The sequence below is a fragment of the Elaeis guineensis genome, chromosome 5, assembly GCF_000442705.2.
Source record: "Elaeis guineensis isolate ETL-2024a chromosome 5, EG11, whole genome shotgun sequence".
Lineage (NCBI taxonomy): Eukaryota > Viridiplantae > Streptophyta > Magnoliopsida > Arecales > Arecaceae > Elaeis > Elaeis guineensis.
Window position 1 is genome coordinate 121,857,003 of NC_025997.2, and position 72,089 is coordinate 121,929,091.

Here is a 72,089-nt window from a genome sequence, read left to right on the forward strand (position 1 = left end):
CGAGTGTGTAATATAGATCTTCCATCTAAGATCGCTAATACAGATGATGATGGCGATACCATAATAGAAAATAAAAAAAATAAAAAATAGAATACAATCAAATACATAGATCAGCCAAGGCTTACCTCCATGAAGCAAGCAAGCTTCACTATGAAAGAAAATAAATACAAAAGAAGATCACACACTTGCAACTTTCATAAATCTCTCTCTTTTAACAAGAAGCACTCACCCCTTACAATACTCTTAAAGAACCTCAAGGACTCTCTGGCTGCTCTTTGTGCTCCACAGCTGCTACACCTTTCTCTCAGCCCATGTACCCCTTTTATAGGGCCTCAAAATTACTCTAGATTGAAATCAGAGTTATATTAGGACTCAAAAAATCTGTAGCCATTTGATCGCGCCCGTAAACCACCATCACCATCTGATTGTGCAAAAAATAGTCCGTGGACCGCACGTAGACTGCTCGACATGAATCGGGGCCTATCCGCCCGCACTATATGTCACACGCTCGTCCGCACGCACATAAGCCACATGAAAATAAGCTTGAACCGCGATGGTCCATAGGGAGCGCATGGACCGCGAACTTTCCCGCACACTGCGCACCTCACGTGCGGGCACTCGTTGGTCTGCACAGTCCGTGATGGACCGCATGAGCAGGGGCCTCACGCACTGAGACCACACACGCCTGGGCCGCATGCACCTGGACCATGCGCGTTGCAGGCCTGCGCGCTACAGGCCTTTGCACTGTGGGCTTGGGTGCCCGCAGGCCGCACGCCTGCGGTCCGCATTTCTGTGCTTGGTCTGCTGGGCTTTTCTATTGTGGGCTTCTTCATCTTGGATTTTTGAGGGTCAAATTTGAAGTGCCAAAACCCAACAGGGAATGATTCTACAGCACAAGTATTAGGAAGAGGTCATGTGGATCTAAAGATGATATCTCAAAAAATCTTAATCTTTCACGAAGTGTTGTACATGTTGGATTTGTACCCTAGAAACTAATTGTTGGCTGACACATTATGTATTTTCAGGGCCTAAATTTATATTTGTAATACTTTCATTTTAAATAAAGAGCTTTTTCTTTCCAATCATGCTTATGTGTCTATGATTTGTCCTAAAAATTAACAAAGATGATTTTTGTATTTCTTAAAGAGTTAAGAATTTGAGACATACATTAATTAGTGGTTAATTTCTAAATGCTCTCGATCAAGGGATCATCACAGAGGATAGTGATCAATCCATTTGAGATTGGTGCATGATTCATCTTCCTTGTGGACAGATAAGTCTTGGGTCTGCAGTGTAGAGACACTGGGGTGAAGGTGCAGGTGGTTGTTAGAGAATAACTTGCACTGAGCATGACCAACATGAGAACCATATGGATGTCTACTCACTCATCAGTGATCTTCTCGATGCTGTAGTGGTATGAGTGGTCCTTTGACCTACGGTGATATTGGCTATTCGCAGTGAGGCTACTGAGTTTGACTGCATGTTTTCTTGGTCCCTAGCCATTCGGGTCCTTACTATGTATGTTGGCTTCAGTAGGTTCAGGTTCGCTGTTTGGAGTAGGATGCACCTAGATAGAATTTATCGATCTTGGTAGAAAAGGAGAAGTCCTATATGATTTGCGAGATTGAGTTCAGAAAGTCTTTGGCCAAAGCAAGTATGAATACTGAAAAAGAATTTTCATGAGATTCACAAATGAACTCGAGTCAAGCCAATCTTACATAAGACTGACGATGGAATTTGACGAGTTCTCCATGACCTCCGTCAAGTCGAGACTCACGATAGAAGGACTAAATCATACGATAACTGCACCTAGGAGTTCGTATTTTTATTCTATTGGATCGCCACTATATATTGCTAGGTGTCACTAGTAGATTGTGAGATTCATCGAGCGTCATCTTGATAATCGATAGTCCTTGAAGGGTAGAATTGAAAATATTTCAATCCATCGAAAAGAGTTTCGATGATATTGTAATAGAAATCATAATATATCTCACTACCAGATAGAATGAAACCTATGGAGTCACATATTAAGAGATTTAATCTCGAATTTGCTAATTGGGCTTATGAAGTTTCAATTAGGTTAAGGTTTATTTGAAACTCTATTAGGTTTATGAGAATCATGCTAGCACATGGTAAAACCTATTTTTTCTCGAAATTTTGATTTGATCAAGTCTATAGCCTTAAACCTAACCTAAATTTATTTGGATTTAATTGGGCTCTTAATTATAAGTCCAAGAAGATTTAATTAAGTCAATTAGTTGGTATAATTATCCTAACATTATCTCTTCCATATCCCCTAATTATCTCTAAGTATGCATGTGGAATAGATGGAAGAATGGATGGCATAATTTTTTTTTTTTAATTATTGAGCACCATATCCTAGAGGGGCCCACCTCCTCTTATGTGTCATAACATGAAGGAGAGAGGATGGGGTCCATGCCCCATCTCTTATGGCTGGAGATCCCTTTGTGGGGTGCCAAGAGTTGGCATCCCAACCATCTGACATGTATTCCATGGATGGCTATTATACATACTTAAAAAGACTGATTAATTATCTTTTATATCTGATTTTATTTGACATAAATCATATTTAAAAAGTAGAGAATTCTTCTGAGATAAAGATCTACCTTTTCAAGATGATAGGGTTCCTAATATGTGTCAAGGCTTATGTCTATTTAAAGGAAGGTCTCTAGGGTTTCTAAGTATTAATTTTTCATCAAGAAAATCTTTTCTCTCTCCATCTCCATGCCTTCTTTCTCTCATATTCTTTCTTTCCATGCTCAAAGGTTGGGTGTTCTCTCTTCCACATGCCTAGAAGAAGTTCTGGTGACTTAGAGATCAAGGATCGAGGAGAAGAAGAAGAAGACTGCAGATCAAAGAGTTGATCTCTCAGTTCAGATCAAAAGAGTTGATCAGAGTCCTCAAGGTCAAGGTTCTTCTTGAGAAGAAGAATCTTCTACGAGAAGAAAAGTTTGAGATTGATCCTAGTAGATACCTATAGAGGCCGGACACGTGTGCAGCTCCATCTTCTACGAATTCGAGATCATTTGAAGCGGTGAATTTCTACCTGCGCAAAGGTAATGAGATATGATCTCATATTTTTTTTTAAATTTTAGATTAATTATATGTACTTTCTTCTGGACTTGGATAGGTTTAGATCTGGTATCTTGCATGTGGAGTTAAAGGGTTTAACCCGATTTATTTTTTGCTGTATATTTTTAAAATTTTAAAATCTACACATGCTGTCTATCCTGTTTTCTATCAGTACATTTCTAACATTAGGAGGAATCTGATTAGTGGATCTCTTTTTGTATATAAAGGCTATAAAATTGTATTATAATCTAATAAGATTATAATCACTTGTAATAATGAGTTTGTTGGAAAAGATTGCGCTGAAGGCCTATTCAAACTAAGTGTAATTTGTAAAGATTCTATTAAAGATCATTTCTTTATTCTAAATCTTGAACCTTCTAATGTTTGGTATGTTAGGCTTGGTCTTATTAATTTTGATCAAATCCAATATATGACCAACTTAAATCTAATCCCTAAGATCCATTTGGATAAAAAGGTTAAATGTGAAATATATGTTCACGCCAAAAGTTCTAAAAAATCTTTCAAATATGTTCATAAAAGTTTTAATCTTCTTGATCTAGTTTATAGTGATATATGTGACTCTACTAAAATTTTAACTTAGAGAAAAAATCATTACTTTATAACATTCATTGATGATTTCTTGCGATATTATTATACATATCTAATCAGATCTAAAAATGAAGTCCTAGATAGGTTTGAAATCTTTAAAGTTGAAGCTAAAATCCAAATCGAGAAAACTCTTAAAAGACTTAAGTCAGATTGAGGTGGCAAGTATACCTTAAATAAAATGGTTTTATTTTGTTAAGAACATGGGATCATTCATGAGATGACTCCTCTTTACTCCCCATAATTTAATAGTGCAGCAAAATGGAAAAATTATACCCTAATGGACATGATTAACTCAATATTAATCAGTTCAAGTACATCCGAGAACTTGTAGGGAGAAGCTTTATTAGCAGCTTGTTATATTCTAAATAGAACACTTTGTAAGGATGGAAATAAGATTCCTTTTGAACTCTAAAAGTGTAGAACTGCTAGATTAGATTATCTAAAAGTGTGGGGGTACCATGCTAAGTAAGGTATATCTGAATCTAAGAAAAAAATTGATCCTAAAACCATAGATGCAATCTTTGTATAGGGTACTCGTTAGATAGTAGCACTAATAGATTCCTTATAAGAAATTCCAAAATAAGTGATATTTTTATCGAGGCTAAAGATGCTACTTATTTTTGAAATATCTTTTCTTTTAGAAACTAAGTCATAAATTTAATTGAATCTAATCTATCCTCTAACACTAGCTTTATTGAATCAGTGGTTTCTTATGATTTAAAAAAAGGGAGAGGTCTAATCCTAATTATGGACCTTCTGAACCTAGAAAAAGAACATGATAAAGAGTTCATTATCTTTCTAGTTGTAGGTGAACCTTCTATTTTTGCAGAGGCAATGTCTTCACCTGATACACCTTTCTAGAAGGAATCCATTAACTATGAATTCAACTCAATAATTCAAAATCAGACCTAGATCCTTACTGATTTTCCTCCAAGTAGTAAACCATTAAATTGTGGGTACTTCATAGAAAGCTTAGACCTGATGGATCAATAGAAAAGTATAAAGCTAGATTAGAAGCTAAGAGGTATGTATAACTAGAAAAAGAGATTAAATTATTTTGATACCTATTCTTCTATAGCTAGAATCTCTATCTTTAGAATCTTTTTTGCCATTACTTTTATCCATAAGTTAATCATTCATCAAATAGATGTGAAAATTATATTTTTTAATGAAGATCTAGATGAAGATATCTATGTAGAGCAACTTGAGGGATAAGACAATAAAGTTTGCAAACTTGTTAAGTCCCTATACAGTCTTAAATAGACATCTAAATAATGACATAAAAAATTTGATAGAACTATCCTTTCTTTTGGCTTTTTAGTCAATGATCATGACAAGTATATCTATTCTAAAATCATCAATGATGATTGTATGATCCTTTGTTTATATATCGATGATATTTTGATCTTTAAAACTTCTCTTAAAAACATATCTAAAATCAAATAATTTCTTTCAAATCATTTTGATATGAAAGATTTAGGTGAAGTTGATGTTATTCTAAGGATGAAGCTGATCAAATTTTCTAAAAAAATAGATCTCTCTTTTTCATTCCATTAAGAAAATGATTAAAAAATTTGGATATTTCAATTAGAAACCTATATCCAATCTTTATAATCCAAGTATCTATCTTAAAAAAAAATTAGATGAACCAATTCACCACTTAGATACTCCCAGATTATATGTTCACTTCTTTATATGGCAAATAGAATAAGACCTGGTATTGCCTATACAATAGAGAGATTAAGCAAATATACCTAAAATCTATATCAATCTCATTAGTCTAATGTTGAAAAGGGTACTCTAATATCTTAAGGGAACCTTTAATCTATCTCTTTTGTATATTGGATATCCTAAGATGGTTGAGGGTTATAATGATGCATATTGGATTACTAAGTTTCTTAATCTTAAATCAACAATCAGATATCTTTTTCTTCTTGACGACATTGCCATAACTTGGGGATCTTCCAGGCAAACCATTATATTTTGGAGCATTATGGAGGCCGAGTTGATTGTTTTGAATACCACTTGTGCTACGGCAGATTGGATTAAAATTCTTATCTTAGAGCTACCTTTATAATCTAAGCTAGTTTTAGCCATATCAATCCATTATGATAATAAAGCCATAATTGAACTTACTAATCAAAAGAGTACTAATAAAAAGATAAATCAGCAAATCCACATTCATCATAAATTTATAAGACAACTTAAAAAGAGTAATATCATTTCTTTAGAATTTATCAAGTCTGAGAAAAATTTGGCGGATCAATTAACTAAGGGTTTGTCTAAGCATGGAGTGCTTGAATCATCAAGGGGGATGGGGCTTAAGTCCACTATGTGGTCACCAATAGTGGATATCCAACTTGTGATTGGAGATTTCATGAATAAGATTCAATATGATAGAAACAAAGCTGATTGAGTGATCATGCCAGAGCATATTCTCAGAATGTATCTCCTTCCATCCCTATGATGAGTGCTCTTATCAGTGACAAAGAAAAATTGAAAAGGTTGAGTCATACTCTTAATGAGTCCAAGATAGAAAATCTATAGGATATTAGGTCATAAAAATACTTTGAGGACTTATTTATGTGAGAATTATTGTATAGGTTGCGACTAGGGGTTTGGTCCAATCCTAACAAAATTTTCATGAAAAATCAAGGTACTAAACATAAGACCTTAAAATGATGATGACTGTATAAAGACCCATTGGATCCGTACTGTGTATGATAAATTAAAATCTAAGTTAAAGGACTTAGTTTAAGATCTAATCTTGTATAGTTCCTTCAGATAAATACTATCAATACTAAGTGAGGTTCAAGTCTGCAGGACACCTCACCTATCATATAGTATAAGATGCCACTATATTTTTTTTAAAAAATAAATCTTTTATGGGGGATTGTTGGAGTGTTATTTGAAAATAGAAAAAAAATAAATTTTTTTATTCCCTAAATTTTAGTTATTTAAAAATTTTAAAAATCTTTTTTCAATTAATATCTCTTTTCGAAGAGACATGACTCTTCGGAAGAAAATATTGGTTTCTGAAGAAACATGACATTTTTGAAATATCTTATCTCTTTAAAACTATGGCATCTTCTCTTTCAGCATTTGGGGTGATCTTGTAGTTCCTACAGGATAGTGATGATGGGGTTGGTCCATGAATTTTTCTTTCTTTTACCATATTTTACTCAAAGGATTGAAGGGAGATAGTACATCAAGCTATTCGCAAGGGCCAACTTTATTCTCTTTCTCAGGGATCCCACTTGAGGGAACTATAGGAGAACCACCGAATCTCATCTATATATGATCCATACTAGATGTGACCAACTGTCTATCCTACCTCCTCTACATTTTTGACAATCCATCTTTTGTCTCAGTAGAGTCTTTTAGTGGTATGTTTCAGTCCTCTTCCCTATTATTTAGAAAAAATGAGCTAGTGATTCAGGTATAAGATGCTATGATTATCGTTTAGATAATTAGACATCCAACTCGTCGTTGCAATGACCCAATTGCAAGAGCAGAGCTCTACCAATTGAGATATATTTAAGGGTGGCAATTAGATCAGATCGGATTGGATATAGGTCGGATCAATGCGGGTCGAATTAAAAAATTATCAAATCTAAATCTGATCTATTTATTAAATAGGTCAAAAATTTAGATATGAATCCGATCTATTTATTAAATAAGTAACTGATCTGATCTACTTAACCCATTTATTAAGCAGATACAGTTAGGTTAAATAGGTTAAATGAGCTTTTAACATGTTAAACGGATTAAACAAGTTAAATAGATCGAGTTACATGAGTCAGAAATAAGTTAAGTAGGTTTTAGATATGTTAAATAGATCTTAAATGGATTGAATGAGTTAAATATATTAAATGGGTTATCTGACTCAATCTGATCTAAATATTAAATGGGTTAAACAGATTACATAGATCAGATATCTAAAATTCAAATCTGATTCAAATATTAAATGGATTAAACAAATCGATCTGCTTATGATCCGAACCTGTTTAACCTAAATCAAAACCTATTTATGACAGGTCAAACATGAGTCGGGTTGGTAGATCGGGTCATATTTTGCTTATCTTTGTTATATCCCTCCGAGCCAAATGAGGTATGCATGAAAGTGTTAGATGCTTCTTTTATTTTTTTCTCTGGCACAGCTAGGCCATCCTGGACTTGAACCAGAGACTTTGCTTGTGAAGTAAATCATCATACCTATGATTCAACCAATTAGAGGAGAATCAATAGATTCTTTTTCGAGAGCAATTTATCCTTTCCACAGCATACAACTCTCTGTTGTATGGACATAGTCCATAAATGGACTCTAAATCCAATTTTTTTGGAATCAATCAAAAACATCGATTTCTTTTCTTTTCTCTCTTCTCTCTTGTGCTCTATCTGAGACTTTTTTCTTTTGAGATACGGATCAGATATTTCCTCCTCCTTCCTTTTCTACTCTTTCTTTTTTTTAATTGAACACCTGAAAGAAGTATGTTAGGTCAGCCACCCCAACAATCGTGCTCATTAGAGAACGATCGGGTTGAGCGGGGTCATTGTACTTGGAGGATGGGATAGCCATAGACCCACATATAGGATGCAAATCGTGTTCTTAGGGAAATGTTTTACATACCTCGGTTCAAGTGAGCTTTTTTCGATCTTCTTTTTCTTTTAGTTTTTATTTTTTTAATAGTACTTAAAATCATATAAATAATATAGTAATTTTCTAAAAATTTTGATTGATTTTTTTTTCAACATTTATTAAGGCTATCATCCTGTCAAACACATTGCCTTTTCTTTTTTTCTTTTTTTTTTTTTTTGGTAGAAAGAGCAATGAGCTTGATTCCAAAATAAAGAGTTACAATGTCTGATAGGTGCAGATAAATATGATAGTCCCTACACATAAAAGTGACAGCCCAAATAGATTGGTATAGATACATATAATAACCCATACATGCGCGTACATAATCCAGCTAGCATACAGCAGTGATTGATGTATGGCAACACAAAATTGTGAAACACAATGTCCTTTTCTGGGGTACTAATTCAACGTGGGACACCTTAGGTTCACTATGATATAGAATAAATTTATTATTTTCTTGATTCCTTCCAAACACAGCACTCGGTTTTTGCCCCTTTCATCGATGATTTCTGGCATCAGACATGCTTTACAAAACTTCATAAACATTATAATTTTCTCAGATGGCATGTCTCATGTCACATATAAAATTAACAAGTGACGGACTTAATTTCTAAATAATACATAATATGTCTATATATATCCTTTAAAGTGATGACAACTCTTAGACTACAATAATAGTAGAGGCTACAAGACAAACGCCGCAATGACTAATACAATGTACTGGAATAAAGAATGAGAAAGTCATATTCGCATGTTGAAGATCCAAAGAATCAAAGATCATGGAATTGTTTACAGAGGAGTTAATGACAACTCGCCCTGTTTAGCGTTATGCTTGCCAAGCTAGTCCTGATGCATTGGTCGCTGGAATACAGAAACATATCAATCCAACCATCATATCTTTGCTAATCCCTCTTCCTCCAATATATAGTAGCCAACGCATTAAGATGAGCAAGATAATGTCAAGAACAAGACTGGCTTTGAACTGTCAGTCGTGTTAATATAATGGGATTTTGAATTAGCCATCTGACTTGGTCCTTAACAATCTCATCACAATCTCCTCTGCTTACTGCTTAGAGTTTTTAAATAGTTCTCAAATATTTAAAGGATGCAAGCACGAAGACTGATCACATGGCAATTTGGTTTGGCAGAGGAGAGCAGTAAAATGCTGGCGGAAGATGCAAAATGGACGACTTTGATTTTTGCTGTAAAAATTATCTGCACTGGCGACAGAGTAGAGTTCTTGTCAATCTCAATCGGATTTAGTGTTTTGGATTGCATGAGATGGTTGTCTTGGTCATTAACATAGGGTGCCATTTGCAAGAATTAGTTTTTGATGTTTCCAAACATATTAAAAAAATTGAAAATTTTGAATGCATTAAGCCGGCTGCTTGATCTCCACCTTCGTTGGGAAAAGATTGGGGATCCAAATGTAGATGGTAGCGGTTGTTGCTAGCAGCCAACCTAATGTTGGAGCAAAGATCTAAAGTGGCTAGAGTCTGGCACCGCATCGGATGGAGATGAACCTACAAATGAAGTTTTTTGTCGAAGTTATTTTCAACGAAGATCTTCAGACGCTCAAATTAGTTATCAAAATATAGTGAAAATAAGAGAGAGAGTAGAACGTAAGAGCTTACCTAGGATCCTCTGTTCTCTCCTATTTATATGTGGGGCAGTCTACCATTTTTTTTTAAAAAAGCAGGAGTGGTTGATAGAATTACACTGCTCCTATCTCATCCGACTGAGATGAATTGTCACCCATAAGATCCGGAGCATATTTAGCATATTGACCGGATATGATAACTATCTAGTGTGTAACAGCCACCTCAAATCTTGATCTGGTACCTCGGCTTAGAAATCATAGAGGCAAATAGGTTGGCTAACACCCGAGCTTAGATGAAAATTGGATCAAACTAACATAAGCTGTCTTCCCGTATCAGTAGCCCCCCTCACAGCATTGCTCAAAAAGCGAAAAAAAACAAAAGGGTTTCCCTCACTGCTTTTCATATAAAAAATATACTGGCATATACCCTCTCTAAAGGCCTACACAGAATTATTCATAACATGCAAAAGAAGGCATCACTCCAAGCCGGGATAAGGATTCATGAACAGTGTTATTGTACCTACTTAAGATAATGGCATCAGTTCCCGGCACAGGCTTTCAATCTTATCTTACCCAATCCATTGCCGTAACTTGATTCCCGACCCCTTTGTCTCCTTTGTCCATGTTCCTTGTTATCCTTCCAATATTGATAGGGTTCCACAGAACGAGCACCATGTGGGACGGTGGGAGAAGACAGAATCATCATCTCCCCTGGACCCCCCGAGATCGTAAAGCAGTACTTAAGACACATTTCCCACACCATCAAAATCCTTTCACTTAATTTCACCAGGCCCTCAACTCGGATGCACTCCACGTAATCCCTGCATCAAATCACCAGCATGGAGAGGCCTTCCAAGCTTGGTGGATCATTCAAGCTAACCGAAACTCGAAAGCAATCCAAGTTCTAGCCACGTTTCAAGGCTCAGCCATGCCTGAACAATATTTGGACCTCGAAAACATCAAATGAAATAATTCTTTTCCTTGTTCCGAGGAATATAATGGAAATGTCACTACCTAGGTTCTTTCATTAAAAAGAAAAAAAAAAAAATCACCATCCAATTTCGAATGCAAAAGAAGCAAGCTGAGAAGAAGCTCACAAGTAGCCCGGGTTCGACCTTGACCACCCTCGAATATGATCGAGCTAAGCTCAACTAGACTTGGCTTGGTCCATTTGCACCGCTAGCCATAAAAATAAACCCTTAAAGTCTGCATCTCCACCACACGGTTAGTCTAACAATTTCTCGATCAATCCAAACCATGCCACAATTAGTGGCTGATTAGCCGGCGGCATGACGGGATGACGTTGGCTTGTGGCAATGGTGACCCGCTGGTGGGAAAAGCCGGGCGACGTCACCCGGTCGACTCGCGTAGCGAGCCGAGTCCAAGGTCCAGCCTAAGTTGGACCAGGATGTGGGGGAAGTTTGTTGTGGATTAGAACGAGGACCGGATATGGCCTGCCCCATTTTAAAAGAAAGGGAAGGTCTCGTGTGGAAAGGGAGAGTTGATGGAAAAAGACCGAGTGTTCGCCAGTTTGTTGGTTCGTCCTCATCCAATCCTGATCAGATTGCGTCGGCGGACAATTCTTTTTTCCGAGCCGCCGATATTTTATTATGAGCTTTGACCGTTGTTCTTCCAACACCGAATGGTAGAGCCGGCACGTGCTGGTTTGACTCGGAACAGCAAAAAGGTTGGCTGAGTTTTCGGATTTCGGCCGAGTCATTTTACCATTTTAGCGAGTCTTACTCCATCACTATTACTAAAGCATCGTAATTTAATCATAGAGAATGCCATGGGTCATGTACATGGTTTAGAGACAATAGAACCTCATATATCAGTTAGAAATTTGTTCCTAATAGGGGAATGGATGTGATTACTCTTTTCAAGTCCTATCTCAAGTACTTATGATTAGCTTTATACGTTTTAGTTTGTCGGGATTTTGTATTTAATTTTCAATCTTTGCTGCTAGTCTTATTTCTACTGGATGATAGCCCTTTCTTTGTGTGAGAGACACCTAATTATATTTCTCAAAAAAAATGAAGTGTAAGGGCACCATAAGATAATTAATTCGAGTAAAGAATAAGAAAATGGCTTGAGAAATGACACCCTGCCAATCCCAAATGTGAAATGAATTGATTTCTTACAGACTAAAGTACAAGAGATAATATTTTACCTGCCAATCCTAATTTAGTGTTTACAAGGATGGGACGTTCAGATTCTTTAATAATAGTGCTCATATGTTTTATGCAGGGGTTTAGTTACGATTCTTGAGAAAATTGGCTAGAAAGCATGACTTGATTTTATTTATTTCCTTGAATACATGTAATCTCACAAAATATAAATTATATAATTTCTAGAAAAGCTAGAAATAAAAATATTTATGATTTTATGAACAATTATAAGATATGTATAATAATAAAAGTCAATAAAGAATCCTATGATTGTAGAGAGTACAAATATGAAAATAGACTCCAATGATTATGAAAAGATTAGAGAGCATGTAATTGACTAGATTATCTAATAGAGATATAGAAAAAAATTATATAAGTATAGAAAAGCACAAATGTGGAAATCTATCCCGATAATTGTGGAGAGATCAGAGAATCAAATGCTTGACTTAGTTGCTGATAATTTTTAAGTTAGGGTTATCAAAGATTGGTTAATATTGAAAGCCTACCAATTAGTTGGCATTTTAACAATGATTGTGTACCATTGAACAATGTATTTGGCATGTGTTTCGATACAAAAAGAAAAATATTAAATTTTACTAGCTCGGCAATTAAGAGTTCTCACGATCTCCAAGATGATTGAGAAGACAACCCATCTTTTATTGTTTTCCTTTTTATTTCTTTGAAAGTCTACCCTGACTTTTAGTATAAAATTTCTGGATCTAGATAATTATATTATGGACTAGTCTCCCTCTTTTCCTATCAAAAAAAATATTTTTATATATAATATAAAAATATTCTATTATACTTCATATGAAAACTCAAAACTCAATAAACAAATAAAACAACAATACATAGATACTTTCCTACTTAAATGTTAACTAACATTACATAATTTACTTGATTATTGGGAGAGATTAGGTTAATAGCCCAACCAACTCCATTAAATTAATGAAATTATAAAGCAATGCATCGATCTTTCTAAAAGATCATCAAAATACTCTCATTATTTTTCATATAGACCTTTCTCCTATTTATGAAGACCAACAAATAGAAATGTGCTAGATGAGACAGTTGGAAAATGTTATTCAAGCAGAATATCTTTGAACAAGTTAATGTTGGCCAGCTAAAAAAACATGTGCCTTCAAGTAGGATTTCCTGGATACAGCATGCCTCAACTAATTAGACATAATATTCTCCTCCCGATAAGTCAGGAATTCTCCTAGTCCAACAAGAATTCTCCTCAAGAAAACAATCTTTGCAAGTCCAAAAAGCCAATCAAGGAAGAGACTTCATCGGAATCGATCGAGCCAACCCAAAGATGAGTTAACCCAACATGATGACCCGTCGACAAACCCGAGTTAACACAGCCGACAACACCGGTGTCTTTCCAAACACGCAAGAGGCTGAGATGGGGACAAAAACATTTTCAACAAGGAAAGGTCTGGAACTTTAAATGCGGTGCATTGGACGTTGGCACTGACGTCATCCCCAGAGACCTCGTTAACTCCCCCAGAATCCACCACGGTCCACCCAACGCTCCCGGTTCAATGGATCCTATGTTCCATTTCTCCATCCTTTATCACGTGCCAAAAAGAGATAGATTAGGGGAGATGCACCGAACCACGTCGTCCCCATCGAAATATAACCCCCCAAATTATAATATTCATTACCCACAGGACACCCAAAAGACACCCTCTTTGGGACCTGGTCGCACGAACACTCTCTCAAGGACACTCCTGAACCTGCATCCCATCCGTCCGATCCCGACAAAATACCGTGGATATGGAGCTCGCATAGGAATCATTCTGCGCGTGTTCGTGAGATAGACCGAGCCCAAAGATCCAATTTTGTCGACCATTGGAAGTCGGCGGCGGTCACGCCCTCTGACTCCCACTGATGGGAAGCTTCCGCGAGCTCACGTGTGGACCGCAGGGCCCAGCGCAGCCGCACCGGCGTCCCCTTTCACATGGAAGTGTTTATAAATCCCCCTCCCAGTTCCCAAGCATTGCCATCCAAACAACGAAGAGAGCAGAAATCTCACCGCCGCCTCAGCCATTTCTAAAGCTTGGTACAAGGAACGGTAATCCTCCAGGCAATCGAGTTGCGAGGACGCTGACAATGGGGAGCAGGAGAAGAGATGCTGAGGCGGAGCTCAACCTGCCGCCGGGATTCCGGTTCCACCCGACCGACGAGGAGCTCGTCGTTCATTACCTCTGCAAGAAGGTGGCCTGCCAGCGCCTGCCCGTGCCCATCATCGCCGAGGTCGATCTCTACAAATATGACCCATGGGATCTGCCAGGTATGGCACCCGTTCCAACCATATTCTGTTCTTATGTTTCATGATTCATATAGAGCTGTGTTGATATATGATTCTTGTTTGTGATATGAACAGAGAAGGCGTTGTTCGGGCTAAAAGAGTGGTATTTCTTCACCCCTCGTGATCGAAAGTACCCGAATGGCTCGAGGCCTAACAGGGCCGCCGGGAGGGGGTACTGGAAGGCCACCGGTGCTGATAAACCCGTGACCCCGAAGGGGAGCAGTAGGCCTCTCGGGATCAAGAAAGCCTTGGTGTTTTACTCTGGGAAGGCACCAAGAGGAGTGAAGACTGATTGGATCATGCATGAGTACAGGCTTGCCGACACGAACCGAGCAGCCAACAAGAAGGGAAGCCTAAGGGTATGTCATCGACAATCAGAGATCCATAAATTTTTTGTTTCTTGGCTTCTTTATGAATATAGATCTGATGAAAAGATTCATGAATTCATGCAGCTTGATGACTGGGTTCTTTGCCGGTTGTACAACAAGAAGAACACCTGGGAGAAGATGCAGCAACAAAAGGAGGCAGCATCGTTTGGAGAGACGATGGATTCTGTGGATGACACAGGATCGGACAGCTTCAGAACACCCGAATCGGACATAGATAACGATGTCATGTTCCCGGACTTTGACGATATGGCTCAGGTTGGAGCTCACCCACCTCAAGCTTTCAATGGAATGCAAGGAGTACGAGTCAACAATATAACTGGGTATCAGCCAGCAATAGAGCAGCGTCCAAAAGAGGAGAATGACTGGTTCACGGACCTGAATCTGGATGACTTCCACAGTACATGCATGGCTTTTGGATCAACACCTGCTCTCGATATGTCGGACCATGATTACTACTACTCAAACCTTCCACAGCTGAGATCAAACCAGAGTGACCTGCTACCCTTCTAAAGCTACGAATCCCAGCTGTATATAAGTGAAAATAGGCAGGAGGTGACAATCTAGTGGTAGAACTCTGTAGGATTCTTTTGTTTCCACCAATTTTATATAGGTAAATCCATTCATAAACAAGGGACAGTCGCTGATGTACATATGATAATATTATTTTGTGGTAGACCTTCTGTTTGAATTAGTTTTACAAATTTTGAGCATTGTCTAGTGGTAGAATATCTTCGTTTCGATTACAGAAACTTGCCTCAGCAACAGGAAACATATTCCACACACACACACACACACAAAAAAAGAAAAGCAGCAGCAGGAATCAGAATAAGTTATAGATGGTGGGATAATCTTAAGTGACAGTGTATAGCACTGCGCACAAAAAGGTGGACAGTGAGAACTCAAAGGAGAATCAGCCGTGGCATGCGGTCATAGTTATTCGTTCAGAGAGACAGTTTATAGCATCTGCTTGGGATCTTTGTTTAGTGCGACACAACCAACAGTAGGAACAAAGAATATCTGTGGACATCCACAAGTCCAGGGTAGTATCGAGGAAACAAGCAACGTTGTGTCGATTTGACAAGAGTGACCCTCCAAATGTTAAGTTTTCTGGAAGAGGGGAAAGAAGTGGAAGCATAAGCGCATGCATAAGCAAGCACATCACCAGCGAAAGCAAAAAAAAAAAAGGAAAGCAGCAAAAAATACATGCAGACACAATGAACAGCATATGTTTTTTAATATTTTTAATGCATGAGCCATGCACGGTACATGTAAATTTAGGTGACAGCATGCAACAGATTTTTACAACTGTTGTTGTATTATAATGTAGTATAGAACATGGGTGGGATCCAAAGCAGAAAGCTACCATATGAAACTTTGGTTATTAGATACAGAAGTAAGTACAATTAAGTTCGAAAGAGACCTTGAGAACATATTATGGTTGTCAACTTAAGGTATAATGAGCGTTCAAAACTTAAAAGAATATAGAAGGAAATGAGGAAATTTCATTATTTCAAGTCACCTTTGCACCGGCAAGATTGTGATGCTTGGTAAAAATACAAGACAAATATAAATCAGAACAAAGTTGATATGTTAACTTTTCTTCCTGAAAGCAGAGAAAATTATGTATGTCCGACGAAAAGACAGTGATGTCAAGTTACTTGAACTTGAAAAAATCAACAAAGCTAACGGGCTAGGCTTGGCCCTCATTACTCCAAAAGACAGGGATGTCAAGTTTTTTGAAATTCAAAAAATCAACAAAGCTAACAGGCTGGGCTTGGCCCTCGTTACTCCAAACTTTGTCATCTAAAACTTCATTTAATACCAACACTGCATCATATTACATAGCCATAAATGTATAACAATCCTCGTATAATTTAGAAAAACCTATATCTACGGGTGGCAATCGGGTCGGGTGGGGTCAGATCATAAATGGATTGGGTCCGCTGCAGGTCGGATTAGAAAACATCAAAATTGAACTCGACCTGTTTATTAAACAGATCAAATTTTCAAATATGAACATGATCCATTTAATAAATAGGTCACCCGACCCAATCCGTTTAACCTGTTTATCAAACAGATAACCTGTTTAACCGTTCTGACCCAACCCATTTAACTTGTTTATCGATTAACCTGTTTATTAGATGAACAATCTGTTTAACCGACCTGACCCAACTCGTTTAACCTGTTTTTAAATAAGACAAACATCACAAACTGCCGGCATGTTTAATTCAAGACAAAATATACTATTTCAAGCTGGAAACACATTATCCCAAAAGGAGAACAAATGCTGCCCCTGTTTAACATATGATCACTTTAAATAATATAAAGTATGAGGAGAAAATCTGCCATTATTTGATGACAGGCTCTTTATCCATCTATATCATATAATGAAAGTTTATATTAACCACCAAAAAATTAAAATTAGTTAGAACATCAAGGAAAGAGGAAAAGGAGGCCCAGATTTAGTATTTCATCTATAACTAAATCAAAACGACAACAATTGATTGCCTATAGAAAAAGGCTGTCTCAGATTATTGTTGTTAGAAACAGTTGAATCAGCAAAAAGATATTCCAAAATCATCATAGCCTCCCTACACAAATCTTAAAACAAACCTCTACACATTTTGACAATCAGCATAAAAAACAGAAATCCAAAGAATACAAAACTAATGGGAGGGAAAAAATGAGAAAATATACCTTGGAAGGATTCAAGAAGCACGAAAAGAGGAAAACTTGAAAAATAGGAAAAATCTTAGATCTCGAGCGGCCAACCGCCTCAGCGACGGCCGTTGAGGAAGAAAGGGCACCGGCCACCGAAAGAGGAAAAAGAAAAAAAAAAATTCTAGATCTCGAGCAGCCAAGGCACCAAGCGACACAACCGCACAAGCCCTAGAGCGTCCGGAGGAGGAAACCAAGGATGGAAGCATTGAAGGGAGGGTGGAAGCACCGGAGGGGTGGAAGCACCCGCCGGCGACCACCGAAGGAGTGGAGCTATGGAGGACTGAAGGAGGAAATCCTAGAGCATCAAGAGTCCAGAACGAGATGGGATGGAAAAATGGAATGGAACCGAAGTGGCGAATACACCGGAGGAAACCGAGGGAGGGTGGAAGCACCGAAAAAGGTGGAAGCATCTGCCGGCGATCACCGAAGTGGAGCTGTGGACGATTGAAGGAGAAAATCCTAGAGCATCGAGTCGAGAACGAGATAGGATAGAAAAATGGAATGGGACCGAAGTGGCGAACAGCGGAACCCCTAAAGCCCCTAAAGGATTCAGCTGTCATGGGTTAAACGGGTTTATAGCTACAACCCGATCCGATCTGATCCAACCCATTGATTAAATGAGTTAAATGGGTCAACTGTCTGAAATCTAAACATGACCCGATTATTAAACAGGTTAAACAGGTCAAACCATTTACAACCCAAACCCGTTTAATCCAAACCCAAACCTGTTTAAGACAGGTTGAATGCGGATCGGATTGGTAGGTCGGGTCGATTTTGGCCACCCCTACCTATATCGAGTATAAAGTTGATTGATTTACCAATATGCAAGTCATACTTACTCCATTGGCCATTAGATACCTATCCGTGATCGATCAATGTGAATAGGACAGTGGTAGAATGAACACATAGTATTCGCGACGAGGATCAGGATGAGCTATATTGGGTACATATGATATAGTCTTTAAACAAGTTACTCCCTGAAATCTCCGAAAGAAATGCTGCAATCAAGATTGAACCACATATCAAGAGTCACAAAGTTCAAAAATCATTGCAGAAGAGCCCATAATTGAGGATTAAACACATGGAGAACCTACCATGGGGAATCCATCATCCAAAGATGCTGCAATTGAAGATTTATTGATTGAAAATGCTGCGGATAATAATCTATCAGGTATCCTGAGCATATAAGATCACATCAATGAAGATCTACACGAAGAGAATGCATGGCGAGATCGAGTCATAGTCCTAAGAGCAATAATGGAGATAGAGCAATATGAAGATCTATTCCTCAATGGTTTGCCAGATACATCAAGGACCATGATTGAAACAATGATTCACAACTTGCTAGTCATCAATCAAAGAGCCTCTTATCACATAATAGCATGAAAGTCATATATAGGCTTCCATCATCAAACATTGAAGATCTAATGGTGGATCAAGCTTCAGACTGACCTCAGGAATATCTTGAGGACAAGATCTGAGCAGCAGAAGCATATGATGTGAGAGCATCCTTTGGATCCAGGGTAGTCAACAAAAGTCCAACACTCCAAACTTTTCTAGTTTATTTAGTTTAGAGATCGTTTGGATCTGAATTAAGTGTTTTATTAGTTGATGGGTTTTCAATAGGAAAGTAACTAGGAGTTACTGTTCAGTTTACTATAGCATGAACAATGCATGCTGCAGTAACCATGATACTTTAGGAGTCCTAGTAAGAGTCAAATAAGTTGGTAGTTACGAGATTGCAAAGGGATTTTTCTTTCTATGTAAAAAGTCCTAGATGACTCAAATTAGGGGAATTTGTAGAGTCAGTCTATAAAGAGTCCAAAAAGGCTATTGAGAAATATGGTACGCCAAGTTTTATGAAGGAATCGAGAAACACTTTTTGGCCAAGGATCGGCCACCTCCTCTTCTCTCTCCCTCTCTCATGCTTCTCTCCTATCTTTCTTATTATTCTCTCTTCTTCCTCTTCTATACCTGCTTTATTATTCTTTGCTCTGTTTATTGTTGACTGTTCATGTTGTTTTATATCAGATTTCTGTCAACAAATTCTGCAACTCCATATTATGATTTATTTGATTAACATATCAATCTGTTTATTCTAAAATTTATATTGATTCCTCTCTTGGTGTTTTGCTGCATCTGTAATTTCTGTGTTAAATATTAACTATATTTTGTTTTAAAATCCATAGAAGACCTTTCAATTAAGCCGTAAAATTTTTGTGTTCTTTTTTTCCTACCAGCTCTTCACTCAAAAACATTAGACAGTTTTTTTTTTTTTTTCTGCACTACCATTTGCTGATAAATTCAGTTCTATCTCTATAATCCTCTCATGCAGCACAGGCCAACCCTGAGTGGTCCTGCATCAATAAGGTTCCAACCGTATTCCATATCCTGGTAAAGAAAATCCAAAATCAGGTCTGAACATTCATTCAGCAATGTACTATATATATATATATATATATATCTGTGTGTGTGCGCGTGCATGCGCGCGCAGAGAGAGAGAGAGAGACATGAGATGGACACTAGGCTTAAGTCAACTAGATTTGACTCCACATCCAATCAGGTTCTCTGCCATCCAAATCGCATGGATCTCTATGCAATAAACCAAAAGGTTAACCACTTTTCCATCTATTTCGGTTTGAAATAAAAATGCCATTAATGTAGATGGGATAGAAGCCCATGCGCCATTAATGTGGATGGCACGGAAGTCATGTGTGCCAAGGGTTGGGAGGTTGAGTTAGTATTTATTCTAGAATAGTTTTGTTTATCCTGCGAAGTATGCATTTATATTAGAACATTTCTATTTATTCTGGACTCATTTGTATTTATTCTAAAAATGTCCATGTTTATTTTGAAGAGATTTATGTTTATCCCATCCAAAATTTGTGTTTATCTTCCATTATTACTGTTTATTGAGGAAGAGACATAAAGTTACCTATACTATCCTCATTAATGGTCCTAGCCAATAAACAACAACAATGAAGGACAAACACAAATTTCAGATAGAATAAACACGAACTCCTTCATAAGCATGAACCTTTTTAGAATAAACACATATAAGTCCAAAATAAATAAAAATAGAATAAATAGAAATACTTCAGAATAAATGCAAACTTTGCAAGATAAATAAGAACCCTCTAAAATAAACACAAATGGATGGGCTTTTGTCCCATTCGCATTAATGGCATGTGGGCTTCCATTCCATCTGTATTAATGGCCTTTTTTTTTAATGCATGGAGATCGGTGTGGATTGGACAGATCAGATGGTAGGGAACCTAACTGGATTTGGCTCCAAATCTAGTCAATCTGAACCTAGTCTATCTCTCTATAGCAAGGACTTTGTGACACTTCAGTCTGCAGTATGTAATCTGCCATTGGCCTAATCTACATGGCCATTCAAAGTGAGTTGTGATATAGCCTCTAACAACCATCTAAAGGCACAATCACATATTGTCTAACTGTGGGACATAACTCATCAATTTTCATCCTTCTTTTTCCTTAAATCGCTATCCTGTTCATATCCATGTACGTTTACATCAGATATAGATTTGCTCATCTGATTTGCATCCATATTTTTCTCGACCAAATATATATTTTCATTCCAATATTGTTTCACATAAATTTCTGTATCTACATTCATCAACAAAGGCAGTTATGTATATGACTATGCATGTACCCAACCTTTATTTACCATGCTGCACTCCCACCGATAAGAGACCGAAAACAATAGAATATACCTTCCAGCTGCAGATTTTATAGAGAATCATCAGGATAAACTAGAATATCATCTCTCATCATGCTGCAGATTTTCCAACTATTAACATCTGAAACTCGTAATTTGACTCACCATTTCTGTCTGGCAAATGGCTGATGAGAACATAATGAATAATAAGCAAAGGAGTCACTGGACCTCCCTATCCTAAAGGACAACTTGGACTTAGAAGACTGATTGGTTTCCATTAACAAACACCAAGAATTTCAAGATGGCAAGACAATTGCCAAACCAGAAACACCAAAGAAGATGGATTCTAGTAACCTCAGGGAACCTAGAGAAAGGCAAGATTTTCCATTCAGAAAGGCAGCAAATTGCCCATCAATGTCCACTCCAGCTACAACATCCAATTTAAAAAGATTTAAGGAAAGTGAAATGGCCTCTGTATCAGCTTATGGTCATCAATAATATACCAGCTTTATTTCAGGTGAAATCCTCCAACCACATCAAAAGAAGACAACTCTGGCAAGCATCTTGTAGAATAATGAGGCACCCTTTGTTTCAGGTAGAAAGAATCATATTTGGTGTCATAATCATAAATCAAGCACCTAGATGAACTTTCTAGCCTCTGTTTTGACAGTTTTGTCTGTCCATTAGTTAGAATATGAAATTCCACTGCACTATTGCAACTGAGTTTCCATCATTACCCATATTTTGTGCAGTAAGGAATAAACTTCATGTATGGGTCAGAACATTAACCATGGGACTTCATGATATCAATACATTCTTTTAAGTCAAATCCGCAGATAAGAACATCAGCTGCCTCTGCAATATGAATTGTGCCATACTCAAAATCTAACTTCCAAATCAAACATAGAATTAACAATCAATGTGCACTAAATAAACTGAAAAGAAATCCATGCCTCAGGTCCATGATGAGTGCTTGGAAATAGATAATGAAAATCATGATTCCACACAATTCATTCATCCTCTGCAAGCATGATGGTAAATCTAACTAATAGTCTTCAATACATCCCTCAGACTCAACCAATAATATACTGTGCTAAGAAGACCAACACTCACATTCCTACTGACTTATCCAGCTAAGCCCATGGCATGAATTACCTGTATAATTTAATATCTCATGAGGTTGTTGATGTACCTAACCTTGTAACTCTATAAGGAAACCATCCTGCGACAGTCATTGTAAAACACTTCAATGATGAATGTGCAAAATCACCAAAATTTCCATCAGTGTACTCATGATTATTCCCATGAAAACCAATCACAGCCATAGAATGCCTTCTGAGCAGCCTCAAACATTCAGGCACTCGATTCTGGCACTCGATTCTTAATCATTAGTGACTTATATATAAGTCCTTATGCAAAAGATAATGAAAACCTCCAATTTCTTTAAACCAAATCATAAACCTAAAAATATTCTAGAATATGTATCTTTGCATCATTTGGTCTCTCACTAGAACAAGCCACTGACTGTCCATCTAGATTTCAAAAAGCTTGAATTGCAATGCTGCTTCCAAAAAGTTTGGTTGCTGCATGACATTTCAAGATCATCTATTAAATGCCAGGCCAGTTTCCTTTTTTTCCAATTAAACAGACTGAGTTCTCTACACTGAATAACTATTTCCATGAATATGCAAAATTCCAGTAAGGTTTGCAATAGAAACCACCAAAGTCATGAATATATATATATAGAGCAAGAGACACATTTATATGCCAGATAAAACAACATAATCAGCATTTGGAAATCTAAGGTATTGCTTCAAATTTAAGTAGAGTTTCCCTTGGCACAGGACTCCCATAACCTCCCAAAGGGGTTCTCTACAGTCCCCATTTGGTTACTAGTTTATCCATGCACAGAGAGGAACTTCCATCTTTAAGAATCAATTGGGCTGGAACTAATAAGGATTTAGCATTTGTAAGTAAACTATGTAGAGAACAAAATTTATAGAATACCTGACAAGTTAGGTAGCTCACTCCAAGTACATGATCAAACTCAAGTCTACAACATATAGTTATGGGTAGGCCTTCACGAACTTTATCGGACACATCTACCAGCGGTGACAAGAACAGAGATTATAGCCTACACCAGTTCGCCTTGCTTCTTGCAAAAGGAAGGATTCAGTAGAAAAAAGTGGACGTTTTCCTTGCCTCTGCTATCTTAAGCTGTGAAACATCCTTCTTGGGTTTTAAAGTGACCTCTTTCCCAATGAGTCATGTAACACAGATGTGGGCATGAGCATAATGATTTACAGTTTTTAGCAGATGCTATGGCCCTATCTGATAAAAAATTGCAACTTTCATAACGACATTACCTCACACTAAAGTCTGGCCATGACCTTTTCATGAGAAAATCGTAGAAAAATTTCACGAAATTGGATACTATTTGTTGCCACGAACACGGCAAATTCAAAAATCAATCATGATATTGGAGCCCTTAGAAACATGTTTGCATCCAAATCCAGCTTTTGGATATTGCATTGCTGTAATCAAATGGGAGAAAGAGAAAGTAAAACGTTTGGGTTTCTGTGGATTTAGAAAAGGTGCTAATGTGGTGGAGTTGAAGGGTTGGGATCTAGGATGAAAGAGAAGCAAGGTTTTGTGTGGAAAATGCTGCTAAAACCTAAATTCAAGAGACTACAATTAATCTTTCTGAACCTTTATACAATTAAGAGGGCTCAGAATCTTCTAATTAAAATCCTCAGTTAGAAATGGTCGATGCTTGGCTCTTAAAGGTTCTACCATCCTTTTTTTTCCAAGCATCTAAAGAAGCAGAAAACATGCTGATGCTCATATTGAAACAGGAGAAAATGGAGTGGGAGGGCTTTACAGTATTCTTAGCTATAAATTTATAGGGCATTACAGTATTTTAAGATATAAATTTAAGGAAAGGCGCATCCTATAGGGAGCATGCAACATTAGTTGTAAGGCATGCAGAGCGACAATATATATGTCCATGTACCCACAGTTAACATAACAATCCAATATATATATATATATATATATATATATATATAAAACAACCATTAGCAAGACATAAAAGGAGCATTCATATGTAGAACTTTTGATGAATAACAATGCATGCGCCATTCATTGGAAACATGTATAACTAAAGATTGAATAAACTTACCAGGATACATAGAGGTTCAGGACCTGATAGAGGGTTGTACAATGGTTGATTTTCTTAACAGTAGAGTGACCTTGTAGAGTGAAGGATACTCATTTGCAACAAAAACAAATATTCTCAGCTACCAAAAGAAGAGAATCCCTGGTCTCTTGTAACACTTATTGCTCCAGGTTGTTTTAGAAACTGTCTCCAAGAGGCACCCCTCGGTTTCTTGTCCAAGGGGTCCCGTGTTACCCTTTTTCTTTCCAAATCCATCACTATAGACTGTTCGGCAACTTCTTTGCCAGAAAGCCATGCTTGGATCATCTCCTCAGTCTTTGGCTCAGGAAGAAAACCTTTCATCTTCATCTCCTCATAATACCTCGAAGCCTCTTCTAGCTTTCCATTTAGAAACAGACCATGTATCAAGACAATATATGCACTTCTATCCGGACTCAATCCATTCTCAATCATCTCATTCCACAGCCTATAGACGCTCTCATCCTGCCTCCACCGGCACAATTTCCTGATCAGCATAATATATGTTTCAATCTCTGGGCTGCAACCCTTTTCCTTCATTCCATTCAACAGCTCAAACACCTCATCTACACTCCTCGCCACATCAAAGAATGCATGATAGGTCCTTATAGAAGGAGTGAGACCCCTCTGCAACATCTCATCGAACACTTGCCTTGCATCATCAACCTGATGTGCCTTACATAGCGGCCTAATGAGAGAATTAAAAGTCACAGCATTTGGAGCGACGCCCTTCTCCTCCATTTTCTTCACAAGACCCTTGGCATCCTCCATGCACTTGGCTTTGGCCAGGGCATACACGACCGCATTATAAACCTTTATATCAGGCTCAATTCCAACCTCCCTCATCTCATTATACAACTTCAGGACATCAGTAAGATTGCTGGCTTTCGATTTGCAAGAGATCATATTCCCATACGACACAACATCCTTGGGGATGCCTCTGTTTCCCATGTCCCTCCAAAACCTCTTAGCCTCCCGGAGATAAACCATAATATTGCACCACCCATTGAGAACAATGTTGAAGCTCTTCGCCTCGAAGGGGAATGCGGACTCGTTGCAGAGGAGCAGGTGCTCGGCGTCTTCCACATTCTTGTACCTACAGAGCGCACTGAGGAGGCCATGAAAGTCGTCAATTCCGGGTGCGAATCCAAACTTCTTGAACGCATAGAAGGTATTGATCGCCCTCCCGACATCGTGGACGGCGCAATACCTCCTGATCAAGATTAGGAGGGTCTGGGGGGTGACGAGAGAAGGGCCGGGCCTTGAAGGCGTCCCTCCCTTCATCTCATGGACGAGGGTCCACGCGGTGTCGAACCGCCGCATCTTTCCGAGGATAGCGATCATGGAGTTGTACTCGCGGGCGGAGTGGGCATAGCCCGGCTGCTTGCCGGCCCACAGGAAGAAAGTGAAGGCGGGGCCCCAGTCGTTGCGGAGGCGGGAGAGGACCTCCACCACCAGTTCGTGGGAGGAACGCACGTTGCACTGCTCCAGCCTCTTCCTGGCCTCTGCGCTGTTCCCGCCAAAATCCCTGAGACAGGCTACGACCGTCTCCACATCTCGGAGCATCTCACCATCCAATTTACGAGCAGATTCAGCCGCTCCAAGATTATCGTCATGGTCATCCTTTTCGCTAAGATCATCATTCGCAGGATAAGTGATTTGGGTGTTGGGTTGAGGGCTTGTGGAGAAGAAATTGGACGGGGTTGCCACAAGAGAGTTGTTGATGGGAAGGTATTGCTTGAGAAGGAGGAGGGGGGGTTTGGGAGATTGAGAAGTATGGGGGGGAATACTGTTGGATGGAGGGGGAAGATGGGATTGAGGGAAGAGGGAGGAGGAGGAGGCAGGAAGGAGAGGAGTCCATGACCTAAGGCTTTTCCTCCACATGGTAACTGCTACAACAAGCTATTGCCGATAGATTGATAGATTATGAAGTAATTATAGTTTCGGGAGGCATACCTCTGGGGAAACGAGAAGATCGAAAGAAGAAAGTGGCGAAATCCACGGTGCGAGCTTCGGGAATGACTGGGAGCGGAGAAAGAACGACGGAGAACCGGAAGGTATAGAGAATCTAGAGCGGGTCCCCAAATGGAAACGGGTCGGGTCCAGTAGGGTTCGGGTCTGGATAGCACGACCCGAACCGCCAGTAGGTTACCAATCTCAGGAAACAAATCCACTCACGGATCCGACCCAGATCCAACCTGGCTAAGCAGGGCACAGTGGGTCGCGGGGACCGAAGAGAGAGAAAAGGAGGAGGTGGAGGAGGAGTAGGAGAGAGAGGAAGAGAAACAGAAAAAGAAAGAGAGGCGGTCATCCAGAGAAAAAAGGTTCGAAATTTTAGCCCCGGAGGCTTTCTAACGCAGTGCCCGAAGAGACTCAGAGGACAAGGCTAGCAAAATACAATCTTGATTTATCTCTAACAAATTTTGATTCGGATTAAATAAATTTAGATAGTAAATGGATCGGTACATTCAATTTATTTTTTAAAAAATCGAATTCAATTTATGCACTTTTAATTTATTTAACTCATTTAATCTATTTATTATATAGAGCTGATCAGATATATGTTTAATTGCTTATCATTTCAATTTAAAAGCCAAAATACTGTTGGTTGCTGCCCATTTAAAGTTTCAACCACAAAATCAAATCTGATGCACGTCGCTTTATGATCGCTTCATTAATTATCACCCACATGATCCCATATGGTGTCCACAAACCATTCCACTGATAATAAAATAAATTAGAACCTCAGACTGCTTTTAGAAGAAGAGGAGGAGAAGAGACAAATAACTATAGGGAGAAGACTCGAATGGGAGTCGGGGAATCCTCGGTCACTTTTATCTGAAAACTCTCTTTTCTTTCTTGGTTTGCTTCACGTTATGTTTTGTACAATGATTAAAAATTTTAAATAAATTAAATAGATCGGATCAGATAACTTATTTATTAAATATGGTATGTTCAAATTTTAAAATTTGATTTATTTAATAAATAAGTCAGGCTCAGATTTAGATTTTTTTGATCTAATCTATATCTAACTTAATCCATTTATGATCTGATCCAACTTAATTGTCACCTCTACTCCAAAATAGCAATTAACTACTATCCGAGTTGGTTTATATAGATAGTACTTTGCACCCTATGTTGGTGGATATCCGGATATCTAGGAGATGATACCTACTTTGTTAGCTTTTAACTTACCCACTGCTATGCTTGTCATTTTGGATTGGTGCTTTAGAGATCTAGTGCTTCGGTGCCTTTCATCTTCGAAATGTTGTGTATTGTGACGCTAATGCTTGTGTCTATACCAGAGAATGAGATTGGATCATTAGAACCAGGAATATATATATTTTATAGGAAAGTACCGACAATAATGATGTCATAAAATCCCTTTATTCGTTTAGTCTAATTTGAAAAAGATCGGATCAGACCAATGGATCCAATAGGTTGGTTTAGAAACTTAGAGGGCTAGATCTGGTTGGTGATTGGAGTTGTCTCGGAGCTGCCACTAATGGGAATGAGAAATTAAAGTTTTCTACTGCTTAAGTACTATAATAACGCTAATATGAAGTAATTCTACTTAAGAAAGGATACCTTTAGGGAAAAAGGGGAAGTGTGGAGGAAATAACATGCCTTTTTACTCTTAGTAGAAATATCATGTCCCTTTAAAACACATAAGAAACAGAATATGAAATAGAGATAAGATTGAGATGTCCACATGATCCATGAGGACTGGCCTCACTACAATATTTAAGTAGGATAATTGTTCTTTTAGCATTATAGGCCAGAATGCTGGTTACAAAATCACTATTGAATCCATAAGCGCCGAAAGCTTTTCAATGCAGGTGATTGTGGAGATTGAGATGACACAACTTCAATGGCACTACCAAGTGGCCATGCTGCATTCACATAGGAATCACCATACTCCACCTTTGTAACCAATGTGATCTCTTGTGTTGGCTTCAACCCTATTATTAGACAACTAGTAAGGAAGAATAATAGAATATCTCAAATTTCTAACTGGCATGGCAATAGCCTTATCATGGTTACTTACCAAAACCATCCACGAGCAATGTGTATTCATAGACAAGGTCCATGCATATGTATGGCAAGTTATCCTCCGTGACATTAGGATAGGTGACATTAGCTTCCTCAAGACTCGATTTGCAAGCAATTTTTGCGGCTTTCTTAAAGTCTGAAGGTCTAACCAGAGCATTTGGCGTCTCGGAGTCTATAAATCCAACCTGTGTGTAAGTCGATATGCAAGAGTTAGTTAACTAGGCTATCATGGATAAGAGAAATACTCAAAGTTTAACCTCAGCAGCTGTGTAATAGAAACTAGATGCCACATATAGGTTCTTCTGCCCATCTCCACCTCCACCACTCCACACGCCACCAAATGTGCAGTCTTGGTATGTACATATTTCATTTATTTTTAGAGCTTTTATTGCTTCGACCCTACATTTGGAGTAGCTAGACCCTGAAGGTGAAGCTGAAGCATTGTAGACCTTCCCACTATACTTATAGGAACCTGAAAGAGAAAGCTATCATAAGTCCTTAACATGTCAAGGAACATATTAGAAGGCATAATAGAATTAAATTATTCAAGCCAATTGAAAATGTATATAATATTTTTGTTGGAAATATAGCATTTTGTGAAGCAAGGGAGTAAAGCATATTTTTCAGCAAAACATAAAATCAGCTGTTGAGAATTTAACTTAAAGACTATAAAATCCTTTTATGACACTTGCAAAACATGGAATGATATTAGCCTTACCACCTATCATAAAATCTCAATAAAGTTTTATTTACTAGTTGATTTGTTAATCTATATTTTTTTTTTGAGTAAAAGGAGAGTAATGGTTGACCCAATTACTTAACTGAATTTTATTCAGATAACTGAAGAAGAATTTAAATAGAAGTGATTAAATGCCAGTGAGGAGAGGTTAAAATACAAGGAGAATAAATAGCAAAAGATAGAGCCCTTCAACCAGGCATAAAACCAACCAAAGGAGGACTTAAAACCTTCCTATGGTAAAGGAGACAAGATAATCAGATACAAGGATGAGAGACTCAGAGAGTTGTATCTACTCATTTGAACCCGCAACAACTAAACGATCCTATAATAATCACCATACTACCATATCTCCATCATAGTCTCCCACAAATATATCCAGAAAAGAAAGAATGAGAACCAAGGCAAAGAATTCAAAATTCCTCATAAAGGCACATCAAAAGCAAGAGCCGTGGTAACGATGCCATGAGCAATAACCACAAAAGGTTTGAGTTTGTCCCACAGCAAGCAGAAACCAAATAAAGCATCACATTTATAGATAAGAAACTAGTCATTAAGAAGATGAAGTATTTTAAAGATTCCTAAATAAGGATCAGAGAATTGATGAAGGAATACTTTGCTATTCCTTTCCCTCTAACAGCACCAGATTATAGCTACTATTAATATAAAGCCACCTTGCTGCACACTTTTGGAGAAGGAGCAACATTTTCATGTAGTACAGAGGTCCCAAATTAAGGCTTCCATTTGGAGGAGTAACCAAGAGCTTATCACAGAGCACGACCCAAATAGAGGTAGCAAAGGGACATGAGATAAAAAGGTGAGAAACAGATTCAACTGAATGATCACAGAGCAGATAGCCAACTAAGGAGAAACCCATTTTCTTTTCTAGAACCTCTCTACTATTCAACTTATTGAGCAAGCCAAGCCAAAAACAACATTTAACTTTACATGGGGTGTTAATCTTCTAAAGAAAATAGGCTACCTCCCATTTAACCCCTCTAAAAGTTTTAAAATGGTAAAGAGATGCAATAGAAAAGTCCCTTGAGGATGAGAGTCACCACTATATTCTATTAGGGTTAGAATATGGATGTAACCTTTCAAGTGCATTCAGAAGAATGAGTAACTCAGTTTTTGCAGCCTAAGAAGGATTAGAACGAAGCTTGAAGTTCTAGGAATTAGTTACGGAAGAGAAAAAATTGGCTACGACAACAAATTTCAAATGGCAAGCATGAAAGAGGTTTGGAAGAGATTCATAAAGAAAAGTATTAAGGATTCAGGTATCCTTCCAAAATAGTACATTAAGATCATTACCAACCAAAAATCTAATTCGATTCCAAAAGGATGGGAGGCTTTTAATAACCTCCTTCCAAACACTAGAGCTTTGTTGCTCAAGCTTCCAGCATGTATAAAGTTTTACTTTTTTAAGATAAAAGGATCGAACATTTTTCTTCCAGGGGCTAAAATCATGATTTAGTAACCTCCAGCCCCATTTTGCAAGCAAGCCCTGATTAAAGGATTTTAGATCTTTGACACCCAAGCTATCTTCAGCTTTATTGATACAAACTTTAAATCAACTGACTTTATAAGATAGGCCATTAGCAATTTCATTCTCCTTCCAAAGAAAAGACCTATGGATATATGTTAGACGTATGTTCTAGAAGCCAATTATTAGCTGATATATTGTTTATTCTATGACATAAATTTATACTATAAACTGTTAATTTAATCAATAAAGAGAAATTTTTTTTTCATTCAAATATTATGTATCCTTGTACCATCTTTGGAATTGATGTTACGATATATATTCTCAAAGTATTGAGAATTAAAAGTATGGATGATCGATTTTTAAATTACTTTCGATCATAAGATAGTTATGAAGACGGTGATCGATCCAGATAGATCGATGCATAATTCACTTTCTTCAGGATAGATGAGTTTTTAATCTAGGATGTAGAGATACTGAGTGATAAGTACGGATAATTGTTAGAGAACAACTAATACTAAGCATGTCCATACAAGAGATCACATGAATTTTTATCCAATCGTCAATAAACATCTCGATACTATAGTTGTGTAACTGATCTTTTGACCTGCGGTGTCACAGTTGCTTACAGTAAGACTGCTATAGTTTGACTATGCATAAATATTGATTTGATTATGTATTTTTGTAGTGGATGTTGGCTTCAGTTGGTTGAACTATGGAAGCAACATATATATCTAGATGGGATCTATCAATCTTGATAGAGAAGAGCAGTTCTATGAGATTTGAGAAGCTAAATCCATAAGTCAATAGCCATAGCAGTGTGATTAATAGAAAAATTTTTTTATTTGGAATCACTATTAGATTTGAGTTGATCGAATCTATCATATGACTAATGATGAGGCTTGACAATTTATCCATGACCTGCCATCTAGTCGAAACTTACGATAGAGGAACTGTATCATAGATTAACTGCACCTAGAGGTTCTATTTCGGTTCTGCTGGATTGCCACTACATATTGCTAGATGTCATTGATAAATTGTGAGAGCTTAATAAGATCATTCTAGATCAATTATCCTTATCGAGTTAGAGTAAAATTGTTCTGACTCACTAAAAGAAATTTTAGTGATATCAATGATAGAGATCATAGTATATCTTACTACTAGACAAAATTAAATCTATGGATCACACATAAAGGAAGAAGATCTGGATTAGTTATAATTAGACTTATAAAGTATCAATTAATATGGATTCAGAGAAATTCTATTGAGTTAATATTAATCTTGCTGGCAGCTGAGTGAATCCAATTTCTCTTATAGTTGGTTTGCTTTTATGATAAGCTTTAATCAATTCCTATATTTGATTTGAACCTAATTGAATTTGATTCAATGGACTCTAATAGTTAGATGCTTAATTTATAGCTTAGATTAAATTAAGAAAAAAAATTTTAACTTTATTTATCAAAAATTCTTGAAGAGAATTTATGAAACTATGTGGGCTGATTTGAGACTTTTAATTGGATCTCGTATAACGGGATGCCTAGCATGTTGTGATCCAGGTGGTGTGCCCAAGGCCCAGGGGACCAAGGCTAAGGCCAAGGTCCATCATTCATGAGGGCTTCATGGAGGCTCTAGGGCTAGTTGGGCCCTAGGTTGAAAGGCTGTGGGTCTTTCGGGTTCTTGAGGTCTAGGTTATGTGGGCCTCAAGGGACCAACTCTTTATGGGCCAGGTCTGAGCCCAGGATAGATGAGATTAGATCGAGTCATGGGTGTACATGGGCTTAAGTTAACCTAATCTCCCATAGAGTTGGTCAAGGGAGTTTTGGGTTTGGGTCACTTGACCCTGTGTTTATATATACATATATTGTATAGGTTTGATTAAGCCAAGGAATACAGAAACCATTTCTTTCAAGTCTCTCTCTCTCTTCTCCCTCTCTCTCCAGCCATTCTCCATGCCCCAGGAGCAAGAAACCCTAGGGTTTCTTGCCGCCAGGTCCCAAAAAGGCAGGTGAAGCAAGGAGGCGCTAGCCCTCCTCCCCCTTTGTGCCGCCTACCAGATCTGCTCTTCCCCTCTTGCAGCCACCCAAGCATCAGATCCAGGACCTAGAATCTCTTGAGAAGAGGTTGGTACAAGTTTCTCTCAAATCTAAAGTTGATTTGAGGTCGTTTGAGGCACGGGTGAGATCTCCATCAACAGATCTACAGGAAAGGCTGCAGCAGGACAGATCTGCAAGGTCTGGTTCCATCTACCTTCTTCCCTATCTAGAATGCCCCAATTTGAGATCTACAAATTGAAAGACCTCGGTCCAGGCCTGATCTAGTTGGGTACCAGATCTTGAATTTTTTAGAGGTGATCTTAGAGGCATCCTTCATCTGGAACGAAAGGCTGACGAAGAAGATAGCAACCAGACTGATTTCATCAAGGGCATTCAATCAAGTCCAGAAGTCTCCAGATTTATTCGTTGCTAGTTCTGCTGCACCAAAGGTCCGTGGGAAGAGCCGAGATCATGCTCCAATAGTTGGTATCAGAGCCACGGTGGTGAGGAAGCGGTTCCAAGTACGAGAAGTTGAAGATCCCAAGTGCTGAAAATTTTCAGCAAGGTACCATCAAGGTATATTCTATACTTCTTGATTTTATATTGCTTGTTTGGCTTGGATCCAGTCATGGGCAGCAATATGAAGGTCAATTTCGAGAAGTTTGATGGCAAGAAAAATTTTTTCATATAGAAAATCCGGATGGAGGATCTTCTGGTGCAAGCAGATCTGGATCAGGCTTTGGATGAGAAGCCTGAGGGAATGACAGATGGACAGTGGGCATCGTTGGAGAAGAAAGCATGCTCGGTGATCAGAGGATGTTTGGCGGATGCAGCATTGTATTCGGTGCTGGAAGAAAAGATCCCGAAGGGCCTCTGGTCGAAGTTGCACACCATGTATATGGGGAAGAATATGTGCAACAAGCTAATGCTGAAGAAGAGGTTGTACAGTCTTCGGATGCATGAGGGATCTGATGTGATTGGCCACATTCAGAGGTTCGACCAGTTGTGCACGAAGTTGATGAATATCGGGGTGAAGCTGGATGAGGAGGACAAGTCCCTGTTGCTTTTGTGTTCACTGCCAGAATCATATGACTCTTTGGTGACTACACTGCTCTACAGCAAAGAGACTTTGGAATATGAGGACATGGTCTCGGTGTTGAGGTCTAATGAGCAAAGAAAAAAGTTGACCAGAGATCGGGCTCCCTAGGAGGGTTTGGTAGTAGGGAAGAGGACAGGTAGAGGCAGAGGCAGAAGCAAGTCCAGGGGGCGGTCCAAGTCCAGGAAGGGAAAGAAAGAGATGAAATGCTTCAAGTGCAACGAGCTCGGGCACTTCAAGCGAGAATGTCCACTATGGAAGAGCAAGAAGGAAGAAAGAAGTGGCTCAGAATCAGTGAGTGCAGTTGCTGGGCAGCAGGTGGAGGATGATCTACTCGTGGTATCAGATGGTCACAGGCATTATACAGAGGAGTGGACACTAGACTCTGCGTGCTCACATCACTACACACCACACAGGTCTTGGTTTGCGACATACACCAAGACAGATGAGGGATCAGTGACTCTAGGCGACAATCATCCTTGCAAGGTGGCTGAAATAGGGACAGTCAGGGTGAGGATGTTTGATGGGATTGTGAGGACATTGACAAATGTAAAGCACATCCCAGAGCTGGAAAAGAATCTGATGTCATTAGGCTACTTGGAGCGCAGTGGATACAGCTTCAGTAGTAGGGCTAGAAGTGGAGTACTGAACATCTCCAATGGAGCTATGGTAGTGATGAGAGGCAGGAGGTTGGACAATAACCTCTATCACATGGAGGGATCTGTGGTGATCGGAGAGTCTGATGCAGCAGCTGCAGCACAGGACCAGCAGGGGGCTTACAGGATGTGGCACTACCGCCTAGGCCACATGGGTGACAAGGGACTGAGGGAGTTAAGCAGGAGAGGACTCATCTCTGATCTGGAGGATGGTGCTACAGGGAAGATCTGTGAGCCTTGCCAGATGGGAAAGCAGAGGAGAGTTCAGTTCAACATCAGTACAGCCCGCAGTGCAACCCCTCTGGAGTTAGTACACACGGATGTGTGGGGACCAGCCCCAGTTTTAGCTAGGAATGGGGCCAGATACTTCATGACCCTGATTGATGATTTCTCAAAAAAACTCTGGATTTACTTCATGAGAGAGAAGTCAGAGGTCTTCACCAAGTTCAAGATCTGGAGAGCTAAGGTGGAGAAGGAGCAGGGGAGGAGCGTGAAGTGTCTGAGGTCAGACAACGGCGGAGAGTACACCAGCAGAGAGTTTCAGGATTACTGTGAGGAGTGTGGGATCAGGAGACACTTCTCAGTTAAGGAGACTCCACAGCAGAATGGGATGGCTGAGAGGATGAACAGAATACTTCTGGAAAAGGCACGATGCATGAGGCTGCAGGCAAGGCTTCCAAAGGCGTTCTGGGTTGACACAGTTGACGCAGCCGGTTACTTGGTCAATCGGTCACCTCACACCAGGTTGGATGGCAGGCTTCCAGAGAAGGTGTGGTCTGGGAGGACAGTTGGGCTGGGCCATCTATGGGTATTTGGGTGCACGGCCTATGTGCACATTGGAGCTAGTGAGTGGAGCAAGCTAGACGTCAGATCACGCAAGACAGTGTTTCTAGGCTATCCGCGAGGAGTTAAGGGATACAGGCTGTGGGATCCCTTGGAAAAGAAGGTCATCATTAGTCGGGATGTGACTTTTGATGAAGAGTCAATCTTACGGAGGTGAGCAGGCATGGAGGAGCAGCAGGAGCAGGAGGAGGTCCAGCAGGGCGCTGCTGGACAGCTTACCTCTTTGATTTTACCTCTTGTAGGTACTAGGGAGGATATGACATTCAGGTGGAGAACCTACCTAAAGTGTCTCCATAGGTGGAGAGGACTCGGATGGATGATCAAGATGGAGAGGTCCAGCAGGAGCGAGCTGGACCGAGGACTGATATCGGTGTTGCCCTACATAAGCCCAAGAGGACCATCAGGCAATCGGACCGATATGGCTTCGAGGAGACGCTGTCATATACCCTGGGGACAGCGAATGGAGACCCATATACTTATCAGGAGGCTATTGAGAGCCAAGACAGAGAGCGGTGGGTCCAGGCGATGTCCGAGGAGATGCAGTCTCTCCACAAGAACCAGACGTGGCGATTGGTGCAGTTGCCATAGGGGAAGAGGCCCATTGGCTGCAAATGGGTCTACAGTCGCAAGGAAGGGCCTTCAGAACAGGGAGGTATCAGATTCAAGGCGAGGTTAGTGGCCAAGGGATACTCTCAGAAGGAAGACATCGACTTCAGCGAGGTCTTCTCTCCCGTCGTCAGACATACTTCCATCAAAGTGTTGCTGAGCATTGTAGCAGCTCAGGATTTAGAGCTAGAGCAGATGGATGTCAAGACGATATTCCTCCATGGGCATTTGGAGGAGAGGATTTACATGGAGCAGCCACCCGGTTTCAGAGATCCAGGATCAGAGGAAAAGGTTTGTTTGTTGCAGAAGTCACTGTACGGGCTGAAGCAGTCATCGAGGCAATGGTACAAGCGGTTCGACTCCTATGTGCGCAACATTGGACTTTTCAGGTGCGAGTTTGATCCCTGTGTTTATGTTCAGTCTCTTGAGGATGGTTCTAGGATATTCCTACTCTTGTATGTGGATGACATACTTATAGCATGCAAGAGTAAGAAGGTTGTGCAGGATCTGAAGGCATCCTTATCTCAAAAATTTGAGATGAAGGATTTGGGCCCTGCAAGGAAGATCCTAGGTATGGAAATTTTCAGAGATCGAGCCCAGAGGGTGCTGCATCTATCTCAGGGGGGCTATATACAGAAGGTCTTAGAGAGGTTTGGGATGAAGGGAGCAAAGCCGGCGGAGCTGCCACTTGCCGGTCACTTCAGACTCTCGAAGACCATGGCGCCACAGACTGAGGTGGAGGCTCAGGAGATGGAGAAGGTTCCTTATGCTTCAGGAGTTGGGAGCTTGATGTATGCGATGGTTTGTTGTAGGCCAGACATCGCTCATGCAGTGAGTCAGGTTAGCAGGTTCATGGCGCAGCCTGGCAGGGAGCACTGAAGAGCTCTGAAGTGGATATTCAGATACCTGGCGGGTTTAGTTGGAGTTGGCATCTGCTATAGAGGAGGTGCAGTGGGATACTCTGACATGTCCAGGGAGGCTCAAGGGCTGATTGACGGTTATGTAGATGCAGATTTCGGTGAAGATGTGGATACCCGGAGGTCTACGACAGGCTTCATCTTTAGCCTGTATGGAGGTCTTATTTCTTGAAGATCGATTCTGCAGCCTATCACGGCCCTATCCACTACAGAGGTGGAGTACATCGGGTTGATAGAAGCAGCTAAGGAGGCAATTTGGCTGAAGGATTTGTTGACGGAGATGGACCTTACTCAGGAGGCCATTAGAGTGCACTGTGACAGCCAGAGTGCACTTCTATTAGCACAGAACTTAGTCTATCATGCAAGGACAAAGCACATCGACATTCGGTATCATCAGATCAGGGAGCTTGTAGAGGATGGTGAGGTGGAGCTAGTAAAGGTACACACCAAGGAGAATCCAGCTGATGCACTTACGAAGGTACTTCCATGGGACAGCTTTCAGAGATGTGTTGAGCTGATTCGGCTGATGGACAGAGTGGAGCTGATTGAGGCCTTGGGACACCAAGGTGGAGATTGTTGTGATCCAGGTGGTATGCCCAAGGCCCAGGAGATCAAGGCTAAGGCCAAGGTCCATCATTTATGAGGGTTTCATGGAGGCTCTAGGACTAGTTGGGCCCTAGGTTGAAAGGCTGTGGGCCTTTCGGGTTCTTGAGGTCTAGGTTATGTGGGCCTCAAGGGACCAACACTTTATGGGCCAGGTCTGAGCCCAGGATAGGTGAGATTAGGTCAAGTCATGGGTGTACATGGGCTTGGGTTAACCTAATCTCCGATAGAGTTGGTCAAGGGAGTTTTGGGTTTGGGTCACTTGACCCTATGTTTATATATACATGTATTGTATAGGTTTGATTAAGCCAAGGAATACATAAATCATTTCTCTCAAGTCTCTCTCTCTCTTCTCCCTCTCTCTCCAGCCATTCTCCACGCCCCAGGAGCAAGAAACCCTAGGGTTTCTTGCCGCCAGGTCCCAAAAAGGCAAGTGAAGCAAGGAGGGCGCAAGCCCTCCTCCCCCTTTGTGCCGCCTACCAGATCTGCTCTTCCCCTCTTGCAGCCACCCAAGCATCAGGTCCAGGATCTGAAATCTTTTGAGAAGAGGTTGGTACAAGTTTTTCTCAGATCTGGAGTTGATCTGAGGTCGTTTGAGGCGTGGGTGAGATCTCCATCAACAGATCTACAGGAAAGGCTGCAGCAAGACAGATCTGCAATGTCTGGTTCCATCTATCTTCTTCCCTATCTAGAATGCCCCGATTTGAGATCTACGAATTGGAAGACCTCGGTCTAGACCTGATCTAGTTGGGTACCAGATCTTAAATTTTTTAGAGATGATCTTAGAGGTGTTCTTCATCTGGAACGAAAGACTGACGAAGAAGATAGCAACCAGGCTGATTTCGTCAAGGGCCTTCAATCAAGTCCAAAAGTCTCCAGATTTGTTCGTTGCTGGTTCTGCTGCACCAAAGGTCCGTGGGAGGAGCCGGGATCATGCTTCAACATAACATTGGGTGTGAGTGTGGGTGAGTTATGAATGGTGCTCCATTTATTTAGTCTAAGTATATTATGACTAGGACTTCTAATATAATTAGGAGGAGAGATCCTAATTTGATTAGGATATCCTTATGTTGTCTATTTAAAGAACCTAGCCTTACTCCTTTCATTATCTCACTTCCTCTCTTCCTTACCGCCACCTTTACTATGCCCACACCTCCTCCTCTCTCTCTAGCCCATGCCCTCTCTCTCTAAGCATCCTCTCTTTGGATCTAGAGAGAAGTGGGCGGCATCTCTTCTTGGTGTCAAGGATTGGCGCCAAGTTATAGGTGGTTTCTCTTCCTCTCAAGTTTGTTGAGAGTTTGTTACAACTACTTTGTGGTTGTTGTTCTTTTGATTAGTTGAAGGATCAAGAAAAGTTCTTGATTTCTTTATGAATCAAGAAAGAAAGATTAAAAAGATTCAAAAAAGGTTGATCCTTATCCAGGCTTGGTTCAAGCCTATTCAGGCTCTGAGTTTAAGTGAATTGTATCAAGAAGAGCCTATCCAGGTTGGCTCTGTGGATACCCATAGAGGTAGGACATTTGTGCTACTGATTGAGAGCCTGCTTAGCTCCAGATCTAGGGAATGAATTGGATTCAACCCCAGTTATAGGTTTGAAGCAAAAAAAAAAAAAAAACAGTGATTCAAGTATGTGAATTCATTACAGGCTTTCATTCATTCTTTCTAAAATTAGTTTATGTTAATTTTAGCATATGAACTAGATCCGTAGGTACTTTCATATGATAAATATATGCTTAGATTAAAAATATTTTAATCTAATTTTTTTACTATATTTTATATTTAAAAAAATTTTGAAATCCACATGTACTAGCACCTGTAGAAAATTCAACAGTGATATCAGAGCCATATGTTCATATGTATAGAAATAGCATAAAAGTTTTAAAAATTATTTTTAAAATTTTAATTTTAGTTCATACATGTGATGTATGTATTTATATTCAGATTTAAAAAGTATCTTAGATCTGATTTTTTATTCATATATGCAATATATGAAAATATGTGTAGGCTAAAAATTAAATTCTTACGATCTGAATTTTTCGTATATGCAATATATGATGGTATGTTTAGATCTGAAATTAATTTTTAAAAAATTTAAAACTTTTTATATATATGATATATGATTGCATGCATATTCTGAAAGTATTTCGAGAATCAAAAAATTTATTTTTTATATAATGAATTTAGATCTGAAAATTATTTTTATGATTTGAAATTAGTTTGTGCATGAATTATTTGGGAGTGGATAGTTTTGCATTAGAATTGCATCTTAGGTTATGATTAAATCATATTGGGTCAAAATCAATGTAGTCATTGATTAAACCAAGTCAAGTGTTGATTTGAGTTAGATCAATTAAGCTAATTATTCTATAAGTATTGTAGATTAAGTTGATTAAACTTCATATGTAGAATTGTGTTAATCTAAAGACCTAATCCGACTTTATAGTTTGAATCCGATTCATCTAAGTTGACTAATTGAAATTAATAAATCATTTGGTGTCTAAGACAATCTCGATCAGTGATTTTTAATTGGGAGGCTATTAACCTAGATAATTTTATCTATGACGAGTTAATCATGTACCCTTCCATCGATCTCACTTATCTAACCAATTGAATGATTAGGCTCATTAGTTGTCAAGGCATTTTGGTTTAGCTCATACCAGTTAGATCAGTCATATGATGACTGATTAGATGAAATCTAACCTAAACCTTTCTAATCAATATTAAGCCTTATGGTCTTTCACCGTTGTAAAAGTATGGATGTGATACTGGCATTGACTATTCTCGACTAGTTACAGTAGTTCAGTTGCATTAAAAATACGCAACCACTCTACTAGCAAAGAGTTGCTCCAAGGTGAAGATGGGGTTGGGCCCAATATGTGTTATCTGAGGGACTCAATTATGTCTTAACACCTGCTTATGAATGGTGGGTCTGGCTTAACTAAGGAGTAAGACAATATGTGTTATCTGAGCTCTCATGACTTAGAGACTAAGTTGCTGCAATATGCTTAGAGAAGTATCTGGACAAAGAGTTGTCTATGTACCGATGTGCGTGTCATCAATAACTATTAGATAAGGTACACGATATCGGTGGGACTGCAGCATCCACTAAAAATCTTGTATTGATCACGTCGGATTTTTGTTTTTCATCAGAAGAGTATCAAAATTCAAAAAAATAGTAAGAGTCTATTTGCATCTAAAAGTTTTTAGAGCAAATATAAATTTTAAATATAAATGTCTAACTAAAATTTTTACTTTTGTAGATAAAATAATGTCGACCTCTAACCCACTAGCCTGCATCCTTGAAACTAACCGTCTTACTGGCATAAATTTTAAAGACTAGCTTAAAAATCTCAGAATAGTCCTGACATCCAAAAAGATTGGGTATGTACTCGATCAGGACACCCCAGCCTTACCAACTCATCTTACGGTAAAGCAAAGAACTGCTTTAGACAAGTGGACAGATGATGATCTTAGGGTGAAGTGCTATGTGCTGGCTTCTATGTCAAATAAGTTGCAAAGCCAGAATGAGCACATGCCCACTATCCGTGCCATAATCACTCACTTATAAGAGTTGTACGATGAGTAGAGCTGGATCGCGTACTTCGAATTATCCAAGTAGTTATTCAATATGAAGATGCATGATGGGCAATTAGTTCACGATCATTGTATGATAATGATCAAGGATCTTGAGGAGCTTGAGAAGCTCAAGCTTATCATGCAGAGGGAGTTAAAGGTAGATTTGATCCTTTAATCCTTGACTAATTCATTTGGACAGTTTATCGTAAGCTATCATATGAATAAATTAAACTGCAACTTATCCGAGTTAGTTAATATGCTGGTCACTACTGAGGGTATCTTAAAAAGTTCAAGAGACTCTGTTCTTGCTGTTGAGCGGGCACCTTCTAAGAGAAAGTCTTAAGGGAAGAAAAAGAATAAGCCTGCGAAGAAGCAGAGGAAGGAGAGCAAATCTAAGAAGGACACTCCGAAGAAAGCTGTGAAGAACGAAAAATATTTCCATTGCAACTCCGACAGCCATTGGAAGAAAAACTATCCCTCTTACCTGGAGAGCCTGAAGATGAAAAAGAGTGAACAACCTTCTGAAGGTATGCTTATAATAGAATCTAACCCAACGATTTTTTCTACTTCTAGTTGGGTATTGGACTTTAATTCTAGTACTCATATATGTACTTCAATGCATGGTTTAATAGAAAGTAAGAGGTTAAGGCAAGGTGATATAATCTTTCAGATCGACAATGGAGTAAAAATTACTGTAGAGATCGTTAGAACCTATCTTCTTCGATTACTGTTAGATTTTAGATTAGATTTAAAAAATAATTATTGTGTTCTTATAGCTAGTTAAAATTTGATTTCGATCTCTATAGTAACACAGGATAGATTTATTTTTTAATTTAATAAATATTATTATTTTATTTATTTATAAAATAAATTGATTGCATCTGATCTTTTAATTGACAGTCTTTATCACTTGCATGTTGATGCTAATGTGAACCTAAATGAACAAATAGTGAGTGCCATAGACTAAAAAAGATTCAGAGATGATATTAACCATAAGTACTTGGGGCACCACAGACGTGGCCATATTGGAGAGAATAAGATAAACAGGTTGAAAAAAAAATGAGATCTTAGATTTAGTTAAATTTGAGTCAATTTCAGCCTGTGAACCGTGTCTTTGAGAAAAAATAACCAGATTACCTTTTATGGGACAAGGAGAAAGGGCCACTGAGTTACTAGCTCTGGTATACACTAATGTGTGTGGCCCATTTGATGTGCAGGTCAGAGATGGTTATAGCTACTTCATTATTTTTACTGATGATCTGTTATGGTACGGATATATATTTTTTATGAAATATAAGTCTGAAGTCTTTGAAAGATTCAAAGAATTCAGACATGAGGTAGAGAAGCAAACAGATAAACCCATAAAAGTCTTATAATTCGATCGAAGAAGAGAATACCTAAGTATTGAATTTTTGAAACATCTTAAGGAGAATGGCATAGTCTTTTAATGGACTCTTCTCAGAATGCGTCAACTCAATAAAATATCTGAAAGGAGAAACGGGATCCTATTAGATATGGTCTGATCCATGATGAGCTTCACTAATTTATTTTTATTTTTTTGAAGACACACCTCACTTATCATGATACATATTTTAAATAGGATTCCTTCTAAATCTATTCCTACCATATTATATGAGATATACCTTGCGATAATAATTCCTCTGGCATTATGACCTTTACCATAATGATGCTGTCCATAAATCAAATTATTTTGTGGATTGGATTTCACTTGACTGTCTGTGGCTCCATTGTATGTGCTTGGGGTAGAAGTTTTGTATAACTTCTACGAATGGCTCGTAATACTGCATCTCTTCCGAGACTAGGGCCTCTTATCATAACTTCTGCCTGTTGCATACCCTGATCGACTACTGTACGAATAGCATTGACCACTGCAGCTTGAGCAGCATATGGTTGTACCTCTTCTTGTGCCTTTGAATCCAGAAGTACCTGTGAAGGCCCAAGAAACCATCCGACCTCGTACATCTGGCAGGGTAAGAAGCTAAGTCCGAGTTATCTTAAGACTTGAAGATGTCCAGCTTATGTCAAGAGATAGAAAGCTGACAAGTTAGAAGATAGATCTGTTGTAGCTCACTTCATAGGATATCCCAAAAAATTTATCAGGTACTACTTTTATTTTTCACATGATCACTATATGATTGTGAATCGCAATGCCACATTCTTAGAAGAATAGTTTATCCAGGATGGTGGTAGTGGGAGGCTAGTTGAGCTCGATGAAAATCTCTCTAAAGATCAACGAGCTATAGATCCTCAAGAACCCATCCATGATGAGTCAGTAGTTAATATTCTACCTCCACCTCATAAATCAGGTAGAATCTTCTATCCTCCTAAAAGATACATAGGTATGCTGAAAGAAGATGTAGAGGAAGCATTCCTTATGAAAAATGAGAATCATGGTAATGATCCTAGTACTTTTGATGAGGTGATATCTGACATCGATTTCAAGAAATAGTTAGATGCAATAAATTCAAAAATTGACTCAGTGCACTCAAATCAAGTATGAACTTTAAAGGATCCACTTGAGAAAATTTTTCTTATTAGGTGTAAATAGATCTATAAAAAAAATAAGTACTGATGATAAGGTAGAGACCTATAAGATAAGACTGGTGGTAAAGGATTATAGTCAGCATGAAGGTATTGACTATCATGATACTTTTTCATCTGTAGTCATGCTGAAATCTATCCACACATTGCTTGCTGTTGCAGCTTACTATGATTATGAAATTTGATAGATAGATGTGAAAATTACTTTTCTGAATGGATATCTTGAGGATGATATCTATATAGAGCAGCCTTTGAATTTCACATCCGGTGATAGTGATCACTATGTTTGCAAGCTGCAAAGGTCCATCTATAGACTAAAGCAAGCTTCTCAAAGCTAGAATCTTTATTTCGATGATATGTTCAAATCTTTTGATTTTATTAAAAATAAAAAAAAAATTATATTTATAAAAAAATTAGTGAGAGAGTGCTTGTCTTCCTCGTATTGTACGTGGATAATATCCTCCTTATTAGATATTTTTATACTGACCTCGATCAAAGCTTGATTGTCTAAGAAATTTTTCATGAAAAATCTAAGAGAAGCATCCTATATCATTGAGATTAAGATCTATAAAGATAGATCTAGAAGGATACTTAGCCTATCACAAAAGCTGTATATAGAAAAAGTACTGAAGTGATTCAGCATGAAAAACTCTAAAAGAAGTTTGCTACCCCTTAGGTATGATATCGACTCTTCAAGATCATGTGTCCTACCACTTCTGAGGAGATCGAGCGTATGAGTTGGATCCCTTATGCTTGGGTGATAGGAAACCTCATGTATGCTATGGTATGCACTCGATCTGATATTGTCCTTGCTATAAGTGTCACAAGTAGATATTAGTCAAATCCAGATGAGGAGCACTGGATAGCTGTGAAGAACATCCTTAAGTACTTACGAAAGACTAAGGATTTATTCTTGATTTTTAGAGAAGCACCTAAATTATGGATTAAGGGTTATATAGATTCGGACTTCATATCGGATCCTGATGATAGAAAGTCTACATCGAGATATGTGTTCGTTAGCCATGATGATGCAATAAGCTGAAAGTATTCCAAGCAGAGCACCATTGTAGATTTGACCACAGAGGCTGAATATGTTGCCTCTTCGGATACTGTCAAAAATAGACTTCTGGTTCAAAAAGTTTACTGCGAAACTTGATGTAATGACATTGGATGTCATACCACTATACTGCGACAACAATAAAACCATAGCACTTGCTAAGGAGCTCCAGTCTCATAAAAAATCAAAGCACATTGAATGATGGCTCCATATCATATGTGACTACCTTGAAGAGCAATATATCAAGATGCGAAGAGTAGACTCTGTGGATAACGTGGCAAATCTACTGACAAAGCAATTGAGCCAGCCCAAAATGAAAGCTCATCTTAAGAAGATGGGGCTTAGATTAATGGCTAATTAGCTTTAGTCCAAATGAGAGATTGTTAGATATATGTTCTAGAAACTAATTATTGGCTGACACATTATTCATTCTATGATGCAAATTTGTACTTTAAATGGACAAATTTTTTTTTTCATTCAAATGTTATGTGTCTTTGAACTGTCTTTGAAATTGATGTTATAATACATATTCTCAAAGTATTAAAAATTAAAGGCATGTAAGATCGATTTCTAAATTACTCTCGATCATAAGATAGTAATGGAGATAGTGATTGATTCAGATAGACCGACGCATAGTTTATTTTTTTTGGGATAGATGAGTCTCTAATCTATGGTGTAGAGACACGAGTGATAATTATGGATAGTTGTTAGAGAATAACTAATACTAAGTATGACTATACGAGAGATCACATGAATTTTTATCCAATCGTCAGTGATCATCTCGATGCTGTAGTTGTATGATTAATTTTTTGACCTATGGTATCACGGTTGCTCACAGTAAGACTGCTGCAGTTTGACTACACATAAATATTTACTTGATCATGAGTTTTTATAGTAGATGTTGGTTTCAATTGGTTAAGCTGTGGGAGCAATGTATGCATCTAGATGGGATTTATCAATCTTGATAGAGAGGAGTAGTTCTATGAGTTTGAGAAGCTAAGTCCATAAGTCTATGGTCATAGCAGTGTGATTAATAAAAAAAAAATTTTATTTGAAATTACTATTGGACTTGAACTGATCGAATCTATCATATAACTGATAATGAAATTTGACGATTTATCCATGACCTGCCATCTTGTCAGAACTCACGATAAAAGAATTGTATCATATATTAACTACATCTAGAGGTTCTATTTCGATTTTACTGGATTGCCACTACATATTGCTAGATGTCACTGGTAGATTGTGAGAACTCAATAGAATCATTCTGGATCAATATCCTTGTCAAGTTAGAGTGAAATTATTTCGATCCACTGAAAGAGATTTTAATGATATCAATAATAGAAATCATAGTATATCTCACTACCAGATAAAATTGAATCGATGGAGTCACACACAAAGAAAAAAGATCTAGAATAGTTATAATTGAGCTTATGAAGTGCTAGTTAATATGGATTTAGAAAAATTCTATTGGGTTCATGTTAATCTTGCTAGCACTTGGATGAACCTAATTTCTCCTGTAGTTGGTTTACTTATATGATAAGCTTTAGTCAATTCCTACACTTAATTTGAACCTAATTGAATTTGATTCAATGGGCTCCAATAGTTGGATGCTTAATTTATGACTTGGATTAAATTAAGAAAGAATTTTTTAATTTTATTTATCAAAAATCTTTGAAAAGAATTTATGAAACCATATGGACTGATTTGAGATTTTTAATTGGATCCCATACGATAGGACGTCTAGTATTGGGTGTAAGTGTGGGTGAGTTATTGGTGGTGTCCCATTTATTTGGTCTAAATATATTATGACTAGGACATCTAATATGATTAAGAGGGATCTTAATTTGATTAGGGCATCCTTATGTTATCTATTTAAATGACCTTAGCCTTACTCCTCTCATTATCTTACTTTCTCCCTTCTTTGCTGCCACCTTTACTATGCCCATGCCTCCTCCTTTCTCTCTCTAGCCGATGCCATCTCTCTCTAGGCATTCTCTCTTTGGATCTAGAGAGAAGTGGGTGGCATCTCTTCTTGGTGTCAAGGGTTGGCGCCAAGTTGTAGGTGGTTTCTCTTCCTCTCAAGTTTGTTGAGAGTTTGTTACAACTATTTTTTGGTTGTTGTTCTTTTTGATTAGTTGAGGGATCAAAAAAGATTTTTGATTTCTTCAAAAATTAAGAAAAAAAGATTAGAAGGATCTAAAAAGGATTGATCCCTATCCAGGCTTGGTTCCAACATATTCAGGCTTAGAGTTCAAATGAATTATATCAAGAAGAGTCTATTTAGATTGATCCTGTGGATATCCATAGACGTAGAATACTTGTACTGCTGATTCAGAGCCTACTCAGCCTCAGATCCAGAGATTAAATTAGATTCAACCATAGTTACAAATTTGAAGCAAAGAGAAAGCGATTCAGGTATGTGAATTGATTATAGACTTTCATTCATTCTTTCTAAAATCAGTTTATATTAATTTCAGCATATGAACTAAATCCATATGTGCTTTCATATGATGAATGTATGCTTAGATTAAAAATATTTTAATCTAATTATTTTCACTATATTTTGAATTTAGAAAAATTTTGAAATCCACGTGCATTAGCACCTGTAAAAAATCCAACAATACGATCAATTTTTTTGATGAGCCAGAAGAAAAGTTCGAAGAGAGACATGTAGTAAAGAGGGATAGAGGATAAAACAAAGTTCACCATGACCAAACTGTTAGTTGATGAAGTCACATCCCACTAAAATACTAAAAGAATTGGTGAAGATAAACTCAAACAAATGGAAAGTGAGATAAGGATAAGAATATGGATAGTTTAAACTCACAAAGATAATAATTTTAGTCTTTGTCAAACTCAACAAGAGTTACCTATACATATGCCTATTGTCTTCTATTCTTGTATGAAAAACATCTAAGAGGTGGTTCTAACTCTCTATGGTTCTTTTTCTCTTATATTATTGGGATTTATGTTCTACAATCTTGTTCTCATTGTGTAGAGAGAAGGATGAGAGATTAGAGGTTGTTTTTTCTTTATAATTATTTTTTGTTGCGATCAATAAAAGATACTTTGTCATACAAACCTTGTCGGAGGATGTAGAGATCTTGCCGAAGGATATAGGACTGACACTTTATCGTACAAACCTTGCAAACTCTATGTTTTTTCTCTACTTTACTTTTCTTGTGGTTTATCTATTGTTTTAGCTTTTTATGTAAGATCCTTTATTTCTAACTATTGGTGTCAAAGCAAAAGGTTCATAGAAAAATTTTGTGCAGTATAACCATGACAATAGGAAAGAGTACAACCAAGTTTGAGATCCCATGCTTTGATGGGACAAACTTTGTGAGGTGAAAACTCAAGATGCATGCGGTGCTAGTGAAAGACGGTTGCATGGTCATCCTACTTGATAAAGAAGATCAGTCAGAAAGGATGATAGATAAATAGTTCATAGAGAAAGATGGAATGGCTTTGGCAAACCTGTTCCTAGCATCAGAGGATACTATTCTTTTTAACATTGAGACTGAGACAACTACAAAAGGATTGTGAGAGAAGCTGAAAAGCATCTATGAAGAGAAGTCACTGAAGAACAAGATATTCCTCAAACAGTAGCTGTATAACTTGAAGATGAAGGATGGAGCATCAGTTCAAGAGCAGCTCAATCACTTCAATTCCTTAATCGGTAAGCTTATGGCCCTTGATGTTAAAATTGATGATGAAGAAAAGCTAGCCTTTCACTTTGTTCTATGTCTGATTCTTAGGATAATCTAATCATGAATCTTAGCTATGTGAAGTCTCTTAAGATAGAATCTATTGTAGGTCACTTCTCACTAAAGAACTGAGCCATAAGTCAAGTCAAAGTTCATCAGCTAATGCAATGGTAGCACGAGGAAGGTCCATGGAGAGAGATCATGGCGATAGAGGGAAGTTCAGATCGAAGTCCAAGGCAAAGAAAAAGATAAAATGTTGGAGCTATGGTAAATCAAGACATATGAGAAAGGATTGTAGACTGAGAAAGGAAGGTGGAGAGGATAAGCCTGAGTCCAATAATTCCCAAAGAAACATGGTAGATGCTGGTTCTCCTACATCTAAAGATAGAAATGCATTATTTGCTCCAGAGAGATCAAAGATACTCAATTAGTGGGTTCTTGCTTTGGGCATACCATTTCACATGACTCATCGTAGGGAGTGATTTTATACTTACTAACCTTGCCAGGGTGGCATTGTTTATATAGGAGACAATGGCGAGTGCCCTATTGTTGGAGTGGGAGATATGCGGCTTGGGATGTTTGATGGATGTGTTCATATGATGTTAGATATTAGACATATCCTTCCACTCCAAAAAGCTCTTCTATCTTTAAAGATTTTTGATGAGCATGGTATGAAATTTATCGGAGAGAAGCATTAGTTAAAAGTTGTCAAAGCTTGCATGGTAGTGACAAAGGGAGAGTTGATCGGTAATCTTTACAAATTGATTGATGAGACTTTAGTGAGAGAAACCATTGTTGCCAGCATCAAGTCAGAGTCTCATATCGTCTAGCATAGGCATTTGGGACATATGAGTGAATGCGGATTTCATATACTTTCTAATAAAGATCTTCTTCTTGGTTACAAGTCTATCTGTTTGGATTTCTATGAAGATTATTTATTTGGAAAGCAGCATAGACTTTCTTTCTCTTTATCTCACAATAAAAGTAAAAATTTTCTTGAGTTGATTCATGCTAATACTTGGGAGGCACCTACAATTTCTTTGGGAGGTAATTCTTTATTACTTTTGTTGATGATTATTCTTGGAAGGTATGGATTTATATGCTCAAGAGTATATTAAATGTATTTGAAAAGTTTAAGCATTTAAAAGCTTTGGTTGAAAATAAAAAAGATTTAAAAATAAAATATCTTTATACTGATAATGGAGGAGAATTTTGTTCAAAAGAATTTGAAGCCTTTTGTAATAAACATGGGATCAAGCGGCACTTGACAATTTATAGGACACCACTAGCAGAATGGTATTGCGAGAGAATGAACATGACTCTCATGGAATGTGCCAAAAGCCTGTCGAGTATAGTGAGGCTTGACAAAAGCTTTTGGGCTGAAGCTATAAGCACACCTTATTTGTTCATGAATACGGCACCAATAGTCTCTCTTGGGTTAAAGATTCATGAAGAGGTTTGATTCTAGCAAAGGTTTGATTCTAGCAAGCCTGTCGATTATTCTTTTCTCTGTACATTTGGTTGTGATATATATGTTTGGATACCGAGGGAGAAATGACTAAACTTGACATGAACTTTAAGAGATGCATACTTCTTGGCTATGCGAAAGAAACAAAATGACACAAATTATGGGATCCTATTGCCCACAAGATTATTGTTAGCTGAGATATTATTTTCAATGAAGATTTTTTTCAAGAAACTATTATATTTCAAGAAAAGAAGAAAATTTTAATGGAGCATGATGCATCCAATGATGTGCAGCTTGATGATAGAGTGGTAGATGATAGGCATGAACTGGAGACTTCTCATTCATCTCATAAGGATAGTTCACATGTTGAGACACCAATTGATTCGGAGCATCCTAGGAGGATCGTTAGACCATCTATTAGGTATGGCAACTATATCACATCTTTCAGACCTAAGATTAATATTGTTAGTATTTATGTTGCTTTGGCAGAGCAACATAAGCCCACTTCCTACCAAGAGGCTTGTGAGTCTACCTATTCTGATAGATGGCAATGTGCTATGGAGGAGGAGGAGAAGGAATCCTTGTAGAAAAATAAGACTTGAGATCTTGTTGAGCTACCTAAGGGTTGGAAAGCAATTGGATGTCATTGGGTGTACAAATTGAAGGACTCTAAGGATAATTTTGAGAGATTTAAGGTGAGACATATTATCAAGAGCTATGCTCAAAAATCAAGTATCAACTTTGATGAGATTTTCTCTTCAGGAGTTCATCTTACTACTATCGACATTACTATCTATAATATTGAGAGATTTAAGATGAGACTGGTAGTCAAGAGCTATGCTCAAAAATCAGATATCGACTTTTATGAGATTTTCTCTTCAGTTGTTCGTCTTACCACTATTAGAGTTGTGCTAGCAACCATGTCAGTTATGGACTTAAAGTTGGAGCAGTTAGACGTCAAAACTACTTTTTTGCATGGTGATTTAGAGAAAAAGATTTATATAATACAACTTGAATACTTTATTGAAAAAAGAAAAGACGGTCTGGTTTGTCAGCTAAATAAGTTTCTATATGGGTTGAAGCAGGCGCTAAGGTATTGGTACAGGTGATTTGATTCTTTCATTGAGAGCTTGAATTTTTGTAAATTAGAGACTGACCATTATACATATTTCTACAATTATGCTGATGGTCGTTTCTATGTCTTCTATTGTATGTAGATGATATGATTGTGGCAGGTAATAGCAAGCATCATATATATATCTACACTTAAATATTAGTTGGCTCAGGAGTTTGATATGAAGGATCTAAAAGCTATGAGTCAAATTCTCGATATGAAGGTACTATGAGAGAGAAGGATCGAAAATCTAATTGATCCAAAAGACCTATCTAGACAAGGTTCTGTAATACTTTAATATCTAGAATACGAAATCAGTGAGTATCCCCTTTCCTATCCATATGAAGTTATCTATGGAGCAATCAAGTAGAACTAAAATAGAGAAGGCAAACATGACTCGAGTATCATACTTATTAGTAGTAGGGAGCTTAATGTTTGATATGGTGCATACGAGATCCGACATTCCACATGCATTGGGAGCTGTTAGTTAGTACATTGCAAGAAATACCCTTAGATATTTAAGGGTACTTCTATCATTCACTCTATTATGGCCTACAAGTTTGGAGTGTGTTGGCTTTGTTGATGTAGATTTTGCTGGACATATAGATAGGAGACATTCTACTATGGGATATGTGTCCTTCATAGCAAACAGTGCCGTAAGCTAGGAGTCAAAGTTACAGTCAATTGTGGCTTCATCTACAATAAAAGTTGAGTACATTGTAGTTGCACATGCTTGCAAAGAAACCATATGGCCTAAGCGATTACTTGGAGAGCTCAAAGTGAAATAGAATGTATTGGAGTTGCATTGTGATAGTCAAAGTGCTTTACACTTGGCGAGGAATCTAACTTTTCACATTGATGTTTGTTTTCACTTTATGCGTGTAGTGGAGGATGGTTGAGTGTCATTGCTGAAAATCTACACAGATGTGAATCCAACAGATATATTGACGAAGCCTGTGACTCGAGAAGTTCAAGTAGAGTAAGATTTCTCTCAGACTTAGAGCTGCATGATGAAACAATTGGCAAGATCTTGGTTGGTGTTTTGTTGATGGAATGTGTCTTCAAGTGGGAGATGTGTTGGTTGATGAATTCATGTTCCACTAAAATACTAAAAGAAGTAGTGAGGATAAACTCAAATAAATGAGAAGTGAGATAAGGATAGGAATATGGGTAGTTTAAATCAACAAAGATAATAATTCTGGTTCTTGTTAAACTCAATAAGAGTTGTTTGTATATATGCCCATTGCCTTTTATTCTTGTATGAAAAATATCTATAGGGTGGTTCTAACTATTTGTGGATTCTTTTTCTCTTGTATTATTGGGATTTGGGTTCTAAAATCTTGTTCTCATTATAGAGAGAGAAAGGTGAGCGATTATAGGTTGTTTTTTTTTCTTATAATTATTTTCTATCGTGATCAATAAAAGATGTGTTTGGAGATCTTGTCCAATGATGTAGGAATGATACTTTGTCATCTGAACCCCATAAACTCTTTGTGCTCTTTCTTTACTTCTTTTCTACTTTACTTTTCTCGTGGTTTATCTATTGTTTTAATTTTCTATACAAGATTCTTTGTTTTAAGAAACTTGCTAGACCAAGTAGCAAGTCTTCCTTCAACTTTAAGGAGTAGTGGCAATCAAGCAGCTTTTGTAAGTTTTGAATCTCTTAGTGGAAGACCCAAATAAATAATAGGTAAGGATGTGAAACTACATACAATTCAGCCAAGAAGCATAAGGTTGAAGATCACCACTCATGAGAAAACCAACAATAGCAATAGTGCTATTTTGAAAATTAATATATAAACTAGAAATAATCTCAAAACAATAAACAATCAGTTTTAGAATTGAGATAGAGCTGAAATTAGCCTTAAAGAAGATAAGAGTATCATCAGTAAATTGAAAGATTTTAATACCATCTCCAAATTTATGGAAAAGATTATAAGAAGCAGCCTTGTTGAGAAACTTGACCAAAGAGTCAACAACCAAGAAAAATAAAAAATGAGAGAGTGGATCTCCTTAACAAATCCCATGATTATTCTTTATCCAATCACCCACATCTTTGCTGATGCAAACAGCAACTTTAGAGGAACATATATTTTTAAGCCATCCAAGGCATCTGATAGGGAAGCCTCTATGTTTTAGGAGTGTGATCAAAGAGTTGGGATTATGTCTATCAACGGCCTCACTAAAATCATGCTTACATAAAACCCCATTAATGTCAAAGTACCTAGCATGGTAAAGGACTTCATAGGCATAAGAAATGTTATCCAAAATAGATCTACCTTTGATGTAGGCAGCTGGAGTGGGATCAACTAAAAAGTATCCATAAAAGGCTGCATCCAATTAGCAAACTCCTTTGAGATAATTTTGATGCAACTATGAATAAGGCTGGTGGGTCTAAAATCTAATGGATAAGATGCTGCCTCCTTGGATGTAAGAGAGATCAATGTATAGTTGAGCCTAGAGACATCAAGATTGTGATCATAGAGTTGTTGGAATAGATTAAAGAGATCCTTACTAATAAGATCCCAAAAAGATTGAAAGAAACACATAGAGAACCCATCAAGACCAGTGCTTTTATCACTTTTGAAGCAAGAGACTGCCTTCTTGACTTCCTCCAATGAAAAAGGAGCATCTAGGGAGGTCAAGTCAACTTGAGAAGAGTAGTAAATTTATTCCCATCTAACATCAATAACCGCCTTATTGGGATGACAAAAGAGTTTCTTGAAATATGTTGAGAAGGCTTTGATGATTCTACTTTGGTCAATGTAAAGCTGACCATTATAAGAGATGTTTGTGATAAGATTGAATTTCTTTCTATAGGAGGCCATTTTATGAGAATGGGCAGTATTGTTATTACCTTCCTTAAGCCATTTCACCTTGAATCTTTGTTTCCAATAAATTTCCTCTCTTTTATAAATTTCATGAAGCTCTCTTTTGAAGGACAGCCTAGCCTCAGAATCAGATTTAGAAAGAGGACCAAGCTCTTCTTTACAGTCAAGCAGCAAGATCTTATTAAGGAGGTCTAATTTGAGAGTTTTCTCAACATTCATCATATTAGAGCTCCAGGTCTTGAGAGCATATCTCGTTTCCCTTAATTGCATAACGAGAGAGGCAGCATCAGGAGAAGATGAGGCCCTCCAAGCATCCAAAATGACCTCATTAAAAGAGTCATGGAGCCAACTCCTATCTAATTTGAAGATACCCCTCTTGAAAGAGTGTAAGGTACAAGATAGCTGGATAGGAGCATGATCTGAGAAAGAGCAAGCCAACGCTAACTGATTTGTGTTAGGAAAAAAAATCAGACGACTTAAGGTTGAAGAGGAATCGGTCAATCTTAGCTAGAACAGGAGTTTCTTTTCGATTGCTCCAGTTAAAACTCCTTCCTTTTAGTGCAAGATCAATAAGATCAAAGGACTGGATAAAATTGAGGAAATTATAGGTAACACTCTAGATTAAGGGTTGCCATTTCTCTCATGGAGCTATCAATCTTTACATTTTTATCAGAAGGACTTGCAGATGTTGAAAATATGCAAGTTATCAAGAGGATAGGAACAAAATGCAAATTAAATGTTTTAAGAATCTCGCACATGAAGTGTTGATTTTGGAGGAAGCATCCTATATAACATACACATAATAAATGAAAAATCGTAGTCATCAGTACAATTGGCAAACTGTATGACTAGAAGTGAAATTATACCAGCATAGCCACCCAAAACGCAATAGCTGTAAGGGCCATCCACAGCCTCCAGAATCTCAGCTCGAGCAGCAAATAAGCCATAATGCAAGTAACTGCAACACCAATTTCATAATATTGTTAAGGTGATTTTGATGTTTGGAACTTTAAGAGTAATTTCATGAGTATGAAGGCCACTTGACTACGTAGTTATATTCTACATATGTAGACATCAGCTGAGAAGAAAAAGAAGAGCAGCAATAGTTCGGATTAGAAGATGTAAAACCTGTAAGCATAAAGATAGTAATTAGTTTCATTAAGAAGTTGTTTGGTCACATAAGGATTGTTTCCAATTGAGATATTTGGAGCATTTGCAGCAGCCTCTTTTGAGAGAGCATAAGCCATTTGGACAGAGCCACCTCCTAAATCAACCACTCCAACTGTGTCTGAGTATTTATTTCCCAAATTCCCTAACAAATAATTCATAGCAACCTGCACATAACATAGGACTTTTTCATCTCATCAGCTCTTATGCAACATGAAATAATTTTCTGAAAAGTAAACAACAAAACCTCAATTAGATGTCCCTATCCCAAGTTTAGCTTTTGCAAGGGGGTTCTGTAAATGTCAATGTCACAACCAAAATTTTCTATGTATATGAAGTTTTCATTCCATACCCATAAATAAGAACCTTCTTGATATCCTTCAAGAACAGTGACCCACTCTGACTTGTACTCTAATGAGCTGTTGGTTTGAAAAAGATCCCTGACCTGAAGAGGGTAAATGGCGCTTAATCAGGCTACTAAACTGCTCAATAAAAAGCCATATTGTGACTTAGTTTGATGAAGATGAATTAGCTCCAGAACAATTTTTAATCCCGAAGTTTTAGAATTCATTTCATCAAGTATATTGTAGTATATTGAACCATAGCTTGTTCTATTATTTCACTTGAAATTCAGATTAAAGTAATGCTAGGAAGTTTACCGCTTTCAAAATTTTTTCAGACTTTTCTTCTCCTAAGATTCTCAGACCAGCAGTTGCCTGCAGATGTATCAACATGTGATGAATACTTGGAAACAGCAATTTAGTACTACAAACAAAACCAAAACTCAGTTAACTAGAGTGTGAATAAAGATTATACCCCCAATCTAATAGGTGTTGTTGGTTGCAATTCCTCAGGAATCACTCCTTCAGCTTCCTCCAGAAGAGGAATAAGTGAATTGGCTGCCTCTTGGGGATCATCGTCATATGAGCTCAAACCTGGTTTAACCTGCATATAAGGAACAAAATAATGGTGACTACATCATGCTTGGAATAAGAGAAGCTAGTGACCTCTATATGGCCATTTGCATTAGTTTTAGCAGGAGAATTATGCCACCAATATCCTAGTGTTGCAGCCAAAAGCTCATGGCTCAGTACGTAAGGCATTGTTCATTCTATCCCATGCATAGACCTTATGGTTTTACTTCTTTAGATTTTAATCCAAATGACACCTTACGTTAGGAAGGATGGTCCCTTCCCATATAAACCACTGTCTCTATTGACTCACAACCAATATGAGACTGATGGTGCCCTCCTTTATTATCACCACCTAGGACTCTCATAACTATCCCATCTTTGCAACTAATCCCTCCTGATACCAATCACCACAGACTTAAGTAATGACTTTTAACATCATAATAACCATTGAAGCAGCTTCTAGATACCTTCATTAATTATTTTCGATAAGATAAAATTATGTGTAAATGCTAGGTGATTATCTCAAAGTAATATAAAAACCAACAACTACAGGTGAAATGTACGGATCATCAAGGTTGTCATTTAATATTTTTGTTGTTTATAGCAAGATATATGATATTTTGTAGGTAAATAGAAATGTCAAAATGATATATAAGCAATGGCTAAATACTAGATGATTTTCCAAAAATAATATAAAACACCAATAGTCAAAGGTGAAAAAAATAAATGGAGCGTGAAGGATATCATTTAATGTTTTCATTGTTTATAACGAGAAATATGATACTTTTGTAATAAATAAAAATGCTCAACCAAAATGTATGAACAGTGTCTAAAACTTTTTAAAAATAAAAGAACCAGGTAGATAATGTCATATATGATCACATACTCTCCTATCAACAGTTTTTAACATGTCCTTTCTCTTAAATCACCCATTATCTCCCATCAATGGATTCATAGTCTGCTGCTTTCCACCTACTGGCCTGTCCAGAGAAAGAGAGACTAATGAGCAAACAATGTTGTGCAGAATCAAAACCCCACCTCTCACCAAAAAGGCAAGGGGTAGTACCATCCAAACCGAAGTTAGATGGTGGTTTATAACAACTATTCCGACGGATTAGTTGGGCTGGGGCTCTGGGCCAATTTCGTTAACGGGAAACGGTATTTCCAAAATTTTGCATGCAGCTTAGACTGATTATTGTACTCCCTCCACCTGCTTCTGTACACAGGAAAGCTCAATTGGAATTGTGCATATAAGCAAATAAATCTCAGTCAGTACCGCAACGAAGAGCTCAATGTCGTCACCGATGTTGACCAGGTCCATGTTCTGGTCGAACCGGAAGACGTGGACCCGGCTCCCGGTGCTCCCGGCGTCAAAGATGACGGCGTAGGTCTCCGTTTCTCCACGGACGCCACCACCAGCGGCGGCCTTCCGGCCGAGCACAATCCCACCAGCTCCGTGGGGCACGAGAAGCAAGATGAGCAATGCGTATCGCAGGGGATCCCGCTCCATCCTGGCGTGCAAGAGGGAAGGAAGCGAAAGGAGCACGAGAGAAAACAGGAATCTTTTGAGGCGATATAAATTGCACAATCTGCTTTTTTTATTTGTCACTTCAATCACGATCTTATTATTATAATAGTGATCGGAACGTGCTTAAATACTAGGCCCATTTTTTGAGAATAAATAATAAGGGTTTGGTAACCCAACCATAGATGATACACCCTTGGGATGACGGACTATCCATCACGACGTTGGTAATCTAATGATAGCTTAACACATATCTTTAGTAGAAGATGATGGAGTAATCATTTAGTCTCTACTATTTGATCTTTTATAACTATGTTGGAAGAGTTTCAGAATTTTTTACCTGCAAGACAATAAGCAATCTGTCTGCTTACTATTCTGCTTCCTCCTTCACTCAGCAAAATCTGTAATCTCAACAACTTTCGAACATGTAAGCCATCATTCTCTAAAAACTAAAGCACATCTCAATGACTATCACTCTCTAGCGAACGGCACACATTCTCGAAGACAACAAATACCCATCTTCGTCTATATAACTTTATTCTCTAAGACCCTCCAGGTAAGTGAACATTTACTTTGCACATTTTCTCCCAGAAACAGATTTCCTACGAATTAAGATCTAACTCCTCAAGAGAACTCTGAACTCTCTTCACTCCACTTTTGAGATCTCCATTCTTCACACGACATTCTCTGTATTTTCACTTTCTATTCTCTTACCCCAATCTATCATATTTTATATTTAACTCTACTATTAAGCTCGATCTAAAAGCTCAGACCTCTTTTGTTTGCTTTCATGAGAGGATGATTTAGATATTGGAGGGTCTACCATCAAGAAACCTCTAGCGTAAGGATTTTTTTTATCTTTGATGGTTTTATAGGATCTAGCTCAAGAAATCGACCGAAAATCTGATATCAACGTCCAACTCGAAGGATCTCAATCAATTATTTTGTGGCTATTATTCTCTCTCGGCTCCAACTCAACGGTCTAAGCCAGCTCAACTCTCCAACGACAACAATAGAGATAAATAGCATCTTCCTTGGTTCAATTTGCTTAACGTGAGGTACAAGAAGGTAGTTTTTCTCGTTCCGGTTATACCGTGGATATATAGACCATCAGATGTGAGAGAGAGAGTGAGAGAGAGAGAGAGAGAGAGAGAGAGCATTGCTTTTTCATCCCTCGAGGATACGGATGCCTTATTTAGCATGACTTATGGATGGCATAATATGATTCAAAATATCGCTGTTATTAACTAAGCTAGAATTATTCACCAAGCCTAATTAAATACGCGCCAATATTCTGCAAAGAGGAGCAGACTATTGGGGACAAGTCCGAGCTTTTAGGTAATGTAGGCCATTTTTAGTTAAAGGTCTTTTCTGAGGGCAAGTCTCTACTTGTCCTTCATTTCGAGAGTAGGTCACTTTTTTGGCGGAGGTAGTGGATTGTGAATCTCGGCAGACTAGCTCACGTTTCTTCTTTTTGGTGGTCTCTACGAGGGGACGATGGCGCAGCGATCCGGAACCAATAAGGTTCACGTGATGAGTACCTGCATGAGGATTTAAACAAGTTGCAGCTCATTTTTTAACTAGATATACAATGGTTAACTGCATGGGGACCAATTATTGGATAGCACTCAAGCGAGAAATCAGATGTCAAGTTCCCCCACTTAGAAACGTATGTGACGGAAATTACGGATCTTGTCATGAAAATGTAATATGTGAAGCATATGGCAACATCGTTGTTTGTAAAGACCAGCGACCTGAAATGATATCAGAATAGCAAGGTGACTCTTTCTAACCAAACGACTAAAATGAGGGTTACTCATTTCTATTTTTATTTTAATAAGAATCCAGTTTCTCCTAAACAAACATGTGCTAAACTCTTGTGCAAACCATGGCCTGATGAGCATTAGAGGTAATATTTTTTCTTTTTAGATTTATGCGAGCCAATCAAGATTATATCCGAAAGAAAGTCCGCTAGCTATGATAAATATTGCTGTAGGACACGTTTCCTTGAGCAGCAGGTTTGTCACTTATCAAAATGAAAGCTGGGCGTGATCTAATTTAGTAATTATTGCTATAATATATTTTGTTCTCTAATTTAGTGAGTATATCACTGTAGCATTTTTTTTATTAAAATTAATCATGAATATTTATTTAATTAGGGGATCTTATTTTGGCCTTTGTTCTTTTTTTTTTTTTTTTTGATTAGCAAGTTTTCTTATTCTGAAAAAGAATATCTTATAAATACTCATTGCAACCACTCGATTGTTATAGTTTAGGATTAATAATTTTTTTTTATTTTTTATTTTTTTCTATTCTTTTATACTTGTATCATATCCACATCCTGCGTCAATACGCATGTCAGCAACAGCAGAGTGGTTGAAGCTATTTTGTAAGTTTCAATCACATGCCATGCACGGACAAATAAGTATGGGGCATGCATGACGGCCTCTCTAGGTTGATAATTATTGACTTCATGGAGCATAAATCTGGACAAGATAACATAGGGTTTGCATGACCTTTTTTTTATGTGCTAAGATGCTCGTGTTTCATGAATGAAAATATTTTATATGATTATTTTAGGTGGGGATACATGGCATCTTTCCTGGTTCAATTTTCCTATTCTGCGGTGGGAAGGGTAGTCTTTTTCTCGTTCTGGCTCTACCATGGATGTATAGACCAACATTAGATAAGAGACAGCATTTCTCCATCATCACTGGAAGGCACGGATGTCACTTATCAAAATGAAAGCTGGACGTGATCTAATTTAGTAATTATTGCTATAATATATTTTGTTCTCTAATTTAGTGAGTATATCACTGTAGCATTTTTTTTATTAAAATTAATCATGAATATTTATTTAATTAGGGGATCTTATTTTGGCCTTTGTTCTTTTTTTTTTTTTTTTTTTTTTTGATTAGCAAGTTTTCTTATTCTGAAAAAGAATATCTTATAAATACTCATTGCAACCACTCGATTGTTATAGTTTAGGATTAATAAATTTTTTTTATTTTTTATTTTTTTCTATTCTTTTATATTTGTATCATATCCACATCCTGCATCAATACGCATGTCAGCAACAGCAGAGTGGTTGAAGCTATTTTGTAAGTTTCAATCACATGCCATGCACGGACAAATAAGTATGGGGCATGCATGACAGCCTCTCTAGGTTGATAATTATTGACTTCATGGAGCATGAATCTGGACAAGATAACATAGGGTTTGCATGACCTTTTTTTTATGTGCTAAGATGCTCGTGTTTCATGAATGAAAATATTTTATATGATTATTTTAGGTGGGGATAAATGGCATCTTTCCTGGTTCAATTTTCCTATTCTGCGGTGGGAAGAATAGTCTTTTTCTCGTTCTGGCTCTACCATGGATGTATAGACCAACATTAAATAAGAGACAGCATTTCTCCGTCATCACTGGAAGGCACGGATGCCTTATTTAGCATATGACTTATGGATGATATAATATGATTCGAAGTATCACTTTTAAGTAATTCTTAGGTTAAGGTCTTTTCTGAGGGTGAGTCTCTACTTGTTCTTTTTAGAAAGCAGGTCACTTTTTGGCGGAGGGAGTGGTTTGTGAATCTCGGCAGACTAGCTCATGTTTCTTCTTTTTGGTGCAGCGGTCTCATACCAATTATAAGGTTCTCGCGAGTACCTGCATGAGAATTTAAATAAGTTGTAGCTCATTTTTTAACTAGATATTCTGAAAATTATCGCAAGTAGTCAAAAATATTATTGTGGGTTGTCAAAAATATTGTGGTGAGTTGTTAAGATCTTGACTTTCATGCTCGCATGACTATAGAGATTCTAGGATCAGAATATCATGCCCATTATCATGTGAATATTATTATGAGTTGTCAAGATAATGACTATTATGGTCGCATCACTATAAAGATTCTAGAGTTAAACTTTTCATATTTTTTTGATTGTGATTATTAGACACATTTGTATAACTACCATATATCTATGGATACAATTGTAAAATTATCGTAGTAGACTTTCTACTTTAGTATATTTATATACATGTATTTATGAAGTTTGATAATGGGAAATACAATACAATCTTTTACATTCACTTCCATTCACATGGTATTTGAGCCACAAGATTTCGTGATCACTTCCTTTGTGACTTTTGCAGTTTTAGTGTGGTGAAAGTTTTCTCAGAGACTGTGGCTTGAATAATTTTTCACCATCCTCGAGGTTTTGTTCACCGACGTCATCACCCTTGCTGCCAGTAGTCTCCACGCGCCGTCACGCACTAGTGCACTAGTGGCTTGTTGTGTCCATTTCTACTACTATGTCATCCATGCGCATTTCCTAATTCACCTTTCTTTTTCGATAATTGCTTGCTTTGTTGTTCATCCCATGGCTCAAATTTTGGCTCACCTTTTGATGCAAAATGACACCTCTCTGCCTATTCAAGTTATTCTTGATCGCAATAATTATCTCCATCGGGCTCAGAGAATGCATAATTTTTTGCGTGGATGCAAACTTTGAAAATATGTTAATGGTGATCTTGAAGTACTTGAAAAGGATAAAGATGAGGATGACAAGACCTTTCATTCCCGACTTGAGGATTAGGAAGGAATCAATTTCAAAATTATTATATGGTTTACCAATACCTCTATCCCATCTATTAATATGCAATTTGATAATTTTGATGCTACAAAAGAGGTTTGGGACTTCTTGACAAAACAATATATATATTTTCTCTGATTTTGCTTAACAATATCAACTTACGAGCGATTTGCTGCATAGATAGAAACCAAGACAATCCATTATAAAGTTTCATACTCAGATGTCTTTTATCTGGGACCAGTTGGCCCTACTTGAGCCAAAATGATCCTATTCTGAAGATATCCTCCTATTCAATAAGTATCATGTTCTATTTGGCTTACTCAATTTTTGATGGCACTCAGATATGACTTTGAGCCTATTAGGATATCTATCCTTTATCGATCTCCTTTACCATCCGTTGATGCCACACTTGCAGAGTTAAAATCTGAGTAAACATGCCTCCATACTATATAGTTTCAAAAGCAAGACAATGTTCTAGTCACAACCTCCTCAGCACAGAATAGAAAATCGGGCAACTTGAGTAAACCAGATCATCCGAACACTCGATGTGCTAACAAATCTAACTATTTCTATGCTTATTGTCATACTTCAGGGCATACTATTGACTTTTATAGGAAGTTTAATAAATCCAACTCCTCTCAATGCACTACTGCGGTTGTCGATTTTTCTAGAGATTCTGTACCTACTTCAACTCCATCTACTGAGAATAGATCTGAGCATACTTCGCTTGCTTCTGTCACCATGTCTGATCTTGAGGCACTTATTTCATAGGTTCTATCTTGTAATAATACTCAGTCATCTTCTACCCTCTCAGTAATCTCAAATAACACTTCTTGGTTTATTGATTTAGCCTATTTTAACTATGTGAACCCTAATTCTACATTTTTTTACTATATCTTCTATTTCTAATGGACCTACTATTCACACTGCTAATAGTTCAACTATGGCTGCCACTAGTTTAGGATTTATTTCCACCAATAACCTTTCTTTTCCTAATGTCTACCATGTTCCCAAGCTTGCTTTAAACTTGCTTTCTGTTGGACAACTTTGTGAATATGGGTTTGATATATATATATATATATATATATATATATTATGGTTGTACAATACAGGATTCAGAGACGGGATAGGTCATTGGGATAGGTTGTAGAATTGGATGGATGTTTGAACTCTCATCACTTCATGTGCTGAGCCATTCCTTCTCTGCAGCATCTACTAGCTCATCCATACCTTTAGAATTATAGCACTCTCATCTAGGTCATGCACCTTTATCTCGTTTAGAATACTTAATTTCTAGTGGTCAATTAGGGTCTATTACTTCTGAAAAATTTGATTGTATTGGGTGTCAAGTTGGAAAACAGCATGCATTACTTTTAATAAAAGTGAATCCATTACATTAGCACCTTTTGACTTGGTTCACTCTGACATATGGGGACCAGCCCCTATTTCTACCATGGGTGGCTCTCATTACTTTGTAATTTTTGCTGATGACTTTTTTTGTAATACTTGGATTTATTTAATGAAATATAGATCTGAGCTTTATGATATTTATCAAGAATTTACAAAAATGATTCACTCCCAATTTTCTTAAACTATCAAATTTTTTCGATCTGATAATGCACAAGAATATAAGTCGGAGTCTATTCTTGCCATTTTTAAAAGTAAAGAAATTTGCTCAAATTTTTCATGTGGTGGCACCTCCCAACAAAATAGTCATGCTAAGCATAAACTTAGACATATTTTTGATACTACTAGAGCTTTACTTATTTCTGCTTCAGTTCCAAAACAGTTTTGGGGGAAGACTATTTTAACCGCAGTCTATACTATAAATCATGTTCTCTCACCGGCCATTCATAATCAGTCACCATACGAGCGTCTATATGGTTGTAGTCCCAACTATTTTTATCTGAAAGTTTTTGATTGTACTTATTTTGTTTTGCTCCAGTCTCATGAACGTACCAAACTTGAGCCTCGCTCTCATCTTTGTTATTTTCTTAGATATGGAATTGAACATAAGGGATATAGGTGCTACGATCCAATATCTAAACATCTAAGGATTTTGAACCATGTGACTTTTTGGGAACATAAATCATTTATATCTCTTTCCAAGTTTCACATAAATACTTCCCATCTATCCTTTTTCATCTATCCTTTTTCACTGACTCTACTATTGACCTTTTTCTCGAGTATTCTATAGGTGATGAAGAGGTATCTCTTCCTCCCACTATCTTGACCAACCCCATTGTACTTGAACAATCAGTGGATCATGTTAACACTCCTGAGTCACAAGCCATGCCTTGTCGTTCCATCCAAGTAAGATCTCTACCCTCACATCTTAATGATTACCATTGTTATTTTGCATTAGCTATTTTACATGAGCCTCAATCATATCATGAGGCTTCTTCTGATCCTCTTTGGTGAAAAGCTATGACTGAGGAGCTTGATGCTCTCACTAAAACTCATAAATGGGATCTAGTTGAGTTGCCTCCTGACAAATCTATGGTGAGATGCAAATGGATATACAAGATCAAAACTCGATCGGATGGTACAGTTGAGCGTTACAAAGATATCTAATGGCAAAAAGATTTACCCAGGAATATGGAATCAATTATGAGGAGACCTTTGCTTCTATCGTCAGACTAACATCAGTTCATTCTTTATTAGCTATGGCTTCTATTAGAAAATGGTCTCTCTTTCAGATGGATGTAAAAAATACTTTTCTCAATGATGATTTAGAAGAAGAGATTTACATACAACCTCCTCCTAGGTATCCTCATCCTCCTAATACTGTTTGTCGACTACGTCGAGCATTATATGGCTTTAAATAGGCTCCCCATGTTTGGTTTGCAAAGTTTAGCTCTACCATTACTCAATTTGGTAGAGGATACTTTTTACTTGCAAGACTTCTAGAGGACTCATTTTACTTCTACTTTATGTAGATGATATAATCATTACTGAAGATGATTTTGGACGTATATATAATTTGAAGCATTCTCTTAGTCAACAGTTTGAGATGAAAGACTTAGGTTCTCTCAGTTATTTTCTAGATCTTGAAGTCTCAACATCTGATGATGGACTTTATCTCTCACAAATCAAGTATGCTTCTGATCATCTTGCTCGAGCAGGATTGATCGATAACAAAATAGTTAATACTCCCATTGAGACTAATGCCAAACTTCTTGCTATGCACTACAAGAATTTATATGTTTAGCCATAAAAAAATTTTGTTACTGAAAAACAAATTTTGTCACCTAAAATATTTGGTGATGGAAAAAATTTTATCACTAGGTTCATAGCCAATGCCCCATCGCTAAAAGTCATTAAGGATGAAAATAATAATTTATTGCAAAATATTGAATATTTTATAATAAAATAAACTTTATCCTGAACATATGCATAATTTCTGACAAAATAATTCATCACTAAAAGTGAGCAAACAATGTTGCCTAAATATCTATTTTATCACAAAAAATTAGTTCTAAAGGTCACATGTATTATTTTTCACGATGAAAATATTTTTTTTCATGGTGAAAGTATTTTTCTAATAAAATTTTTTGATGATAAAATTTTTTTTATTATAAAATAATGGCTATTAGCAACAGTAATATTTTATCACATAAAATCAGATGTATTGGAGACAAAAATATTTTTTTATAAATTAGGACTACAAATGAGTAAAATATTTAATTAAATTTATTTTCATAGTTAGTATCTTATCGGATTCAAATTGAAATTATTTTCTAATCTAATTAGATTCATATATGTAATAGACATGTGCTTATAATTTTAAATATAGAGAATAATTATTTTTATATATATACCTATACAAATGCGAACCTAAGATGTCCTAATTTATACTTATTTAAAATATGTTTGCATTATAAAATATACTTATTTCAAATATATTATGATATTTTATATTTTAATAATTAATTATTTTTATAAATCGATCTCTGTGCAAGTTTCATAATTATATCTTATTCATTTCTAATCTATATTGATGAAAATAAATCATAAATAATTAGCATAAAAAAAATATTAGTTATAAAATAATATATCAATGACAACATCTATTTTATTATTAAATAGTTAACATTATATAATAAAATTATATATATTATCAATAAATATATATTTAATGATGAAACACTATCATCGCTAAATTATATAAATAATTTATAACAAAAGCTATACAATGATATATAAGTGATAAAATCTATTTAATCATTAAATAATTAGTATTTTATGATAAAACTATATATGTTGTCAATAAAAATATGTTTAACTACAAAATATTATCATTACTAAAAATTAATTAGATAATTAGTAACAAAAAAATTTATGTTGTAAATTTGTATATTGAAAAATATATAATGGAATACTATTTCTTTACCAAATAATCTATATTATGTGATAAAATTGTATATGTCATCAATAAATAAATATTCAGTGATGAAATATCATCCTCATCAAAAAATAATGATCTATTTATTACGAAATATAATTTTGATGTCAAATATAAAAATATTAGTGATAAATTAAATTTACTAAAAAATCATTATTATTTGTTAATTTTATATATCTTTAAGTATATATTTGGAAATGATTCTAATATCGTTATTAAAATTAATAATCAATTCATAATAGAAATATATCGTCACTAAAATTTATGATATTTATGGCCATAATTTTTTGTTGCAAAAATATCATAAATGGTTGCCAAAAACTTTGCACCAAAAAGTTCAAGTGAGAGAATTTGACGTCACAAATTTATGACAAAAATTAATAATAAAATATAATTACATTATCAAAAATATTATTTAAATAATATTTCATGATGAACCTTTTATTTTGTTGCCTTATGATGGTTATTAGCAATAAATTATGATTTGTAGCAAATTATTTTGTCACTGATTGACTATTTTCTTGTAGAGATGGATGGGGAGCTACTGACTGATCTTACTCTATATCGATAGTTGGTTGGTAACTTGGTTATCTCACTATTATTAAACCAGATATTGCTTACATAGTACATCTGGGAAGTCAGTTTTTATCTACATCCTGCTCCATATATTATGCAGTGGTGTACATAAAAGGAATAATATTTTATAACTTATATTTCTTATCTAAGTCGGCCCTTGAACTATGTACTTTTTTTTATGCTGATTGGGTAGGTGATCCAACTGATTGTCGGTCAATAATTGGATACTATTTTTTATTTGGAGATTCACTTATTTTTTGAAGAAGCAATAAGCAAATAGTAGTTGCTTGATCAAGTACTGAAGCTGAATATCACACAATTGCAGATACCATTGCTGAATTGATGTAGTTGCATTGGTTATTAGAAGACGTAGGTGTTTCATGCACTATTCCTACTCTCTTATGCTATGACAATCAAAGTACAATCCAAATAGTTTATAATGATATTTTTTATTAATGAACTAAGCATATTAAATTGATTGTCCCTTTGTGAGCCACCATTTATTTCATGAAACTTTACATTTTCACTATATTTCTTCTACATATCAATTTGCTGATATTTTTACCAAAACTCATCCTTCAAACTGTTTTCATCTCTTATTATCCAAACTCAAGCTTGCTTCCAGTCACCCATCTTGAGTTTGAGGGGGAATGTGAACATTATCATGAGTTGTTAAGAATATTATTATGAATTGTCAAGATCTTAACTATTATATTCACATGACTATAGGGATGCCAGTATCAGAATGTCATGCCCATTATTATTGTGATAACCCAGCCCACAAAGCCCAAACACAAAAAAAAAAAGAGAAAAAAAAATAGAGGACGAAGACTCCCAACAGGAGTCTTCTTCTTCCCTATGTCCGACCAGGAGAAGAACTCCCAGGGCCATCAAAAACCCCTGGGAAGAACCCTATAAATCCTCCTTCTCCCCCTCAAAAGCCAGCCACGACCAGCCGTGAGATCTCCCTCTTCTTTCTCTCGAAATTCTCCATTGAAGCTTCCGACCCTGTTCTTGTGTTCACCTCAATTTCTCGTCGGAGACCTCACCGAAGTCGAAGGTAAGTCCCGACCCTCCTTCCTCTCTTTCTTCTTCTCCTTCCTATGGCCTTGCACACCCTCACCGACCATCGGGATCGACAGAAAACTTATGAATAGGGGTGGCCCTGTTCTTCCCCTGTTCGACCGAGCCTTTCTTCCTCTTTTTCGACCACCAGTGCCATCGCTCGTGGTGCCACACCAATGTAGCATTTCCATGATCTTCCTATCTTGCTTTTCCGAGAGACCTTGGCCGCCGGCGACCGGCCAATGATCGAAAAACAAGAGGAAAAAGGGTGGGTCCCTTATTTTTCGTTTGCTTTCTGATCTCTACCGGCTGAACCTCATCGCCGGCCATCTTTAGCTCCACCGCCACCTTCTCCTGTCGTTGGACCTCTGGCCAAGCCGCCACCCCATCAGAGCCCGAGCCGTCGAGGGGGGGACCTCACGGTCTTCCCCTGTTTCGGCCCAAGAAGGCCACGGGAAGAAGGAAAAAGAAAACGAAAAGAAAAAGGAAAAAGAAAAAGAAAAGAAAAAGGAAAAAGAAAAAGAAAAGAAAAAGGAAAAGAAAAAGAAAAAAATAATAATAATAATAATAATAATAATAAATACATGTGAAAGAAAGTTTCTCTCATCTCTCTCTTAAGTCTTTCTCTCTCTAGAATTGAACTTTCTTTCTCTACTTTCTCTCTATATTTTCTCTCTCTAAATTCTCTCTCTAGACTTTTTATCTTTTTTTATGGATATTATCTCTCTAGGATCATTCTCTCTCTCTGATTGCATCATAGACCCTAGGATAAACTTGAGATGAAAATATGATAACCTGAAATTGCTTCGAAATTCGTGTAGTAGATTGGATCCCGATCCGGTCCATATTCAAAATTGGTAACATCGATCATGGTTAATCCATATTAAGTCACCCTGATATAACCTCTGATGATCTCAATCATGATTGCCACTTTTGAAGGATACGAAGATTCTCTCTCCACTTTCTCTCTTATGACCGACTTTCTTTCTCTAAGAAGATCTATGAATCCTGTATCGAGTCATGCCTTCATCTTTTAGAGGCTCATATTGACTCTAATAAGATGATCCAAAATTACTTTGATATCTGTGCTGAATATCAACCTCATTTGGCCATATCAAGTATATTTCAAAACCATTATTAAAGAATCCTATTGATTGAATTTGATCTTAATTCGATCTGTGTTTCACGATTTCTTGATCAAGTCACTTGAATCTGACCCTCAGATCAGAGATCCTGAATTGCCCTGGTATCTGGATGGTCCGACACATCCGGACAACAGTCCTCTTTCCTTATGATGTAATCTTGTTATATTTATGGAATAGAATTTGATAATGATTTGATATTTTAAATAGGATTAGCTGATTCTTCTAACGAAGTTGGAAGATCTAAGATGAACGAGGTAAGTAGATCTTATACTCCTTATTTATTTTTAAATGATCATATTTTTATGCAAAAAATTGCTATTGATGAAATCATAATTTTTCATAAAATAAGGATCGGCATATATGATATGAAAAAGCATGTTTTATTGTAAGCATTGATTTCATGAATATGTCTTATGAAAATAGCATGATTATGAAGCATGAATTTTATTATTTTTCCATGTATGCTTTAAGAAAAAGATATAATGATTTCAAAGGCTCTCAGATGGCTATGAATGAATCCCTCCGGGAAGGTCGACATCCGGAGCTAGCATCCACACGAAACATGACCCTGCCAGCGGGTATAAAGTTGGCACATAAATTAAGAACTCTATCGATTAAGAAACATGGCCCTGTCACACGTATAATAATGACCTTAACACAAATATCTGTGAGCAATATTTTGAAACATGACATGAATACATGATGAAAATGATTTACCATTCATGATTGTGAAATATACGTGATTTATGCATGCATGATGAGTTTATAACTTGTTTTGTTATATGCTCTATGAAATACTTTATTTGGTATTATCTATTATTTTCTAAATATTGTATTATCATGAAAAACTTATGTTTGATCCGATAAGGAAGTGCAAGTTCTACTTACTGAGCTAGTGTAGCTCATATTCTTTTTGTTTTCTTTTTGTTTGAACAGAGAAATAAGGTTAGGATCGGTAAAAAAAATCCAAGCTTGAAGATCGGCATAGCAAGCTTAAAAATTTGACAGCAGAAGTTTAATTTATTTTATAATCATGAATTTATAGTTATTTATGAATGTTGAGATTCGGATTAGTACTTGCTTTTGAATTTAGATGCTCTGAACCAATATTGGTTCGATTATTTGATGAATAATAGAATTGAATCTTTTTATTTGATGGATTTTAGATGATTATGATGGATTGGCTTCGTGTTATCGTGGGCTCCATCCCTCGGTAGCATGGCCGTGTTATGTCCCAGATTTGGGGCGTGACATTTTATAGTATCAGAGCTTAGGTTATAATCATTGAAGATTATGATATAAATGATATAAATGATTAGGATATGATAGAATAATATCAGAACTTAGGTTTAAGATCATTGAGATTATAAAGTGATATCAAAACTTTATGTATGATCAATAGGATGTGACCGAGTGGAGTATAATGGATAATATCAGAGCTTAAGATTATGATCATTAAGGACGTGATAGAATGATATAAAGTTTAGGTTATGATCACTAGAGAATATGACTTAAGTAGTATTTGAGCTTAAGATTATCATTATTCGAGATTGTGACTTTAATGATATTTGAACTTGAGGCTAAGATCATGAGGAACATGATAGATATAAAAGAAAGGATTCAATAATTTGATTTCGAATCAATAGATATTATGATAAAATTTATGTATAAATGACATATGATGTCTATAATAGAATTGACGAGTTATATCTTAGATTTCAATTAGCAAGGTTGACCTGAGTACGAGAAGTGTTGATCCTAGAATAAAGTGGGAGGTATTGATATATTATGTTAGGTATATTTGATGACATTGGAATGCTAAACCTATATTGATAAAAGACGTGATAATTTTGCTGATTTTGATTTCTTTGCAAAGAAAAGTTGGTTTGGAAGTTGTCTAAATGATTGTAAGGTAAATCGAAGGCTAACTCAAATTAATTCTAGACATATTGGATTATTGAGGAGTGGTGAAGCTTATGTAATAAGTTCAAACATAGAAGGTGGATGAAGATTTAATTTTGATATACTATGCCTAAGAGATAGTAATGACAAAAAAATTTTAAATTTTATCCTAAATTGTATATGAAATCTGAAAGTTGGATCTATCTCTGATTGATTTAATATACAAAAATATTTTTATTTTTGATAGACTTAGATAATTTGGTAAGTTGAGATCAGAGTGCGCAGCAAAAACGTGATGGTCTGAATTGATTAGAAATATTAATTTTGTTAAATCAAAAGATATTATGAAATACGTTAGTTGTAAATAAGGAAGGATTTTACTGATAATAAATGGATACTAGAGAGAAAATCTTTCTGATCAAGGAAAGACTCAAAGCAGCATAGGATAGACAGAAGAGTTAGACAGATAGAAAAAGAAAAGAATTGGAATTTTACTTTGATGATCATATTTTTCTAAAAGTATCACATACAAAAAGTATCATGAGGTTTGGGAGACATAGCAAGCTGAGTCCGTGATATATTAGACCTTTTGAAATTTGAGCCGAGTAGGAGATGTTGCTTACGAACTAGCTTTACCACCAGAATTATCTAAAGTGCACAATGTCTTTCATATTTCACCACTAAGAAAATTTGTACCTGATCCAAATAACGTGATAAAGTATGAGCCATTGTAAGTTCATGAAGACTTAACCTATGAAAAATTTTCCCTCCGAATTATTGATCGAAAAGAGTAAGTTCTAAGACGGCACATCATTCCGTATGTAAAGATTCACTGGAGTAATCATGAAGAGAGAGAGGCCACATGGGAGCTTGAAGACGATATGAAGATGAGATATCCATACTTATTTGAAAATGAAGGTATGTTAAATTTCGAGGATGAAATTTTTTTTTAAGGCAGGTAGAATGTGATAACCCAGCCCACAAAGCCCAAACACAAAAAAAAATAGAGGATGAAGACTCCCAACGGGAGTCTTCTTCTTCCC

At 37.0% G+C, this 72,089-nt stretch overlaps 3 protein-coding genes across 7 annotated transcripts; 1 reads left to right on the plus strand and 2 right to left on the minus strand.

Moving 5' to 3' along the window:
- Positions 1 to 14,139: 14,139 nt before the first annotated feature.
- Positions 14,140 to 15,511, plus strand: LOC105046069 (NAC domain-containing protein 68). Its single transcript, NM_001303575.1, is given in 3 exon segments — positions 14,140 to 14,408; positions 14,502 to 14,785; positions 14,879 to 15,511. Coding segments are annotated over 3 exon segments (912 nt in total). The 5' UTR covers positions 14,140 to 14,227; the 3' UTR covers positions 15,326 to 15,511.
- LOC105046070 (pentatricopeptide repeat-containing protein At5g15010, mitochondrial) lies at positions 15,457 to 26,601 on the minus strand. Of its 2 annotated transcripts, none has more exons than XM_029264724.2 (2): positions 24,400 to 26,600; positions 15,457 to 15,922 (listed from the first exon to the last, which is right to left on the minus strand). In XM_029264724.2, exon 1 carries the CDS (start codon positions 26,296 to 26,298, stop codon positions 24,514 to 24,516), a length of 1,785 nt encoding a protein of 594 aa, XP_029120557.1. In that variant the 5' UTR covers positions 26,299 to 26,600; the 3' UTR covers positions 15,457 to 15,922; positions 24,400 to 24,513. The 2 variants fall into 2 exon arrangements, with proteins under 2 accessions (XP_029120557.1, XP_073114474.1); XM_073258373.1 differs by lacking the exon at positions 15,457 to 15,922 and adding an exon at positions 19,784 to 19,927 and having other exon boundaries at positions 24,400 to 26,601.
- Positions 26,602 to 28,007: 1,406 nt separating this feature from the next.
- LOC105046067 (probable apyrase 2) lies at positions 28,008 to 57,398 on the minus strand. Of its 4 annotated transcripts, XM_029264726.2 has the most exons (11): positions 57,142 to 57,281; positions 56,906 to 57,055; positions 56,726 to 56,819; positions 55,742 to 55,870; positions 55,585 to 55,641; positions 55,278 to 55,370; positions 54,887 to 55,092; positions 54,625 to 54,716; positions 28,725 to 28,939; positions 28,463 to 28,652; positions 28,008 to 28,376 (listed from the first exon to the last, which is right to left on the minus strand). In XM_029264726.2, exons 3-11 carry the CDS (start codon positions 56,747 to 56,749, stop codon positions 28,216 to 28,218), a joined length of 1,167 nt encoding a protein of 388 aa, XP_029120559.1. In that variant the 5' UTR covers positions 56,750 to 56,819; positions 56,906 to 57,055; positions 57,142 to 57,281; the 3' UTR covers positions 28,008 to 28,215. The 4 variants fall into 4 exon arrangements, with proteins under 4 accessions (XP_029120559.1, XP_019706521.1, XP_029120558.1 ...); XM_019850962.2 differs by lacking the exon at positions 56,906 to 57,055 and having other exon boundaries at positions 57,116 to 57,254; XM_019850961.3 differs by lacking the exons at positions 56,726 to 56,819; positions 56,906 to 57,055 and having other exon boundaries at positions 28,009 to 28,376; positions 57,116 to 57,398.
- Positions 57,399 to 72,089: the final 14,691 nt, after the last annotated feature.

What these genes read in the sequence shown, in the direction of transcription:
- LOC105046070 (XM_029264724.2), bottom strand. Translation starts at nt 26,298, where the DNA reads ATGTGGAGGAAAAGCCTTAGGTCATGGACTCCTCTCCTTCCTGCCTCC.
- LOC105046067 (XM_019850961.3), bottom strand. Translation starts at nt 57,349, where the DNA reads ATGGAGCGGGATCCCCTGCGATACGCATTGCTCATCTTGCTTCTCGTG. An exon ending in TCTATTACACAGCTGCTGAG is followed by an intron (nt 28,653 to 28,724) that starts GTTAAACTTTGA and finishes ACTTACACACAG; the next exon opens with GTTGGATTTATAGACTCCGA. An exon ending in ATTGCTCGTGGATGGTTTTG is followed by an intron (nt 28,377 to 28,462) that starts GTAAGTAACCAT and finishes GTCTAATAATAG; the next exon opens with GGTTGAAGCCAACACAAGAG.